Source organism: Cygnus olor, chromosome 4, assembly GCF_009769625.2.
Source record: "Cygnus olor isolate bCygOlo1 chromosome 4, bCygOlo1.pri.v2, whole genome shotgun sequence".
NCBI lineage: Eukaryota > Metazoa > Chordata > Aves > Anseriformes > Anatidae > Cygnus > Cygnus olor.
In genome coordinates, this window is record NC_049172.1 from 7179654 (window position 1) to 7242889 (window position 63236).

The following is a 63236-nucleotide window of genomic DNA, read 5'->3' on the forward strand; positions in this document are numbered from 1 at the left end:
CCAGCCCCAGTCCCCACCTCAGGAGGTCCCCAGGTGCTGTGAGCTTCGGCCCAAGATGCTCAGGTCTCACAGCACTTATGGACAGAAACAGAACTGGGAGATGAGGAACCTGGACACATTTTTTACCCAGCGTCTCCTTTTACGAGTGGATGAAAACATGGATTTGTAGCAGATGCCGGGATACTGGCGTACCCACAGTGTTGGCTGCTGAGAAAGCCATAATACTGTGTTGTGTTTAGGTACAACGGGCTCTTTATAATCAGATATTTTATAATGCTCTAAGATGTTCTTTTCTGGCACTAGTGGTCTGAAAACAAAGCTGAGGCAGTTAAACCTATAGCTTACACCAACCAACATGCAGAGTATCCCCTTGCGGGACTAACAAGAAACCCGATGCATTTTTCCACTGCTTGTGCAGAGGAAACCAAATGGAAAAAGGGAAGCCACAGAAACTCAGCTCAGCGGAAGGTTGATGTCCTTCAGCATCATGCCCAGGAAGGCTGACAAGTACAGCTGGAACAGAAGGTACTTCTTGCTTTTCAGCACTGAGGACCACTGCAGCCTTGTTCTGCTGAGTATTTTCTAACCGGGCCCAAGAAGGATGAGCTCATTGCAGTTTACCGCAATGAAGGCGAGGTATGCATCTGGAGAGATGGTGGCTGGATTTATTCAGACTTTTGGAAAATTAAGGCATGGTTCAAAAGCATATTTCTGTTTTGTTTCCTCTGAGACAGCCAACAGTGTAATCACTCCATGCGTTTCAAATAACATGAGAACCTAAGACTGACTCACTGTTTCCCATTTCGCTAGCTTGGGACAGGATGCAAAGCTTATAAACATATTCCGTGTGAGTCTTTACATGACATGAAGTTCCTTGCTCAAGTTTGCAAGCCCACATTTTTTTTTTAATCCCTAGAATGACTGTTTGTGGTCTCTCCTCTAGCTCTCCTCCAGCCCATATGTAAGGACTTGGGGCAGCAGTATGTTTCCCCCCATAGCCTTCTTCTCTCTCTTTCTGCAGTTATGCCTAAGCTTCTCTGTGACCTGCAAGATGGAAATACCTATACCTCAGTAACTCACAAAAAGAGAAGGAACGGACCTAGAACTGGACCATCAGAAGGACCCTTGTTGTTAAGGAGCACATTGCATCTCCAGGTAGGGACCTCACAAAGTCAAGGGACAACCACAGCCAAAGGAAACAGCCAAGTACAGCCTTCACGCACGTTGGTGGGATCTTAGTAACTCCTGAAGCCAGTGAACCTGGTCAGCAGGTGTAGGGTAAATTGCTGCCCTATTAAAATTGCATTGTCCGCTGGCTTAGGAAAATAATAACTGGGCACAAAAATTGGACTGTTTTCAGTGATACTCATGATTCACGAGACTGTGAAATAAACATGGCTCAGGATGGAAGTATGGTTTTCAGGGACAGGATGGTGAACAGTGTAAGTGCAGAGCCCTCTTTCTATCTCAGGCTTGTCTGGCAGCAGCAATGGGAGTGCACAGTAAGAGAGAGATGCACAGAGGTAGCTCAGGAGCACAGATCTGCTGTGCCTGCTGACAGTGATGTGTATCCACATCACACATATAGCATCCTTTGAAATCTGGCACTCAAACAGAGTGGCAACTGCATTTGTTCAAATATGTTCCTGACTTGAATCAACTGCAAGTGAATAAACATTGAGCTAGTTCCTTCAAGCACATTTTCACTCCCTGTAGTACATCAGTAGAGTTCCAGGTATGAAAGAAGAGGAAAAACATGCTCAGCAGTAACGGATATCCTTACAGAGGCTGTCGGTATTGGCAAAAAAAAAATACACACACACAAAAACAAACAAAATTCATCCCGCGATACTCAAGTGTGATAGCTAGTAATTATATTAGCTCTGGCCTTGAACATATCTTTTGTGGAAAGAGTACTGAAGGCTAAATGTGTTTTGGTCTTTAGTGCCTACATAAAGGGATCCAGTCACTTAGAGATTTAGTGGAATTTTTCACATTATTGGCTGGCTCTGAATCAAATCAATGACATTTAAACATTTCTCTGCTACAAAGGAAAGGTGGCTATCTTGGTTTTTAAGCACTTAAATATATTTGCAAGCCTGATCTTTAATACTTGGCAGTTGGGCACTGACATTTCTATTCCCTGGTATGTTCCAGTACTTTCATAAAAGATTCAGAGCAAAATACCTACATTTTAAAATGTCCCCTGGCATGAATTTTCTGAGTAACTTCTATATATGACCATCAAAATATCTTGGTTTAGTACAGCTATATTCAAGATCTTTAAAGTTCTACTTTATATTCAAATATTAATATGTGTAATAGACTAAAACAAGTACTGTCCAAAATGATTTTTAAAAGAATGGAAACGAAATAATGTATTGTGAATGTATTGAATGGAACTAAGTAATGTATTCCTATACTGTTTACAACTGCATTTTTCAATGTAAATTAATCCTGCTTATGGGAGTATAAACAAATACAAAGGTAAGTAATAGGTAAGTCATAGGTAATTTCTGATAAAATATCATTTTTAATATATCTGCTGAAATACACATGTATCAAAGCAAAAAGAATGTGATTATCTTACTTTTTTCAGTGGAAGCAATAATGAGCATCAGTGAGAAAGGCTGGCAAATTTGGTCACTAGGTTTGTTTCTTCACTTTAGAAAATCATTGAAGACTGTATCTTTTTATTTTTGCTTGCGTTAAAAACTTTGACAAATTTACTCTTTGTACCCACATTGGAAATTGCCCGTGGCCCAAAGCAAGGCAGCATGGCTGTCCATATTATTTCCTGTTTTACGCAGCCGTGCTTCGAGAATATTGAACAATATGTAAAACTTTTACATTCTCTAAATCTGAAGGGAATTATTTGAGTCTCATATGAGAACTGTGCAGGAGAAGGCAATGTTTTGCTCCAAGCAATGTGAACTAAGAAAGAATATAAAAATACAGCCTGAGACCAATAAATCTCTAACTGCAAATCCACTGTGGCAGTAAATGGTTTCCCTTTAATAATGAAATACCACACTGGCAAAAATAAATATATAACGTAGGCTACCCAACCATTACTGGACTACAAAGTAAAAAGGCTTTAAAACAGAGAGTCCTTTCATTCTCTAGAGTACTCTGTGGTCATGTTTCAAGTTTTCTTCTGCAACTATGAGGGCTAAAATCTCACTTGAAAAAGTGTGGAAACTGAGACTGTCACACAGCCACTTGTACTGGGGCTCTAAGTGAAACTCCAGATAGTCCAAAACTGGCAGTAATACCACAGTTGGCAGCATTACCAATGACCAAATTTCTCTTTGTAAAACAAAGAACACATTGGCACTGAAGCTAAATTTCTCAGTTTGAGGAAAGAAAGAAAAACATTTATTCAATCAAGGAAAACTTATTTGCTGTTAGGGAGGAAAAGAGAAGTTTTTTTCACTGTACACATAGAGGAATAATCTTTTGCTACAAAGATCTCTGGAAGATTTTTAAAACCTTTTAAAAAATAAAAAGTGTTCTTTTTTCAAGAAAAAAATATGTTTCCATTGACAAGAGTAGTGAGAATCTCTCTTCTACACCTCAGATACTTCAAGACAGAAGCTGCAACTCAGCTTGGCCAGAGTTTGGTGATTACTTTCATCTGCTCCCTTTCTATTCCTATTATTACTCCTTCCTGTTCGTGCCAATGCTCGTCCTACCAAGTTTGATCTTGCAAATGCTGTCTGCCTTTGCTGTTGATGTCAGGGGGTCTCTTAGGGGGCCACAGTTCTCTTGAAGCTGCCTTAGGATCCTCTGAAGTCCAATTCAGGTTTCTTCACTCAGTGGAAGACAGCTGTGGTTCTTTCTCTCCCATCCCCTTGCATGAGTTTGGGGAGCTTGCTCCACTCTGATACATGCAGTATGGATACCTACTGCAGAGATGCAGCATTTTTGCCCTCATTGAGTTGCTGGTAACCGCCACCATCAGCATCAGCTTTGAGGACTCCTTCGGATGCTGCTACTCAACATGAACACCACTGAAGCAAATCAATGCTCTTAGGCACTCAGATAGTTTCTCTGGGTCTCAAAAAACAGGGGAGGCATCCTGTCCTCAAGCCTCTTAGATTTTGCTAAGGAAGTTTCATTACAGCCAATAAAATTCCTTTCTGTATCATTCTTTAGATCGAACATTTCAGGTTTTATTTTGGCAGCGCAGTAAGTCTAAGGTTAGAGCTCCTCTTACCACATCAGAAACATCACTACCCTGGGATGAGTTAATTCTCCAAGTTCAGATTTACCTTCTTGGTTGAAGGCTTTCTGCTGCAGTGGTTACTGTTTTCTGGGCCATGCTAACTTCATATCCTATGTTGGCACAAAACAAGTATAAAAGCAGCATGCTGGCTCTAGCTCCCTGCCATGTGCTCCAACCCACTTGAGAAGTGTCATTGTGTGCCCCACCTCTGCTCTTAGTCACATCTGTATTACGGTGAGATCCTTTCCAATGATGGAGAAAGCTCAGCCTTGCTAAGGACAACTTGCAGATTTTCATTTCTCCTAGAAGCAAATACTTATCCAGATGAAGTGCCAGAAATTCAGTATCTACCATCACATTTCTACTGAGCACCAGCTTCTGCCATCTGCAATAGGCAGAGGATGTGTCACAGTCTTAAGATGTAGAGATGTAATTTCTTTAACTAAACAAAAGTTATTCCGTACACGAGGCTGATCTGCTACTGTTTTCCTCATCACATGAATAAAACAGCACCGCTGTTGGAAGCACTGGCTTAGCTCCTGGGAGTTCCTGCATGTGAAACTGTTCCAAAACTTCCCCTTATGGTGAGCAACAATCATGAGGGAAAAAACAACAACAACAACAAAAAACTTAATTACTACAGTAAGTAGAGTTAGTAGAGTTGACTGTTTAACAAGTCAGGCAGTTTGTGAGGTCAGGTTTTCCTCTTAATTTTCCTGAGTGCTGACAGAGAGGAAGGTGAGCACACATGCTGCAAGGTGTTCTCATTGGGTTTGAAGTTTTGTCAGTAGTTATTGTCAGCTGCATAAAGTCATTAAGGCACAGTATATAAGAGCACTGCAAGATGTTTTGATAGCTATTGACTTCAGAGCTCTGTTGGGGATTCTTCCATGTCCTCTAGAGAAATGGCTGGGAGAAAAAGGGACGCCACAGTTTCCTGGGTCAGCTGGACCTGAGGAGATGACACGGATCCTACATGGGTTACCTAGGGAACCCAGCTGGGAGCCTCCTTTGAGGACTTTATTTTCACCACATGGCACAGCAAGTCAGCATTGCAGATGCATCTGCAGAAAATTTTGTATATATATATATATATATATCATTCCTTTGCTAATGAACCAGAATCTGTTACAGCTAGTTGAAATTTTTCACATTTTAGAAAGTTCTTCAAAGAGGTGTGTGTGGGGGCTAATAACAGGCCTGGAGCCTGTCCCTCATGGGGCACGTTGCTCGGGGCCTGGCCTTGACCTGTGCTGGTGTCCCCTCAGGGCTGGCAGCTCTCGGGAGGCACATCCTCTGCTGGCTGCGTTGTTGCCCAAGGCCTTAAAAGGACACGAAGAGGAGGCAGGTGGGGGCTCTTGCTGCCTGCTTTGCCCCTCCATCCCCAGTGCATTATCCCCTATTAACCAGGCTCCTTTGCTGCTACTAAATGTCCCCTATAAAAGTGCCCCCAGGTACAGTATGAAAGGCGGTGATGTATAGCCTATTCTAAAGAAAGTTTTGCCTCTGTTGAGAAACTTTCCTGACCTCTTGGCCGAAGAAGAACAAAATAATGTATTAACAAAAACACAGCCGGTTGCCAAAGAAAAGGAGTTCCTGTAAGGACTGAAACAATAAATCTCCTCCGTGCTGAACTCCCAGAGGGAGTATGCTGTGTTTCCTCCTGTTCTTTATCAAAGTCCCCAAAATAAGCAGGAATGGGCAGTGACTAGGCAGAGGCTCTACACACCTTTTTCCATGGAGTAATTAAGGCCTGCCGCAGAGCGAGAGAGCACTCCCTGCCCAGCTGTGTGAGGGAGAGCTGCCCGCACCACTACTGCCACTGCTACCACCAAGCATGAAGCTCCTGGGGACTGCCTTCTTTCTCCTAGCTGCACTCTGCGTGTGTGCCCTGGGACGTAAGTTTTTGGCTGTTTTAACCTCAGCAGGCTGTGAGCAAAAGCTTTTCTTTCATTAGATGGGTGTTCTCTTTTTTTTTTTTTTTCCCTTCTGATTTTTTGTTTGGTTGTTTTCTATGAGGTGTAGTGGTTGAAAGACTGTGTGCTGGAGGAGGAGAAGGTACTAGCTAGGACCTGCATTTAGCTGTGTTCTAGGAAAAACTTTCCTGCCATCGTGCTTTTTGCCATAGCCCTCTTTCTGGGTGTCGTGAAACTCCTCCATCTGAGAGGAGTTAAAAGCGCTGTATTTACAAAGGTTTTCTGTTCTGTTTTTTTTTTTTTTTTTTTCGTTGAACTAAAGCATCTGTTGGAGAGAGGGCTTTAAGGGGAAACTGAAACATCTGTCAGGTTTTGTGAACGTTTGGAAATCAAACCTATCCTGATGGATGTCCCTGGCTCTGTGCCAGCAGTAAGTTTTGTTGGGGGTATCTCTGAGAAACAAGTTTGGGCTTGCCCCAAAAAGATATGGGGACTTAAGGCATTTATCAGGTGCCAGATAATAAGGGATGCACGCCTGGGGGCAATGTTACTTACTGAGTGCAGTATCTTTTTAAAGTGATTCTGAGATTCACAGATTTAATCAAGCTTCACTGTGTTCACATGGTCATTGAACTGCTGTTTTCATTATTCATCAGCCTGGAAGATCGTGCTTTTAAAGGGGAATTAGCTAGAAAATCCTGAAAGGGTGAGAAAATCTGTAATAAGGACCAGAATCTATCACCACCTTTGTCAAAAGATGCATTTGAAGTCAAATCTGCTTTTTATCTGCACTTTAATTTGGTGGTCCTCTGGTGTGCACACTCAGAACCAGAGCTTCCATAGATGCCCGTAGATTGCCTGTAAATGATTTTATGAGTCAGAAGTAAAAATAGATAAAATAATGCCAGGTTAAGTGATCAATTAATGAACTTTTGCTCAGATTATGTGGTAAAATCTAGACATGTCTTTTGTGATGTAGCTTATGTGAGCCTGGGCTCACAGCTTTTTGAAAAAAAATCAATACAGGAGATTAAAAATAATGTTGTGCCAAAGAAAGAACTGCTTTTAAAACTATGTTAAGTACAAGCCACAAAAGTCTGTGTTGAGGTACTATTTATTCTCTGTCTGCTACTCCTAGTAAAAATAGCCTTCCTGTCATTGTTGAACCTTTAATTTCACAACTTCTGAAAAGCGAAGTGGAGTTGGATCAAAAGGAGCATATTTAACACAAAAGTCCATAGAGCTTATCAGAAGGCAGCACGCAGGGGTGGGAGGAATTCTGTCAGTTTTACACTACCCTTTCTTTTAAAAAGGATTTTCTCTCCTCTGCGTGATATGAACGGGGCAGAACTGATGACAGAGAATAAGCAAATTGCACATAGGATACGTTTGCTCTGAACAATTTTGGTTCTGTAGAAGTATTTTTGAACATGCTTTATCAAAAGGTAAACATGGTAGTGAAATTCTGTTGGCAAATTCATGTTAAGAAATGAAGAATATGTGTTTGGATTATGTGTCTCTGTCTATGTTGCCCAAGTAAAAGAGCATAATCTGGTCAAGCTTCTGTCTTTCTGTGCTGTCTCTAAAAATGAGTAATTAAAAGCAGGTTACCTGGACTTTTCCCACGCGTCACCTGTTAAAGCAGAAGCAGTTTTACTGTCTGATATATGAGGCTGGACCAAAGTCTTCGGATTTCCACTATTTGTGATCGTTGCAGTGTTCTGTATATCTGGGCTGTAACAGCAGGCTCTGATCCTCTGAAGATCACAAGGAGGCTGATATCAGCCTCCTGCGTGTTCGGGCTCTCTGTTTTGAACACTGGAGACAGCAGCAAGGCATTTCTCTGGTTGCTTAGAAACACCTTTAGTATTTTAATATTAAGCTCAGTAAAATATAGAGAAGGTCAAATCACACCCCAGTGTTTTAATACTCCCTCTACCAGGTTTTGGGGTAGTTTGTCTCTGTCTTCAAAGTTTACCAGGACAAGTAATATGTGGGTTTGCAGCCTCGTCATGTAATGCAAACAAGCTGCCTGTCCCTGCTTCTTTTTCAAACCGTGCAGAAGGGTGTTTCCGTCGTGTTTAGTAAAGACTGTGCCAAGTACCCTGCAGGGCTTCCAAACTCTATGCCTTACCTTCAGCCTGTATGTGGGCGGTGCTTTCTTGGTAGTTTTCTAACTCATCTTGGGATCTTGTGTCCTCAGAGTCCCAACTTTTTGGTGGGATCTACCCTCTGCCAGCAAATTACCGGAGGCCAGTATAGACCAGTATGTACTGGAGACCAGCCTCCAGTATATGTGGAGGCTGATGGCCTCCTGACAACCTGCCTCTGCTCTCCAGGCTTTTATCCACCCTTTTAGAGCTAAATGATGTGCTGAATGGAGGAGTTCCCCCATGCTCATCTCAGGGTTCTCAGTTCCAGCATATTGCCCTCTATTCTTCCCTGCCCCAAAACGGATCTCAAATTGAAATGCTTTCTGGGTTGGTTCATAGCATTTCCAGCTTTAAACAACAGACTGCACTGGAATGGGTCTTTATCACGGAAGGGTAGTGATCCAATGTAAATGCTTCTCTCCCTTTGTGATGTGTCCATAGCATACCACATCTTCCTTTCAGCCTGGGCACCCAGGTTTCTCTCCTACAGAAATGACAGCGGAAAAGAAGGGGCTTGTACCCCTCTCAGCATCAGTCTGGATGTGTTCAGGTTATGTATGCTGTATCTTGCCGCCTGGCATCAGGGATGCGCTACGGGTGAATCTGTTGATGTCTGATTAGTGACCCCTGTTGACAACGAACAGCACCTTTCACTGTCTTTAAAATTGATGGCACTACAAAATAAAACAAGGGTGCTTTTCACTTTTTTGGGAGCAAAACTTGGCATCGAGAGCCTGGTCCAAATGCCATGATTTGGAGCTGCTCCATTACAGCATGGAGCAACCTGAAGCTAGGCACTTCCCAACCCCTTCCTCATCAGGGGCTTGCTATAGCACCTGGGGCATCATCCCAGCCCTACAACACTGTGGTTTATGATAGCCTGAGGAGATGTTTCACCAAAGCAGGGTTCCTGTAGCGATCATACACATTTGCAATCACCCTAACTCTGCTATTGTCAATGTTAACTAGAGGAGATGGATAGTCTTTCCCTTTCCTGCCTCCCGTGTTCTCAGCTTACAAGTCTTCAAGTCCTTTAAAGAAATAAACTTTAAAATCAAGCACTAATTTAACCATTCTGAGCAGTTAAAACTTGATTGTGGTCTCCCCTCGCTCTGGGTTATCATTCATGGCTGTGCTCTGGGAGACACCAGCAATGCACAGGCTCTCACAGTCGGATCGCTCTCATCTCTGAAAATTTGAGAAATGTCAATAGGGTTTAGATAACCACCTGCCTTTTCGTGCTTTTAGCTTGCTTGAACCCAAACTCTGAATGTCTTAAGAGTTTTCCTGTTGTGAAAAGATCTTTTGGATGTTTCCACCCCTCCTAGCAGTTTGCAAGACTAGATTTCTCAGAAATCAAATTGTAGTGCTGGAGCTTATTGTAGCCTTTAATCGAGTTTTTGTTCCGGTACAGACTTTTTCCCTCCCTCCAATCTCCCCCCTTTCTTTCCCCCCTCCTCCCTGCTGCCACATCTATTTCATTTCTTTGAGCTGTCTCATGGTGGGCCAATTTTGCCTAATGGGTTTTAAAGGTGTATTTACTACTGGACAAAAGAAAACCATTTATTTTAGCCCCACACTGGAATGCAAGTTTACTGCATTTACTGAGGTTAGGAGCAGATGGCTTAATACCTGCTTGATAAGGAGATGATGATTTGCAGCCAAAATAAATAGAAACTGAATTTGAAGGGCATGTTGCCTGCAGCTCCAGACCTACGGATGCATAATGCCATATAACAGAACCAACAAATGGTTGTCTCATCTGAAAATTTACCAGCCTATTTTCTTTTTTATTTATCTTTTTCTTTCATCTGGTTTAAAACCAAAATTTCTTATTAATCTTCAGTCCTTTACAAATTAGGATAAAAGATCAGCTGAGGCTTATATTTCGTTTTGCTTTCCTAAATAGGAAAGGACCTTGATTACGGTGTCCAGTCATTTCTGTATCCGTCTGATCTGTGTGAAAAACCTGCAAAAATACACATTAAAATAATCTTAAAGAAATTTTCAACCCAAGGAAGAGAGCAATTTTAACTGGTACCCTTCGGTAGCCAAGCTAACACGCCAGGCCAAAGATGAGTCCCCAAAATCATGTGGGGACAACATCATCATTTCTATTGCTCATGATGGGGGGCTGTGTCTTCTGCTGAGGCAAACTCAAGAAAGACCCTTTAATGGGTGTTTAATTTGGCGATTCTGTAGATGGAGAGAGTGTGTTGGATTTGTGTGTGTGTGTAGCAGCTGTTACTTCCAAATACAAATCAGGAATTACAGACCGGGCTCCACTAGAAGGTAAACATTTACTTTTGGGTTCAGCTAGAGCTCTAAAAATAGGTGTCCAAAATTAAACAGAGGAGTTGACACCTGGAGTCACACCATGCCCTGCCACGCAAACCACTGTTGTTGTCCCAGCACAGTGGTGATATCTAGGCGTTTGTCTTGCCAAAGTGGACTCTTGGGTGTCCTACCACCATCACAGACCTACCTGCCAGAGGAAAAGAGGTTCGACAGAATTTTATGTGATGCAAATAACAGGGAAAGGATTTTCTAACTGCTTTTAAGTGGCCAGCAGATGCTTGCCTGACTTTGGTACAGGTGAAAATCCTGGTCTATTTATCAACAGATAATTTTTACAACAACTTTTAATCTCTTTTTCCAGTAGCACTACGTGCACCTGGGTGTTAGCTGTGCATTGTAGATAGCAACGTGTCTCAGGTTGCTGAAATCACAGAGCTGGTGGCACATGGTCATGCATCACATTTATCTGCTGCAACCTTTCTGCCTTGTCTTATCTCTGTAATGAAATTAAACGTTTTGCCAGGATAGGAGCACTACACCAGCCTTGCTCTCTGAAGACTTCTTCAAGATATATAATCATTTCAAAAAGCACATTCAGGTTGTCTTAATGCCTTGAGTTCTCAGGGTCGTACTTGGTTTGGGGAATGTCAGTGTAATCAAAACTTTAGGGTTAAATTAATTAATTAAATCCCTGATTATATTAATGAGATGCTTATGCTTCCTGCAGATTTCCTCTTTCATAATCTTTAGCAGGAGATTAATATCATATTTGGGCTTGACAGGCTTGGTGACTGAGGCAACAACTGGTGAGAAAAGCAAAAGGTTTGGATTTTAGTTAGTCTGAGGAAAACAGTGCCAGCATTTTTACTAACCTTTCTGGTCAAGAATTTGCATTATTTTCCTCTATAAATACACTACTTTTTTGTTGAGGCATGTTTTCATTGCATGATAATTATTTGCAGTGACCAGGGTAATTTTTTTTTTTTTACTAGTTTTCCCACTTCACATTCTCAACATTGAGTCTAGGTTTTTATTTGAAATACAGCGTTGATAACCTTCTAAATGTTAATATGCAAGCTGTTATTTATCCCAGTGTGAGGACACACAAAGTCATCTTTCTTTGATAGATGAATTACCCCTCCTCATCTCAGCATGGATTATATATCACACCAATATAGGTGAGGTAAATATCAGTGTTTGTGAACTCGTTCAAAGGCTGTGGAAGCAAAAATATACCACCAAGGGTTGCGAGATGAAATGGGGAACAAGTCAAGGATTGCTCTGACAAAAAGTGAAAAATTCAAGCGTTTTCACCCCAGATTCTAAGCTGTGTCACATCTAGGAATGAGTAGTGGCTTTGGGCAGGATTCATGACTAATCTTCCACTGTTGTTCAGGGTCTCCAGAAGCCAAAATACTGCCCTAGAATCACAGACGCTCTGAAACTCCTACCCAGCCATCCAAAACTCATCTCACCTTGACATCTGCAGACCGTCATGAAGGTGGAAGTCTGTGGCACGATGAAGGAAATATTTGGGGCCAGCATACAACTTGGTAAAAGTTACTCATTTATGCACCAGATTGTTGAAATTTCTTTCTGGAAAATGCTTAATTCTTTCAGTTATGGAGCTTTTTGGGCATTCTGCAGGATTAAACTCTGCTTTGCCAAAAAACACACAAGTTTTGGAAATGATAGGTGTTTGGCTGAAAGGCTGCTACAGTAGAGCAGCTTTAGGTTCACTTTAGGAAGTTTTTTCTCACTTGAGCAAGTAGTTACAGTCTATTAAGGTCTTTGCTGTGGTTCAGAAGGCAGCAATGTATTTACCAAACTGTGAGCTTCACTTGGAACAACTGACCAGTGTAGCTTTCAGCGTATAACAAGAGGAGGGACTTATTGAAGATGGATGCCAAATAACCCTACCTGCGAGACATGCTAATGACAGAGAGGGAAATGCACAGCACAGGTGTTAGAGGTGAGACCTGCACAGTGCAGGACTGTTTTTCTTTTTTGTTGTGTTCAGCACATTTTCTCTGCTCTGGTTCCAGTGGCTTCAGAGGAACCCATTATTTCCCTTGCATGCTGCTCCCTGTGCTAATGGAGTCGTGTGGCTGGTGCATCTTGGTGCTGCTGGACTTCAGTGAACTAGTGCACTATTTGCCTTACAGCAACGCTTCCTTGTAGTGCACTGCATCCTCCCAAACTGCTTTCACCTTGCCTTTCCATGAACTGGCAGAAAATACAATTTTCAAGGGCAAATACTGGAAAATGAGGATTGGTTATTTATGGAAGAAACAGCCGAAGGAGAAGACCAGAAGGATCTGAGTAGGAAGTGCAAATTGATTTGCAATAGTCCTAATCTTCAGAGGGAACTAAATTGCACTTTTATGGGCAAATAGTACAGGAGACACCTACAGATGTTCAACACCATGAGGTGATCAGCTCCCAGCTCTCCGTGACTTCCCAGTGCACTGACTGGGACCCAGAGTTTGGACAAGCCTGAGCACCCCAAATAAGCTATACTAGGAAGCTGGTTGTAAGTGTGGGTGGTGGTGGGGCTGCTGCTACAGTTCCCAATGTTCTTTGATAGCGTAGGTCCTCCATGTTGAGCCCTGCCTCAGGTGTTCTCCTACGAAGAACTTCATTTCTGAGTTCCTGCTTTGGAATCTAAAGCACGTGAGAAAAACACTTTGGTTTGGCATCTGAGCTTAGCTGTTGTATCAGATTGAACACCCATGTTATTTTGGATTTCTATCAGTCAGCTTTGTGAGATGTTTGCAGATGAAGGGCTCTTTCTCATCTGTGTGTGTGCCACTTACAGAAACCAGATCTTTCCAAAGCACATCTTTCATCCTTGCCTATAATATGACTCCTGTGAGACCGTACTCCCATCCCCATTTTGGGCTTTCCTTTTGAGATATTTCATACATTTGGTACTGTCCAGCCTGCCTACTGGGCATTATGGTAAAGGTGAGGGAGGGCTCAACTGAGCATGGAATTACATTAGTGACAGAAGCAACTCACCATGTTTCCACAGGAGCTTTCTCACAGGAATGGGTTTTTGATGCTCTGGATGCTTTTGGACATTTGTCAGGACCGGGTGCGGCTAGAGTGAGTGCATGGGCTGGGCCCGGATGTGCTAAAAATGAGTACATCGCAGCAGACGCTGCAGTGGCCCTTTCCTGAATTATATAATTAGTCACACTGTTGGGGATGAGGTGGGATCTTAGCACAGGGCTAAGAAAGCCCAGAGCAGAACAGCCACGGTTCTACCAGTGGCTGCACCACCGGCACATCACAAAGGAGAGCTGCCCGTTGACCTGGGCTCAGCTTCCCCCCTCCCGTGCTCTTTGACATCTGCTCTGCCCAAGCACGCTCTTTTCTGGGAAACAAAAATAGGTTTGCAAATAGCATGGTAAGGAAAAAGCACCGTGAGCATTACCCAGAGGACATCATTTGCTCTCCGCTCTCTGGGCGGGGGTGGCTCGCACCGATGCTCCTGCTCTTTCCTGTGCAGGGAAGGGGCTCTCCTTTTATCTTTCTTCCTTTCTACTCAGCAATGCACAACATGCAGAAAGCTCTTTCTTATATAAAACTGCACCCATTAAAGACGTTTTAAAATTGATTTGGCATGACTAATGCAAGGGGGGTGGCCGTTTGTTTTTCATCCTATAACATAACCCTTAGGAACTCCTACCTTTTATCTTGCACACAGACAGGCAAACATATCACCATCAAAGGGTGACAATCTGGTGGCTTAAATAGCTTTAAAGAGTTTAATTAAAACCTACTAAATAGGTTTAACAGGTTTAAATAAGGAGAGCTTGGAGCCTTTGTCCAAGGCAGGCTGGGGTGCTGATGATCATGCTGAGCACAGTTATTACTTTATGGAGTGCAAACAACGTGCTCGTCCCTCTTTAGCATACAATAATGAAGATATCCACCAGGTTTTGCACAGGAGCAGAAAGCACACTGAGGAAAGTTGCAGTTAGGTGCGCTTGGTTGGGAGTTTGCGTTTCTTCTGAGTTTATAAAAGAAGCGATGAAACTGGCGCAGATTTTGCTGGCCACATGTTTGGGGAGGTAAGGGTTGGTGTGTTTGGCTTATTGCAGGTGCTAGGTAAAACATGGGGGCACTCAGTCAGTGCTTTCCACTGTTGTTCTCATTGAGGAGGAACTCCTTGATAACCTACAGCCCCGTTAGCCAAGGCCAGTCCTCATCAGATGCTTTTCTGGTGGTTTTTGGTGGGGTGAGTGTGCGCAGGAACTGCCTGCAGGGTGCTTTGAGAAAGCTTTATGGAAACTGTGCTGCTTGCTTGGGTAACTAATCACAGAGTGGCTGGGGTTGGAAGAGAGACCTTACAGGTCGTCTAGACTAACCCTACCACCACGGGCAGGCACACCTTCCATTAGACCGCATTGCCCAAAGCCCTGCCCTACCCAATGTTGAACGTTTCCAGGGATGGGGCACCCACAGCTCCTCTGGGCAGCCTGTTCCAGTGCCTCACCGCCTTCGTGGTGCAGATCCCTGCCACCACGGTGTAGCTACTGCTTGGTGCTGCATTCGGGTGAGCTGAGGAGCACCGGGGCAGCGCTGGCACCAAAGTTTCATTTCCTGCCTTCGTCCTGTTCCCGGTGGGAGAAATTGCAGCGGCTCCCTCCCTTTCCTTCCTCTCCTCTGCTCTTGCTGCCGGGTGCCTTCAGCTGGCGATACCGGCCTGCAGCCCAGGGGCAGCAGCTCCAGGGGTCAGCAGCAATCCTGACTTGGGGCAGTGTCGTGCTGTTGGTGATCCAGCGTGGGGCCGTCATTAGGGACACGGCTTTTCCTTCACCAAGCGCTATTGTGGTGGGGATAGTCGTGTGCAGGTACCTTTACGAACACGTCCTGTGTCATGTATTGTTTAACACACCGAAGAAATAAAAAGCCGTGAAGGTTTTTCATTCAGGGCTTATTTCAGTTTCATGAAATTTGCAAATGGTTTTGTTAAATTGAATACCACCTTTGTTGCACACTGTTATCAGCTCTGGCCATCCACTGGATTGCATCAGAACCTGAATTCCTACAAAGAAAATAGCTGATATGGCCATAGGGGAAAGATGTAAAATGAGTCATGAAGAGCTGTATGTATGAAAAGGGAATTAGCTATATCAAATTAATTATTTTTAAAAAAACATTTTCACAGGTTCGCATCTTCTGTGTTTTTAATATTTGTTTTTAATTCTTGAATGTTTAAATTATAGATTTTCTTAATCTTGGTCTTAGAGGTACTGAATAGGAATAATGGAATTGATGTCTTCAAACAATACTGTTAAAAATGCCCCTAAATCTCTTCCAATGGAAGGTTTTGTGTTTTGGAAGCACCTATGTTTCTTCTAAAAAAAATTCTGCTTCCTGTTTTCTTTTAGTTAATATTCATAGTATGGACTAGCTATTTATAGACAACCAGCAACTAACCTATGACCACAATTCAGCACTGTTTGATTTTTGGGAAGTTTTGTGTCCTAATTTCAATCTTAACAAAATACTTCAGATAAAACTGGAAGTACTGCAGGGAGGACTCTTCTTAGGATTTATCCAAACAGAGTGGTAAAATTCTGTGGTCGTAAAACCATGCCTGACCTGAACCTGCAATTTTCCTGACAATGCATTTCTCTTGGTACTAGGTAGCTCTTATTTGTGCAATTTGAGTGGGGGTTGGGCTGCATCTAGTGGAGTTAAAATAATTTACAGAAATGCTGAGGGAGGACTGAAATAACAGCAGTGACTGAAAATGAATCTCTTTCCTTTCGCTGTCCTCAGTTACAGCTTTCTGCAGTATTTTCAGAGGCTTGACTCTGCACTGAACACATGCTCCAAACAAAGCAAAATATTGAGAAAGCTGTAAATGCAAACCTTGTAGCTTGTATCGATGTTCTTACTGTCTATTCAGGAAGATCCACAGATGCAGTTGAAATCTTGAACTGCAGATCTCCCCGTTTCTTGCAAAACTCCTTTAATGATAGCATGTGGTGCCACTGTGTAATGCAGTTTGTAGTTCTCTAGAAAAGAAGAGCATACTAGTATCCCTCTTTCATTGATTGGAAAATGGGGCACGGGGCCCCAGTGGGGCTGGCATCAAAATACCACTGGAAAACAGCCACAAGCATCAGTGGCAGCTACTTTGAAGATACTTTCGATGTATCTTGGCAGAACACTACCCTGAAATGTGCAGGAAGGTGTGCCCAGGATTCCTAAAAACCAATTAGAGTACTCAGTCTGAACCCTGGGACATTCCTGAGGAGGAAAGCCTCAAACCGTGTAGCTGCTGAATCTTACCACATAGAAGGCCCGTGTTGAAGGCCTGTTGGTACACCAAGAGTTAAAGCCTAAGTTTGACCCCTAAATTAATACATTCAGGTGCACTTGAGTTCTGTTTGGAGGGCTTGAGCAGGGTTGAGCAGTACCCAAAACTTGTTTTGGCTGTGAGCGTGTGAGAGTGATGTTTGTGCAATGGACAGTTGGCAGAAGATGAGCTACTCGTTTAGGTAAAGCACTTTTTTTCTTTGGAGGATGTTACAGAAAATTTCATTACAAAAGAAGAAAGAAATTTGTCTCAAGATTTAGGGTAGAAGGCAGTGAAGCAGGAAAGAGAAATGGGTAGGAGTGAAAACAGAAATAAGAAGTGCAAGAACTACGCCAGGCCTGGGGAAATACCAGGTAAGAGAATAAAGAGATGAAGCAGCAATAAATGAAAACGAAAGAGGAAACGTAATAGACAGCAGAGCTCCAAGGTAAGAGTAAGCAGGTTGTGTACATCGTCAGGCAGCAGCAATTTATGGGTAACCCTGAGAATTATCAGCACCAGCTCTTTTTGCAAGGACAGCCGTGCCTTTCTGCAGAAGGGACAACACGTCAGATGAAACGGGCAGCCTGCCCGCAGGCACTGCTGGAGCAGCTGTTACAGGGGGCTCCGCAGTGGTAGTGGGACTGGCAGGATTATCGTTTGCTTCCTGGAAAAAGACCACAATTTATTTCTGCTCATGTGGAAAGACAGAAAGCAAGAAAGCAGCCTGGACTTCTCCGTGTCTTGCGCGCAATTTAAAGGTCTGGGTTCATACAAACAAATATAATATGGGAAACACCACTTGCAGATTCTGCTTATGGCCTTGAAGTAGGGAAATAACATACACAGCACCAAAAAAAAATGGAATGTTTCTAGTCCAAAATTCCTTTATCTGTTACCTCTAGTTTCATTCCCAGCAGATGTAATGAGAAGCTTGCTTATTTTTTTCTCTGTTAGAACTCCTCAGCTACATGAGTGCTGCTGTCACTGCCTCCCATTAATCTTTTCCTCTCTAGGCTAAACAAATGCAAGCCTTGTAATCCTTCCTGAGAGGTCATTTTTTTCTAAACTCCTGATGACTTTTGTGGTCCTCTGTAACACCCCCACCTCCAGGCATTCATGCTCTTCTCAACATGCTCCGCAAGCTGGGCTGAGTGCTTCAGCTGTGGCCTCACCAGGGCTCATCTGTATGGAGGGGGTTCAATATCAACATATCCTCCTGCCTGCCTACTGCAAAGTCAAGTTAAAAAATGTTTAAAAGTTAAAGAGGGGCCATTTCACCATTTCTGTGGTTATAGTTTCTTTTCCAATAAAAATCATTTATTTTCAAAATCAGATACTGATACAAAAGTGGCCAGCATTCATTAATTCATATAATGAATAAAATCAAGATGTATTTTGAATAATCCATTTATCTCTAAAGATGTTTACATTTTACTTTTTTTTGGCATTCACTTTTGTATTAGCTGTTGTATGTGGTGTTTTAAACTCACTTAGTGCTTTGTGCTAGTCTGTAACACATAAACAGAACTGCTGATGTAATATCATGCAGTCCTTTCTGCCTTTTTTTTTCTGTTTTGATTATAGCAGTAGCAGGCACCTAATTAACACAAGGTCAAAACCCTCTTATCTTAGTCTTCCCAGTGTAAAGTTTAAAATAATGAGACAGAGGGAGGGAAGAGATGATGAGAGCTCCAGGCTCAGACCTTGGAGATCGAAGCCTACATCAAAAACTTGCAGTTTTAGGACAACTGTGGCTGTCGGTCAGTTCTGGCTGAACTCAGGGATTCCAGTGGAATTTTTAAAGAAAGTTCATTTAGTGTTTTAGTTGGATCGTTCTAAAATCATGCCTAAAGACCAGATACAATTGAATTTACTATTGTTTTAATTTTAGAACAAATGAACCATTTAAATCCAAGCCAGAGAAGACAATAAAGGCACATCCTGTGAACCTGAAAGGAAAAGAAAAATAATTTACATTTTCTCTTTTCTCATTTTGGCCTCATGGTCAGGGGTCAAATGCTTATCAGCTCTTCTTCATTCATATCTTGCCCTGCTACCCTTATTGTCTCACTGTCTCTGGGCCTTCCTGCCTAGACCTCTCATCTTCTTCCCATCCTGTTATCTTTCTTGCCCTTCTGACTTCTCACTCTATCTACTTTTAGACATGTTTTTCCTTTTCTTTGTGGATCTCCCACCTGGCAGCGCCGCCACCACCCTCCTTTATTCAGTCCAATGTCGTGCCTTAGCACCTCCCGGCTCCACGCGTGTTCTGCAGGCGCAGGGATGCTACATCACAGGTCACCCACGCTCTTTTGGCCGAGCTCGCTGCCAGGGAGAATGGCAAATAGGAGAGGGTTGTGTGAAGGAACTGCTGCCAAGTAGATTTTGGGTACTCCCACGGCAGAGTGGCTTTCTCGTATCAAAGGAATCACTGCATCTAAATTTGCCCAAAACAGTGCAGTTGTAGCTTTGGTTGGTTGTCCTTCATCTTATACAGCAGTCAATCTGACATGAACAGAAGAAACAAATCTTTCTCTCTTTCTCTTTTTTTCATCTGGCAACAGCCTATAATAGGTCAGAGTTTTGTTCTCAATCTCTTTTAATCTTCTTCTATCCCCCCCATCCCTCTTTAGTCACAACTTAACATTGCAAATAAGAGCATAGTAAGCCACCAGCTGTATTGGTGCTTTTAATCAACCAGTTCTCCCAAAATCTTGGCTAGTTTTAAGCATTTTTGCATGCTGCTTTCAACTTGTTCTTAAAGTGTACTTAATTATCCATCATTTTAAGGCAACAATTAATTCATAAAACTCCACTTTATTCTACTCTGCTAATCCAATTTATCTTAGTTTATCTCTAGACTGTGATAAAATCAGCAACTCGTGATTCATAACAAAACTGTGACTTAATTTCTCACTTTTATTTTTTTTAGTTTTGAGGAAATCCCAGCCCATCAACATGGTTATTAACTGGAACACCTTTAAAGGATGAATAATGAAAGTATTACAATGGGCTCTCTCCAAAGTTTTGTCGACTTAGGGAACGAGCTAATTGGGCAACCAGTGCATTTAGCTGGTGTTACAGACATTGTAGTTGCTGGGAGATGTTATAACAAACCATATGAAATGTAGGCACTGTTGAAAAAACATTTTGTTTTAGTGCTGTGGCCTTGTGGCACGGGGAATTACACGAGCTTTGTCACCAGATCTTATGAGAATGGAGAGATGGAAAAATGTTCAATGTTTACGGAGGCTCCCCAAACAAGGCTGCTTTTAGGTCTGTTTGGGTAAAATTTGTCTTCAAAGTATTTCGGTTGTGGGTTATGAACTGTTATTCCGGCTGGGTAACTAAACAGCAGGAAAGAAGAGTGTTTAAGATGCCCTGTGCGAGGGGCTTAGCCCAGCCTGACTGCATTCGTGTGCCCTGGGGAGCAGAGCGGGGCAGTCCTACAGGGGACTGATGGGCAAGGTCTTGGAAGCCATGTGTGACTCCATTGTGCTGGACCCCTTTGGTGGCACGGTGGCAAAATTTAATGTGGCTTTTGGTGAGAAGGGGTAGGAGTTTTGTGCTGAGACTGCTGGAGGTAACGAGGCTGGAGCAGGGGTGGGTAGGGCACCCTTTCGGAGATGAAGCCCATGAAGGGACAAAGATGTGCCCTGACCAAATTGGGCCAGCATGTGGTGCGATGTGACATCATGAAGGCAGCAGCATGCCTAGAAGAGACACCCACGAGAGGAGGCTCACTGGGAAGAGACAACATCCCAGCTGAGACCCACCAGAAGCACGTAGGTGCTGAAAGGGCTGATGGCACCATATGCTGCTTGAAGTGAAAACGCAGGGGCTCATCTGCCTTGACCTTAAAATGTGCCTGCAGAGCTAGTGAGTGCATTCTGTAATTTTTTTCCCTGTTAGATCTGTGACTCTGGCAGGCCTTGGATGGAGCTCGTGAAATGTTAACTGTGGCGCAGCGCACTGAGCAAGTGGAACGAAGCTGACTGTTCTGCCCCTCAGCCAAAAACCAGAAAACACCAGCAGATATTAACCATGAATGGAGCTGCACAAGAACACTGACATGCCATCCTGACTCAGTGTGGCGATGTTACGGCTTCCTAATGTCATGCTCCAAACCTGACAGCACCGGGGGATAAGTCTGTGCCACTCTTCCTTCTCCGCTCAGCTGCAGAGCTGTGCTTTTCCTCCCCACATGTAGCCCTTCCAGGCCTCATAGTGGTGTGCAATGCTTGTGAAGTGCAGCTCTTTTTGACTCATTGTAGGCTTTTTCACTCCTTTCATCACCCCCTTAGCTTTATTTTTTTTAGTAGAAGGATATGGACACCCCAGAAATAAGACTGAAAGTCTTATCTGAAACCAAAACTCTAGTTGAGTTGATCTGTCCTATAGCAGTTGGTGCTGTTATATTTTTTCTGCACAGCCAGGAGATCTAGAAATTGTTTTGCTTTTGTTATGATGATTTTTGTCTGTTTTGTAATATTGGAGATTTTCATCTGTTAACTTGACCTAGGATATTTCAAACTGCCATCATTTATTGCAATAAAATCCCTGGAGCTGGAGCACTGCCCTGAGGGCAATGTAGAAAATCAATCATTGCTCAACCTGGTGCTTCCTGAACCATGTTCTGTGAATTCTCCTCTTACCCTCACATACAGGGATCACTTTGATGCTGAAGATCCCTCCTGAAGTGTTTGCATTAGCCAGGGAACCACTAACTACATTTAATTGCTTACAGCAGCAATTCTCCTGCTCTAGGACAAGAGACTGGGTGCTCACTTCTGCAACTAGTTATTTTAGTTAACCCTCCACCCTGAAGACTCAGAGCAACTATGGTGGTACTCAAGAAGAAGAGGAGATCAAAAACCTTCAATGGCTCCAGTATTCTCCACACCAGTCTTAAGAGATGCTAACACTTTTTAAAAAAGCAACCTGTGGCCCAAGGAGGGAGGCCATAGTAGATGCTTCCCATTGGATCAGTGAGGGCAAAGCTAAGAGTCTGAGGATACAACTTGTACAGGTTGTAAGCAGAGTTGTATGACTGGGTTGTTTCTGTTAACAGACTTCTGAACTTGATTTTCAATGAAGTCCCATGCTGCTCTCTGCCTTGTATGCCTGTGTAATGCTAAATAGATCCAGATGATGACTAAACTAATGTTTCTTTTTTTGTGTTTTTTCAGAAGCTGAAATTCCACACACTACCGTCAATGCTCTTGTATCAACATTAAAATCTGGTAAGAGTCCAAATTCTCTGTTATCTGGTGTTCTGAAGGTCCCATTGCCTCTCTAGCTTTCATCTTTTCCAACTGCTGGGACAAATCAGGCAGATTGTTTCCTCTAAAGTGATTGCAGAGCAGTGTATTTCCATGGGGCTCTTACATAAGTCTGTTGAGAAGAAGAAAGGATTGAGGAATCTTAGTGAGGAGGAGGTTAACTGGGGCAGGCTGTATTTTTTTTTTTTTTTTTTCAGATAAAAAAGGCTTAAATTCTGTGAGTCTGTATGCTTAGGGAGTGGTTAAAACATGATCAGACATTAGCAAATGAGTTAAATATTCATAGTTCAAAAAGTTGTCAGAATAATTTGGGAAATAGCATCAGTTTGGGATATGGTACCAGGGAGTATTCAATTTGATGGGTGTAGACTTAAGAGGACGTGGACTTTAAGAGTAAAGAACTAGACAGTCTATGTCTGTGTTGGGCCTTGGTCAAAAGATAATGTATGTGCATAAAGCTGTCACTTCCAGAAAAAGTTATCGGTAACTTCTTGAAACTATTAATGTCAAGGTTGACGTTATGGGGCGAGGAGGTGGAACCAGTGCTCTCAGTTTCAAAAGACTGACTCTCGTGATTTTTTTTAACTAGATCAACCATAAAGTCCTAAAGCTATGAATTAACAGAGAAAAATCTGGTTCAGAAGGTGAAGCCTGGCTTAACATCTTCAACTACCACGTTAAATTCTCTTTTCTCTGTAGCTCTGTAGTTATGAAAGTTCACTACTGACTACATTGCATTCATGTGGGCTAAATACCAACTCTTTTATAAGTTCAACTGTCAAAGATTGCTGCATTTAAAGTGATGCACATGAGGAAGAAAACTTGGAAATGGGACTATGTTTCTTGCTAACTAAACATACTAAATAATTTGTTTTGGAGCTGAGAGTACTGATATAATAAAGACGAATACACTTAAAGTGCTAGTAATGGAAGCCAATAAGGTGCATCCAGAGGAATTGTGAATGTTATGTTCATTACATGAATTAGTCCTTTTCAAATTGTGCTGTAGTTCTTTCATGTTTCTAAAACCCTGATGTTTATGTCTGTTCTAAAAACATTTAATAAATGCCCGACACCTCTCGGTGAATGAGCTCTTCAGATGTTTCACTGAAATTTCTCTTACAGCTTTTTGCCACAGAGGAGAAAGCAGTAGTGCTATTTATGCCTATGAGAAAAGCATCAGAAGACCACTGTGAGGGCACCTCTGTGTCCCTCCCGAAGAGGGTGTGCCTTCCCACAGGGGTTGGCTGGTGGGCACTGCAGCTGACTGTGTGGACACAGGCCAAACCCTCCCTCTGATACAAACCAAGTGTGCTCTGAGCCCTCCTGAAACACTCACGGGCAAGAAAGGTCTCTGAGGGCCAGACCCCAAAGACAAATTGACTGCCTTTGTGAGAGTTGGCAGCTAGAGGTATGCGATGCTTACTTAAATGTGATAAAATAAATCAATAAAAATGCTTCTCTTGCAGTGGTGGAAGCCGTGACCACATCCCCTTCACGAGTGACAGCACTGCAGTCGTCAGTGTCAACGACTACTACGGTCAAAGCTACGACTGTGTCTGTCACAACTGGTGAGTGACAATTTCTTTGTGCTAATTGCTGAGGCTGTTCCAGAGGTCAATCAAGGGACTGACCAGCAGTGCCTCTTGGCCTGGGGACTTATTTACACATAGTCACTTCGTTGGCGAAGCCTCGAGAACCATCAGGCACCAGGAAGCTCCAAGCCAGGTCTCGTAACTGCGTTATCGCAGGTTTAGGTTCAGGGAGGTTTTCCTTAGAGAGGAGGGAGCCCTGTCCCCGTTGATCTTCAATTTAAAATCAGTATTTAAAACTAGACTGCAGGCAAGGCAGGATGTATGTTTTGTGTGTTTGTGCATGTGTGTGTGTAAAAAACTGAGGAACTATTTTGAATGTCCTTCCTGTAGTAGGCTCCACGCCTCCTCCAACTACAGCTACACAGAGAACAACAAAAGGTACAACAGTGCAGCTGCCTGCAGAAGTGACCCCTACAGCAAGAAATGAAGATGACAACACAACAAGCAGTAAGTGATAGTTTCACAGAGCCATTTCTGATTCGTCATGTGCTACATTTCTGTAAAACAGTGTGGAGCAATAAAAAAAAAAATCACTAACAAGTAGCTTGTGTAATGGGTTTGGATCTTTGGAGAGGTAGAGCTCTTCATCCTGCCCACGGATTACATATCTTAATGAATCTTTCCCCAGAATCTTACATGCAGAATATGATACCTTTAATTTGCACTATTACACAAGTTTGTACTAGTACACAAGTACTATTACACAATTACTACTATTACACAAGATTTGAATCTCCCTGTACTTGGGAGAGATGTGCTTGGAAGGGTTTGTTTTTTTTAATAAGCTATTTCATCAAAAATAAATGATTCCATGTGATCAGAACAGCCCCTTAGTTTTTTATTTTATATATATGTATTCAGCATTACAAATAAGTATGCTCTGTATTATTATGAGTCATCATACTGAAAGCAGCGAGGTGTTACTAATTACCATGCATCAATCTTCTCCATAAATCTTTAGAATAATGTGCGTGTTGAGCCAGTACATCAGATAGGGTTCTAGGGAAAGGGGAAAAAGAAAAAAAAAGAAAAGAAAGAAATCCTCTGCATCCAGCAAGTAGTTGGAATAATTTAAGCAAATATAATAACATACAAAAGGAGCTCAATAAAAAATAAAATGAAATTGAATCTCCCTTTTTTGTCTGTGAACTACACTGTAAATGTTTGCTCAAGCCTTTTGCTGAACCAGAGCTTTGTAATACTCCATTTTTTATATTTAATTGAATCAAACTAAAATTAAAAATAATTACAGAAAGTATTTAACTCAGCAGTCAGTGATACAGTGATGTTCTCCTAGCTGATGTTTAGAGCAGACTGAAGCCTGTGACAATTGATTAAACCTTTGCTTCTCTTCCTGGGGTTGCCTCCTGGTGCCACTCTGGCCCAGGCACTGCTCTGAACCCCAAAAAGTCCCAAAGCAGGCCAAATTGCAACCCTCCCCTGAGTAGTGTAAGAAAGAAAGGGTTTTCCTGTGGGTGGAATAAGCCACCATGAAAATACACATGCGTCTGGAGCACCAATGCTTGTTCTCTGTTCCTCTCCTCTCCTCTTTCCAGCAGCTAGCCTTCAGTCTCTAGCTGCTTGGATTGAATTGTTTTGAAAACTCCCCATTTAACCAAAATAATAATAATTAAAAAAAACACAAAGCTTGCAACAAAAATGGTTAATGGACCTAAAAGCAAGCCCTACTTGATTCTAACTCCCCTTAAGTAAACAGGAAAATTAAAGACACTGATTAAAACAGCATCTCCTCACAGCAGGACTGGGAAGTTGCTCTCCCTGGAAAGAAGTCTTAGCAAGATTTTGCTATTAAAAATGGGTAGAACGTAAAATTTGGCTGCTATCTCCTTTTTGTTGTTGTTGTTGTTGTGATTTTTTTATTGTATTATTATTTAGCAGTCAGCTTTCCCCCCCTTTTTTGCTGGCCTCAGAGAACTGAGGCAGGAGTTGATGGTGCCTGTATGAAATTTCAAATTTTCCTTTTACTGCAGCTGTTTTCTAATGAAAAACAAGCATCTCTGTTGTTCTGTAATGCAGGCCATCACTTTATCTACTTCAATCCTGGCTAAAAGCTTCAGCAAATGATCGCATCCTCACAGCAGAGATTTGACAGGGCTTCCTGTTCCTGCTGCAATTTCTGTGGCTGTCACCTTCCATTGCAGATTCAGAGAAATACCCCAGTGCTCCATAAACAGTGAAGTCATGCACAGGAGTTTCTTTTATTCTTTTTCTGAAGTCTTCAGTATTTTTTCCTCTGCAGGACATAAATACAATCTCCCCTCTTTCTTTCCGTGCCCTCTTACTCGGTATGTTATATAGGAAGCCAACAATTAGACTTGCCTCCTTAGTTTTCTAGTAGAAGGGGTCAAATCCAACAGCTCACATTTAGTCAAAATAGTCAGAAGAGTGACCTCACTTGTGCAGTCCAGGCCCAAACCAAGAATTTTAATTGGTGTCACACTACATCAAGTTACACCTGCATGCAGGATTTCATGTCCTGGGACACTGGCTCTATCAAAGAGAATATGAAATGAAAGGCAACACAGGATTGTGTTCTTCCTCCCCTGGCCGTGGAGCAAGTGTCTTGGGCAAGGTCGGCACTCAAGTTATTAAATTACAAAGTAAGAGTGGGTTTTTGGCTGTTGTGTTTCTGATTTATCTCGTGCCACTCTCTTGGAGCATGATACATCACAGTAATGAAATATGAAACATTAAAAAGAGAGAAAAGGAATGAATGGAAGAAAGACTTTTTTTCATATCAAACTGCTGGTAATTGAGAGGGAAGCTTCACGAGGAGGGATAAGCTAACAACATGTTGCTTGGTTGTCCTCAGGTCACCGCTGCATGCTGCAGGTGTGCTCTGTATTTATAAAACATGTAGTGTAGTTGGCTGCGGAGATGTGATCGTCAGGGAGGGGAAGGTTTCCTTTGGTATTCATGCTCTGCAATTTTTCAACACTTTCATTAATGCAGTCGCTGATGCAAGTAGTTTCTCAGGCTGCTGATTTCAGGCAGAGACTTACATGTGAGTTTATGTTCAAGATGTGAGCTCTAGGGGAAGGTTTAGCCTTACACCTAACAAAGTCCTTGCACTAGGGTTGTAATGTGGGTTGTAATGTGGTCGGTGTGCCCTGTAAAGGTGTACCCTGGGTTCACTGACTGGCTGAGTTGATGCTTTTACACACATGCAGATGTCTGCGCTCTCTGCACTGCACATCTGCTGCTTGTTGGAAGCATCACATGGTGCCAAAGCTTGTTAGGCAGCAGCCTGCTGCAAGGAAGATTTAGAGTACTGTTGGGAAATGCTGAAATGCTCGTGGATTATATATAGGTTAAGTAGAAAATCCTACTAAGATCAAGTGAGGATGCGTGTTGAATTTCAGTTGGTTAAAAAAAAGGAAGGGCTCTGGGAGGACAAAAGCAGGGCAGTAGCTGAGGCTCAGGCAGCAGCTCTGCAGAGCAGCTCTAACTTGTTTGAATAAGCCCCCTTGTTGCTTATCCCTTTGACCAGTGTGTGCTAAGGCACTGTCATTTATCTCATCACAGCACCCGTGGGGAGAGCAGCGTCACCTCTGGGGAGCTCTGCCACGCTGCTGGACAGCTATGTTATGATCTTTACCATTTTATTTTTACTTTACCCTTTTATCCATCATCAGCTGTTGGCAGCAAACACACTACGAGGTGATGTGAGTGCTTTCCCTTGCTGCAGTCAGCTGTGCCGGAGCGCAATGGGTCGCTGCAGGGACCTGTTGGTGGGGACACATCCCCTGCCTCTGGAGCATGGGCACCACAGCCAGGGCTGCACTTTCTCCTCCTCCCAAGAGCAAACCAAACCTCGTGTGGCTGTGAGCTTTCCTGATTTCTGGCACAATACGGTGCTGCCCCCGCTGTGTGTGTATGCACGCAGCAGCTGGACATGGATGCTGCTGTCCCTGTAGGTTTTTGGCACAGAAGCTATTGAGATCAGCTCATGGGCTGTTGGTACTGTGTTTCGGGCATGAGGCTTGTCTGCTTTTGCCCTTCTGCAGCAGGAGCCTGTTCTGCAGACTGCCAAAATAAATGCAACCAGCTCCACGATGAGCCCTAGGCACAGACGTATCCATCCCTGTGCTTCCAGGAGCCGTATGAGGAATTTCACCCAAGCTGAATGAGCCAAACAAGACACAAATGCCATCATCCCTCCCCTCAGTGCCCTGACGTGGCGTTCCCAGCTCCTGCTCCCAGGAACAGCTTGTGCTGGCAGCTCCCAGGCAGGCAAGGAGCACCCGGGGCTGGGCTGCTGCCAGCGCCGATAGCGCCCGCCTGGTCCCCACGGGAAAGCAGCCCCGCGGGGCCACGAGGCTGCCTGCCTCCCTCAGCTCTCCCACGTGCACAGTGAGCTTTGCATGGCTGGCAGAGTGTGTTTGTGTACCAGCCTCCCTGCACGGGAAGGGTCACTGCTATTCTGGCTTGCTTCTCACCCTCCCGTGCAAGCTTTTACCGGCTTGCCCTTACGATGAGAGAGCCACAGGACAGTGGCTCTTACAAGCCCATGTGTCAAAGAAGGAGGGAGGCTCTTTGTGTTCTGTTTTTTGTTGTTGTTGTTTTAAATTGGTTTCAGATTAAAACTCCACATTTAAAACTTGAGTCTGCAGCCACCACAATAAGAACCAGAAGTGGATAAAGCTTGCTAGAGTTCCATTCATTACTTCTTCAATGAGAATGTGAAAACGATTCAAGCTGGTAGATCTTTGCTTTACACCATGGTCAAAAATGGTTTACAAGTTGTGTTTTTCACTCGTGTCTGCTGCTGATTAGACTTGCATATTGAAGGTGCACAGTGCTGAGGTTTCTGAATGGAGCTGACAGAAATTATGCCTCTTCTCACTAGAATCCCAGCAAAACTTTTAGGTATTTAAGCTTGTTCTGCATGAAATTCATTACAGTTTCCTTCCCTTCCCAATTCCCATGTTTGCATTGAACCCCCAGACTCCTGTGGCTTCAGCTCACTCTTCCTCAGCACGTTGATTTTTGAAGCCTGCCTCTCCAAGCTATTGCACTTGCTAAACAAAAGGGGAAGGGAAGGGGCGAGTTAAAGCTGTATGGTGCTAGGAAAGGGAGCTTTGGGTGTTGGTTTTATTTTCCCTGAGTAAAGGACTCTCTGGGGATGCCAAACCAGAGGTAATCAGGGTTTCTGAAGCAGGCGTGTGATGAAGCATTCCCCAGGACTCACGTGCTGTGTATGCATGGTGCTGTGCTCATTTGAAAAAAAAACACAAGTCGTGCAGTAGTTCTGGTCCTGCTGTGCATCATCCATATGACAAGGCACTGGAAATGGCTTACAGCCCAACTGCATCTCAGGTTGGTATCAGAAAGGCAGCGTAGGGTTAATCTTGAGCACCCCTGTGGTTTATTTGGTAGGCACCGTCTTGCCTGTTGTTATGCTGGGGTCTGAGAAGGGACACAGAAATCACCTCTGTACTGAAATGGCTTGAACTCTCCTGCACCATGACTGTCACCTTCACTTCCTTGGCCAGATGGTGTCCTGCAGCTGGGCTCACCCTGGACTGCGAGTCTCATGACGCAGATGGCCTTGATCCTCTGTTGACTCTGCGAGAGCAGCAATAAGGCTCTTCAATTTTTCATATGCTAATTTTCGTGGCTATATTATTTCCCAGACCTTAACAGCACAGGATGAAGTAATTAACTCTACACTTAATTGCAATACCTAAAATTTTCCCAAATATTCCATTACGTGACTGTTGCGGCTAAAGCTTTTATTTATTTATTATTATTTTCTTTTTTTTTTAATGAAGGTAAGAGAGAGATGGCAGTAAGCCATCTTCTGCTCATGTCACCATTGGCACAAGACTGCCTGGTCAGTCTGGGCTCCCTGGCCAGTGCTGTCAGCTGTCTTCTGGCACAGGCTGCGTTGGACGTGAAGGAATTGCTTTAAAGATGCCCCAGCTATGCCAGTAGTAACAACCCCATAGGGATTGCTTGCTGCTTGACGAGGGGTTACCAGAAGGCATAGTGCTTTCTGACCTGAGATCTGTGATGGAGAGTGCATTTTTCTGCAGAATGGCCAGGGATCTAAGGCAGCACTTCTCTTGCTGTATCTTACCCAAATGTGTGTCTCATTTCCAGCTGCTCAAGTGAGCGGAACACAAGCAACACAAAATGAGAGTGTGGGTGCTCCATCTACTAAGGGATCAACTTTGTCTCCTACAACCTCTCCACAAAAAGCCACTTCTGCTTCTGAAACCTCAGGTAAGTCTTGAAAATATACACTCCATTTTCCTATGCAACTTGTTCAAAAGATCTTGAATCTCTCCTTCATTTGTTGTTTGTTGTCCCAGAATGAGGGCCACCTCCTTATTCATGCAGGGTACAATGTGTTCACGGCATCCAGCTATGAAGTTATGATGAGTGATGGGCGAACTTCAAAAGATTCAGTTAGAAAACTCAATGTCATTACAGGAGGATATAAATTAAGATAATAGAAATCTTTATATATGCCGTATGTGGTCATTGTGTAGCACTGACTGCCAGAGGAGGTCATCGAGATAAATTCTCTGGCTGCAAAGCAAAGGAGAAAACAGCTATAATTTTTACAATTGTTAATAAATCTAGAGGGCAAGCTAAGGCATATTACCAATTAAATGGCATTGTTCAAAGTACAACATGGTCACACGCAAGGTCAAAAAGATATCAATCCTTCCCAATGCCTGTCTAGCTATAATGTTTTCCTGGTGTGTTTTGGTGTATTTAACCACTAAGCAACTTTGTGGTGAATGTAGATGCTGGGTCGTGAGAGTGATCATTTATTATGTGTCTACCAGGCTTAATTTTCCCAGATTTTGAAGAATCATTTACTTAGGTCTTAAAGTTCCCTGAGCTTTCACTCAATACTATCAGCTACCCGTATTTAAGCCTAATAGGGACGCTGACTTTGTTTGCATTTCCCTATTAATATTAATGTTTAACATTTCTAGAGGAATAAGACTCTTTACAGCACCCTGGATTATGTTTGTAGGAGATAACTATGAGTGCTCAATAATATTTGTTTGTGGTAAAACAGCACAATGAATGGGATTCTTCTTATGGAGGGTGGGATTGGATATAAAAGTGTAGTAATGTCATATGCTCAGTACATACTGAAATGCTTAAAAGCATGCAGAAAGATATAATATAATAATAAGCATTTTGGGGAAGTTGGTTTTTTTTCATTTTTAAGCCATGGCCACTGATTTAGAGAGGAATCTTTCATTATTTTAATAAGCTTATGCCCCATAATACATACACTGTGAGCTGTAGTTACTTGACTATCCTGTCACATTGTGTGTCTTTTGGCAGACACGTGCACAGTGTGGAAACCTTACCATTGGTACACTGCAATAAACCAATAAATTGCAATGCTTTTAAAGAAAGGTTCTCTCACGCAGGTAAATTCTCCAGGTTAAAATGAAGCCATAATACATATATGGCCGTGGATTCTATGTATTGAATTACCTGTTACATTATTTGTACAATTACACTTTGTGCTTAAACCTTGCCCTGAAAGGTTTACATTTTTCCTTGGGTCTGTTTGTGAAAGTCATTGTCTTACTCAGCTCACTTTGCTGTAAAGCCAATAAATCTTCTTTAGCTCAGGGACTACCCAAGATGCCAGGGCTGTAATTGCCTGGCTGAGGAAGAAAGGGCCCATCTGTCCTGGGGGATTCAGCCTCAGTCCTTGGCATAGCCACTGCTTTGAGTTCCCATAAAACTGCCATTTCAAAATCATTTCCTCCCTCACCAGGGTTTCATCCTTGCACCTTCCCTGCCTCCTCTCTGGACCAGCTCCTTGCTGCTTTCTTGCAGCTTAAATATGCAAGAAATCCCATTTCTCACCCTGCTGAGTTAGGTAGCTCATCCCTAATGGGTGCACCTTTACGACACCCTTACTCCCTGTTCATGTGCAATTGCTCAGGGCCAAGGGAAGCCACAGGCTGCACCCTAGTTACTTTTAAGCCATTGCAAGCCTGAAGCCAATTGTTTCAGGCTGTACTGAGACTAGAAGAAATGCAGACTCTTGCTGCCATTGGAATCCTTCTTTGCAACACTGAAATTTCATCTTCCATAGGGTCTGGATACCTTTTGTTCGCCAGAGCAGAGGCTGGTACATGTGGTGTGGCTCATGCTGCAGCCCACAGGGGATCACAGAGCTAAAAAGCTGAAGGTACCCAAGCCACAGCTTCTGTGTGGGAAGACAAATTAATGTGAAATTCATCCAGAACAGAACGTTTCTATTTGGTGTGCTAAACCAAAATAATTCAGATGGCTAATCTCAATCCAAAACAATAGGTTTAGTTTTGAGACCAGTTCCCATTTAAATAATAAAATAATGCCATTTTTGTGAAAAACTCCTTCCTTGCTGCAGGAAAAGAGGAAGAAAAAAAAACATTTTGAAGAGAAATTTCCAATCAGCCATATCAAAAGATCAGGGTGTGGGAGGAGTGCCACAGAGAGCTGGAGAGCAACTGAAAGGAGTGGGGGGGAGCCTGGGAAGGAGCTTGGAGAAACACCAGAGAGCAGCAGCGCTGTGTTAAGGAGGCTTGAAGGCAGCAGCTGCAGAGGAGGGGCTGCGTGGTGCTCACCCAGGCTAGCGGAGGGAATAGGGGCTGTTTTTAGCGAAGAGAGCAACCGGCATGCGTGCCACTGACACATACACGTCTTCAACTTTGGCTGTCATGTATAATACGCCTCCTACTCCTGCTCCACGTCCGCAAAGGATTGCTGGCTAATATTTAATTTTTCTCCTTCTGTTTAATTGATGAAGAACTGGAGATTTAATGGATCAGTCTAAATACCTCTGAGAAAGTGCAGGTATCGTAGATTTTTATTCTCTGACCTAAACAACAAACATCCATAAGGCAGTGTGAGCTGAAGTCCATCCAGCAGGCTGGTGAGATCAAATGACCTACTGTAATAAGCTGACAGGTGAATCAACCTGCTGCATCTGTTGATGCCTTTATTGCACTCCTCAAATTGTAAGTCCTACTCACTTGATTCACAGGAGGAATCTTCCAAAGAAAAATTGCTAGGAGTAAGACAGGGAGGGTATGACTCTTTCTGTGCACAAACTGTATAGGAACACTGGATAGTGATATTAAGCAAAAATTGCCCTTCAGCTTCTTCACAGAAAGAGAGACAGAAATTGAAGCATTGGGGAGATGGAAAATACAGTGAAGCCTTGGTTAACACAATTGTAGAACTACAGCACAGTCAGGGCAAGGAGGGTTTTTTAAGGTTCTTAATTTCACTGTGATTTATCTTGTGGTATCCCCTCTGAGTAATCAGCCAAATTTATTCGCTTGTTTTGCCAGCGAGCACAGTTCCACGTGGCTGCCCTCCAAAACCAGAAGCAGCAAGCTGCAGGGCGTCCCGGCTGTTCAGGTAGCGGAGGTTTGGGAGAGGTGAGCTCTCAGTGCCTCTCTCCATCTGCCAGGCTCCTCACCAGTGCTGCCTTGACTCGGGCAGGTATTGTCAGCTCACCTGGTCGTACGCCAGGCTCTTTATCCTTGCCTTCTGTATGTACAGCCAGTGCTGTACACCTCGATCCTCGTGATGGATCTGGAAATCTTCCTGGATTATCTATGCAGAGCACCTGCCCCCCAGCTCACAGCCCCAGGGGACGTGGCAGGGGCCAAGCAGAGAGCCAGAACAACACGATAAAGGCCTTAGCAAGCAAAAGGCTGCCTGCCTTTCTGTCTTCCTCTTTCCCTAGAGAAGCAGTGCACAGCCCCACCACCAGAAAGGGTGCTGGATGATTATTTGGGAAATGCAAGCTGAAAGCAGCTGCTGAATGGCTCCAATGAGCGCAGCAGTGTTTAGGTGGCAGGGCTGAGCAATCTGAGCAGAGGTGAGCTGGCACCTGGCTTGCTTACTGGAGACCGGGGGGAGAGAGAAGGGTGTGTAGTTTTCTTTCACTGGCTATTTGATTTTTCACACTTTAGCAGAACCCCAGCTGAGATACCTTTGGAAAAGAGGTTTGTGGTTTCACTGCATGCAGATGTGTAGAGATTTTAGAAAGAACCAAGAGCTGGGTGTCTTCTCCAGCCCCTGAGAGAAGGAGCTGCTGCCTCGTTTCCTACCTGGGACCCTCCCTGCTCTGCACTGAAGGGGCCGAGGTCAGGCCAGGACAGCACAAGGGCTCTGGGTGGCCTGTGGGTACTGACTGTCCTGAGATTGCCTGACACTTCCTCCTCACAGAGCCTAACATCACCTGCATGTGATGTTGGTGAACCTTATGTCTTTGGGCTGAAATTGGGTATCAGCCTTGAGCTTGACCTACTTTTTCTGTTTGTTTATTTGGTCTAATTTGAGCCAAGATGGTTCACTTTGTTTACAAAAGCAAAGTTAAGAGAAAATGTTACATTAACATCTTGGGTATTTTCTTAGAAAAGCTCAGCTCCTCTCAGACTTGGGAGGGCAAGGCTTGACCTTTCATAGAGACATGACTTACCTGTAAGAACTGTCAAGGCCTTCTGCCTATCTCCATAAACGTGCGCACACATGGCTTTATGTTTGCTTGTTCAACCATTGTTGTGTGCTCGCATGGCATTTGTTCCACGGGATCCCACTCACAATAAGAAAGGCAGGATTCAGGTAAGAAGAAATCCTGTCACATTTGGATGTTCCCTTAATGCCAGGTGGGTGTCCTGCTGCTTTCTGTACTTTTCACCTTTCTTTGACAGGAGAGTTGTTAACTTCCTGAAAGCTTTTCCTAGGCTCTTGTCATTAATGTTGCCCAAACATGCCATAAACATCAGCTAATGAGTCATCACAGAGATCCTTTCTGAGCAAGGTGATGCTGCTTTGCAGCTGGATTGATGAGATGGTAAATAGCTTAGGAAAAACATCTCCTCTGAATTTTGGGAAGCCAGTATGAAATAACTGTGTACCCTCAGAGTACTTAGCATTGCTAATATTTAATATGTTCAAGAAGAGCTCTCGCTGCTGACTTTTAAGTACTTGGCTTTTCAGCTTGAACATGCTTTTCACGCCCGTTTGTGATTAAAACTTCGTTAAAGCTCTGTCACGTAGATCACTAGCAAAAGTGGTTGTTTGCACGCCAGCGGCTCAAGTGATCCGTGTTTTTAATTGGTTGTAGAGAGGAGGGGAAACAACAGCAGCTGTTCTTGTTCCCAAAAACAGCTCTTACGGCGGTAGGACAATGCATTTAACTGTGCTGCAGCTCCTCTTGCAGGAGCTGCCCCTACAAAGCACAGAAAGCGCCGTGGTGGGTCGCGGCCTCCTGAGAAGCTCTCAAGGCAGGGCTAGATGAGCCCCGCTCCTCACGGACACCACAAGAGAAGCCAACCCTGTATGCAACCAGGGAAAGGTTTTTTTTATGGTGCCATCCATCCTGGAAGAAGCCAGCCAGATGCTGTGAAGTACACCTCAAAATAAGGAGGAAGTGCTGAGGATATAGCACCTCAAGGGTTTTCCTCCGTGGTAGCTCCAGTAACCCAGTGAGAGCCCGCTCCAGCAGACGGAGTGCCATCACTGGCCCCCGGCGAGAGGCAGCCTGTCTCGGACAAGGTGTTTTGCTGCCACTACATGTGGGTGCATGATTTCAAAGACAGGGATGTGTTAGGTGCCCGGCTTCCTTTGACTTCAGACTGATCACAGAAGAGGTTTAATGTAACGTCACTGCGGGAGTGATGTTTGTCTGTGGCTAGCCTCCAAGCGTGAAACATTCACAGCCTCCTCAGTGTCCAAGCATGCTATGGTCTAGATGTATGCGAGCAGTGACACGCTAACAAATGCAGGAATTCTGCACCAAAATCTTCTGGAGTGAAGGGAGGAAGCCGCCAGCAGCAGGACCGCGAGTCCTGCACACAAGGCACTGTAAAGTCCTTTTCTTTCTCATTACCAAGGCCTCTCCCTGCTGCTCAGCAGCCTGATAGCCAAGAGCACTCGGGTAATTAGCGAAGATTCATTTTTGAGAGGTTTTGTGACACTTGAAGATGTGTCTCAATTAGGCACTTGAGTTTCTTCTATTACAATACTTAGTTGTCAGCTAAACGCCAGCTATTTGCCCCAGGGCACTTGCTTGTTTTTGGCAGGAAGATTTTTATTTATTTATTTATTTTTCTGTGTACTGATTAATTCAGGATTTTCTGCCCTGCCCAATCCTGGGGACAGTTTCTTGTGCAGTTACTGAGCCCATTTCTGGAGTCTCAAGACCCCCCTTGCTTTCCTCTCCAGTAAGCAAGGACCTCTAGCCCTAAACCAGTTACTAACAACCCTGCTCTTCTGTTTTATTGCAGACCTTCACGTGAGCACCCCGACAGAGCCAGCAAGTAAGAGCAATGGCCAAGCTTGCTCTTTGCATGCTGGCTGAAGGGCTGGGGTGGGGTGGTGAGGGGCAGCCTGGGGAGAGGAAATATTTGGGGAACGAAGGGGCTGGTGGGGGTAGAATGAACCTGACGTGTGGTATGGAGAAGCAGGTAAGCGATGCTCAAGCCATGGCAATAAGTAACTTTGCCGTGAATGCAGCTGAATGCCCATGGGACCAGGAGATACTGCAAAGCAAACAGGGTGGGAGCGTACTGCGTGATGCAATGGGCAACTGATACAAAAATAGTGTTCACCAAGGAGCTAGTCCTTGTCCGTGGTTCTCCTGCCTTGTCCTGTGGTTGGAAGCAGCAGGTCCTGGGCTAAGTCAAGGTCTTCCTGTGCTAGTGAACCAGTATTGTCTTATTTCCCTTCCTCTGGGCTTGTCAGGAAGCAGTGGCTTCTGTGCAGCTTGCTGCAGCCCTTGTGTCTGCCACCAGCAGCCTGTTCCTCATGTCACCGTGAGGTCTATTGCTCCGATTGTTATCTGGATCCCAGATCATTCCCTAGCTGGAAAACGTCTTCCAGATCCAATTTTCAGATCCAGAGAAAGCAGACAGGATGGGCTGGCTTGTGAGAAAACTTGAGTGGATAACTGAGTTAATGTTTTTAATTCCTTAATCCATTTCACTCATTCAGCAGTGCTTCTTTTCAGCTCGTGTTTCTCATTGATCGTTTCACGTAGTTAAAACACTAACCTGTGGATTTGTCTTTCCTGCATTATTCTCATCTTGGTCATTTAATAGACAGCTAGGAAGATAGCCAGTGCATTTGAATCCTCAATTTTTCTCCTGGGGAGACACTGCACAAGTGTAGAGATTCACATTTTTCCAAGTAATTTGTTTCTGTTGACATTTTTGGCCAGTATGCAGGATAAGTCATTGCTGTGATAATTGCCTGCCTTCCCTTTGTATCCTGTATTCGATTAGGTAAGGTAGAGAAAAGGGCAGTAGTATTTCTCTGAAAAATACAAAGCAATCACATGGAATCATGAATTCATGAGAATTATTTCAGTCACTTTATGATGGCTCACAGTTTCCATCCTCACATTGTTGCCCCCTCAGCAGACAGACACCATGGAAGAGAGAACTTTACAGAGACAGTGATTTTTCAGGGAAAAGGGTCAGAAGCAATGATGGTTTCGATGCTTGGATGCATCCAATGCTGTGGTTGCATTGAGCAGGCCCCATCCAGTAAGTAGTAAGTGAACATTTCTCCCTGTGAGGCCAGACTTTGGCTAAACAAACAAACAAACAAACAAAAAACAAGGAAAGGAAACAGAAGCTAAACAAATTGTCCAAAATTCACACAGCTCTGCAAAAGCAGAACAAATTGAGAACACAGCTCTCAAAATCTTTCCCTTTGCACAACCACACAGTGTTTTAAGTAGGACCCTGTGGCTTCTCATTATCTGGAAAACCAGTAAACTGGCATATCTGGGGGAGAAGCTGGCCCCTGGTCTTTCTCTTCTTTGCTTCTTTTGCATCAGGAGACAACATACTCTTACATAGCAGAGTTGGGCAGGATGTTGTGAGAATGGGAATATGGGCAATAGGAGAATAATGGAAAAAAAACAGTCACCAAAATATTTTTCAGGACAGGATCTGAGTTTAAAATCAGTACAGCAAGGAAGAGGGAGCCCTATAGGCTTGGAACCAACAAATATTGCTGGTCACTAATTCAGCAGATGAGAGTTACAAGTGTTGCCCACATGAAAACTTCTGTAAAATACACGGACCTGTCATTCTGAGGTTTAGCAGATTGAAATTGTATTGTAGCCCTCAAAATGGCCCAGGGGAGTTGATTGACTCAGTGAATTTCATAGCTTCCACCCATCAAGCTGAGCCCCCTTCTGTCCTCTGGAAGAGGAACCGCACATCCCTGCGGGTGCAAGGGGTGTAAACATGTACTGGAACGGTGGGTCGGAGCCTCCCTGCCTGCTGCTGTGCTACTGCAGCTTGTACACGGAGCTATACCTCTGCTGGTACCCCTGCTCGGCAGGCCTTCCGTCTTTACCTTCTAAAAGTGAAAATGTAGCTCATAACCTGTAAGCAAGAAAGCATATGCTGCCATACAGCCATTTTTCTGGGATCAAGTGCAAAGCATGCGTTTCTCTTAGGCCACAGCAGATAAGCTTTTCCACCCCTTGTGCCAAATTTTTCAGGTGTTAACTGAGGACACCTATATCCATGAAGCGTACCATGGCTCCAGAACTGGGGACTCCAAAGTTGCTTAGGGAAAGTCATTTTGCAGAGGTTGAGAAGGGGAGTTGTTTGGGGAAGTGCTGGCACTTATATGTTGACCTGAAAACAATATTTCTTTTGCAGATCTAGATTTTGTCATCACCAAAAGCAATTCTGGAAACACCAAAATGCCAGAGGATACTATTCATTACTCCAGTGAGTATTGCTACCTCGTTGTCCATCCTCTGAGTTTTCAGTAGATCAGTAGGGTTTTAGATGAGCGATTGGAGTAGCAGAGAAGTAAAACTGGCAATGTTATTTCTGTCCATACCAGGCTATGCACCCTCTTACAAACCCAATTTAACTGCATGTTATTAACCTCATCCCAAAGAGAAAGAACTTGGCAAGTTGACACTTCTCTCACTGGAGAGTGGCGCAATTATTTGCAAGGACTGAAGTAAAAGTGATAAAATGGAAAAAAAAAAAAAAAAGTGAACAGAGTCATCCCCTGTGAGAGGAGACAAAAGGAAACACATGAAAATGTCATTCACATACCAGTATGAATACTTATTACACAAATATATTGTTATGACTATACTATATGAATGTATTGCCCATTTTGTCACGGGAGGGTAGGTAGAGAGAGAAGGACTGGGAGTCCTCTGCAAAGTCTTCAAGCAGTCGGTATTTACATGGTGCATGTCACTTAATTTTTTATTTTATAATTATGTATCTCTGAGGCAAGAGTGTTACTGCAGATCCGCTATTTCCTACAAAAAGCACTGGCTCAGCAAAATATGTTTGATGTTTTTCTACTCAGAACTTGTCTCCAGGTTCTCCCTCTGGTTCCTCAGACACTCTTCTGTATGAATATTAAATATTATTTGCATCAAGAGCCAGTGTAGATGCCCCTTCAAAACAGGGGGCCAGCAGGAGGGACGATGCTAAGGCTTTGCAGCTTCCCCAGCATGGGGCGGAGGCCACCAGGCTAAATACAAACGTGGCCAATCGCTGCCAGGAAAAAAAAAAAGACAAATGGGGAGAAACTGGGCTTTGATATTTCCCCAGGAAAGCTTCTCTTCATGACATAATTCTTTCCTTTTTGCTTCTTGGCTGGGAAACACCTGTCAGGAAATGGCAGATGGTGGGAAATAATAAAAGGGAAGAAATGTCCTCATTTAAAAAGGAGATCTTGCATTTTCTCTCCCTGGTTGTAAGTGCTGTGGGGAATGTTACTGAATTATGTAACTCCTTGGTGTCTTTCTGGGCACACGATGCTAAAAGAGAAATAATAGCCTTAGTCGCTGAATTTCAGAGCAGTCTAGCTTTCCAAAAAAAAAAAAAAAGAACACCAAAAATCTTTGCATGCATCAAAAAATTGTTCCTGCAGCAGGGCAGTTTCACAAAAGCCTTTGGGGGTGATCAACACCAGGGGTGAACGATGCGGGTATAGATCAGGATGACTGATCCAACCAGGGCAGATGGTGAACCCTCACTCTCCTACCTGGAGATCACCCAAATCCTACCGTGGGTGAAACCAGCACCATGGGGTGGAGTGGGTGCTGGGGGTGAGCTGAGGATATCAGTGGCGTTTGGTGAAGGGGATGTGGCAGGAGGTGCTGGTGGTACCTCTCACCCAGGTGCAAAAATGCCAGGGCAGAGGCGAGCAGCAAAATGATGTTCTCCTTCTTTTGCAGGCGTTATCTTGCCAATCGTCATCACGTTGATAGTCATCACCCTTTCTGTCTTCTCACTGGTGGCTTTGTACAGAATGTGCCACAAGAAAACTCCAGGTATTTGGTTTGCTTTCTCTCAGCAGTAGGAGGAGAAAAAAAATATCAGTATGCTTCGTATTACTCTAAGATCTCTGGGGGCTCTTTAGATTACTGTAACCATAGATGCTGCAGTAGTCTGACAGGAAATCTTGTATTTCAAAGTATTTTGCCTAAAGTGGGAAAGTAGCACTTTATTTTCAAAATCACTAGGAATAACAGAGGGAGCAAAAATGTCTGTGATTTTCTGGAGAATATATAATGCTGTAAAGCTTTTTGTTCGGCCCTTTGCAGCTGCGAAGAGCTAACAAACAGCTGTGCTAACACAATCAGTCAATCAGGTAGAAAAAAAGGGTGAAAATAAGTTTGGAGATACTGTTCAGCAAAATCACCTTATGTTCATTTTATCTCTGCAAACACAGGCAAAGAAACATCAATGCTTTCTTTTAGGAAATACCTGATATACAAGTATAATTTTTTGGTTACAGTATATGCATGGGTACAAAATCGCTGAGCAAACGGTACTTTCAGAAATAGTAATTTTTGACAGATCAGCTAAAACCAGCACAGGCTTCACTGCTGTCCATGAAACATTTAAGGTAATAGGGACATAACCCCATTAAATTCCATTTGCCAAGTTTTTCAAATTGTTGCCAGAGTGGGCCACAGGAGAGTGCAATTTTCTATTAAGTGGGGGAAAAAAGAAAAAAAAAAAAAAAAAAGGCAAGCATGTCTGAATCCAGACTGTGAGCTGGCATGAGTTAGGAGATCTGTGCAGAGCCTCAACAGTGAAATCACTGGGGTCTGGAAATACAAAATCACAACGGGGTGTGGAAGCTGCAGAGCAAGGTAGGCAGCGTGCTGCCGCCAATTTAGCCAATGGCATGGAAAACCAGAGCCAAGCAGAAAGCAGAAGGTGTGATGCCCACTGAGGAAATTACTGAATATTCCGAGGGAAGGAGTAAAGACATGAGGTGAAGGAGGTTTCCTTGCCAGCCTCCCCCACGCACAGCCGCTAGCACTTGCAGTGCTAGCAAATTCTCCTGTAAAGGAGAGGAGGCAGCTATAGCTCTCTGTGGTCCTTCCCACAGGGCTCGCTCAGCCTGGCTGGTGCGCAGCCCCCCGTGCCTGGTGCCCGGGGATTAGAGCTAGCTCCACGCATCCCATGTAACCCCTGGCCCTATCCATCTGCCCGCATTCGGGTGTAAGAAGAAAAATTGTTCGGTGGATGATTCATTTTGGGGAGAAACGTGTTCCTTGCTGGCTGGGATGACAGACCGCGTTCCCAGGGGTGAAAGCCACCAGGGCGGGCAGCCCCCACTCAGCCTCTGCCTTTTAGCTGGGTTGTTACATGCTCAAGAACTGCTGCCTGCTCACCTCCTCCGTGCCCGCAGATTTGGGAGCTGCAGGGAAAAACGTGATTTCTGCAGCTCCTCCGCCTCCACCAAGGGGTTTTCCTCTCCCCACACAGTCACCACACTGATGACACAGGGGGCATGGTGATCTTTCAGGACGGCGCCAATTACCATCCAGGCTGGCTGATTGCGTTCTTTAAGTACATTAACACAACACTGCAAAATCACAGCTAAGCCTTCTGCCAGCAACAGCAATAGCTGCGTCTAAATGTTTTGCTTAACTGAGTCCCATCAGCCACAATGACCCTAACTCTGTTTCTTCTTCCAGAGAGACAAGAGAACGGCACTGAACAGTAGGTTGAATCCTGTCTCTGCCTTGCTGTGAGATCTGCTGTGGGGCGCTTGTGAATGCAGCAAATTCTGCATGTGATTCTCTTTGGTCTTCCTCTGCTTAAACATAATAAGCAGTTGCTGTCCAAAGAGAAATATGCTGTTGAAAGGGATGTGCTTGCAGTTGCTGTACACCTGTATGCATGATAAGCGGCTGTTCCAGCATGGACAGAAATTGCAAGGGATCCTTTTGAAAAGGATAAACTTACCTTGTGCTGTGCCATCTTTTTTTTTCCCTTTTCTCTCATTTTATTCTGGATTATTTTTCTTTCTTTCTCTCCTGTTCCCCGTCATTTCATATTCCTCTGTCCCATCTTCTCTCCACCTGTACATTTGCACAGGCTCAGTTAAAATGGAATTGGCATAAGCAATTTTAGGGGAGTGAAACTGAGACAGGTCCATTAGAAGATATATACCAGAGGCCATTGGGTCTGGATGTGGCCTCTATGTTTTGTATGACTAAAAGCATTTGCACTGGCGATTTACTTGCTGACCTTGACTCCCTGGACCTCTGAGGTGGTCCTTCTTGCAATGTGACGTGGCTAAAAGCCTTGCACTGGCAGAGGAAGGTGACTCTCTTTTCCCACAGCTGTACTTCTGTGGAGCACTGCATTGAACCCAGAGTCATACAATCTATCACCTATTTTAAGAGAAAGGTCTTTTCAGAGAGATTGGCATGCAGTGTTTGCCATCAATAAGATTCACACATGATCCCAGGCAAAGCCCATTTCAAGCCTCCAGATTGTGATCTTAGAGCTGTGTTTAGCTGACCAACTTCCCAGAGCTGCATGCTCACTGTGCCTAAATGTCTCTGACTCCAACAGGGCCCAGTCAGATAAAGAAGGTGTCAAACTTCTGTCTGTGAAGACAACCTCTCCCGAGACTGGTGAGTGTTTCTTCTGTGTGTCCATGTGTGTGCCTCAGGGCCTGGAGAGGAGCAGTTCTGGGGTGTCATTTGCAATAGCAAAACCATCTTCAGTTCCTCTCAAGCCAGTCACTCAAAACAATTCCTCCACAGTGCAAAAACAAAACAAAACAGGCTGGGAGCCTGCCGAGCTGCAGTGCAGCTGCACTGTGTGTGGTGTCAGTATTTGGGAGTGAGAAATAACGCAGTTATAGGGAAAATCATTTTATTAACTCTTCTATGGTAAGTGACCTACAGCTATGCACATTGAGGAGTAACTGAGATCGTGACATTTATCAGCTGGATCTGGCTAGACAAGGGTGGGGACTGTTAATGTTCCTGCGGCCAAAAGGTTTGGGAGCAAGTGCTGCCATCCTGCACCCAGCCATCCTGTGTATTCAAAATCCTACTCTTATTACAAATTCCTCTCTCCTGTGCTTGACCAATCCAGTTTCTTACAAAATGTGTGTGTAATAAAATAAAGGGAATAGAGGTTATAGTTAACATACACAAAAGAAATCAAAATCTCATCTCTAGTATCTAAGAGAAGGAGATAGATATCGGTTCTGAAAGAAACAGAGGAGCACAAAATAGGACTGAGGTAGAACAAAATTCTGACTAATCTGATTCACAGCTATCTGAACAACAAATCTGAAACTTCTCATGGTAATTCTTCTCATGGTAAAACCCATGGCAGCTCGCTTCCTCAGCTGCGTAGTCTACCCTTGCTCCCACCTCACCTGTAGAAGTCCTCCGGGAAAAACAGCCTCTTACTTTATCCATCTTTTTAAGGTTTCTGCTTCCCCTGGTGACATTTCAGAGGTTGCTCCATAGATGCTCTCGTCTTCCTCTAAATCCTCAAGAAGTCCTCTGAAACAAATGTAAATGAACAAATGTACAAACAAATGTACATGTAAATGTACATGTAAATGTAAACCCCTCTGTTTTAAGGGGTATGAAGTTGTGGGCACGTTTACACTAAAATCATGTGTCTATGTGTCTTCTGAAAGCTGAATGTAGTCTGAGACTAGAATTCAGAGACATTTTTGGACTGATTCTGCCCTCATACAGCTTTCAATGACAAAGTAACTTCACTGGCAGCAAGAAAGTTACTGTGTTTTGCAGCAGTGTAAATGAGAGCACCCAGGCACACTGTTTTTCACACGATGAGGTCTGGTGCCTGTTAATCAGCTGCTGGTTCACCAAGTATCTGAATTTCTTCCATCCAGAGGATGCTTGATATTCTTCTTTACAGAAGTGTGATGTATGCATGCTATAATTGGAAGGTATGAGTCAGAGCCACTTACAAGACAAGATTCTTGCCCTCTTCTCATTAATACAATTCATATTTAAAACAGCTACCATTTTCTCTTGAATTCTTACATCTTTATAGATTTCAAAATTAAACATGCTTTCACTGAAATTGAAGGTCTGCTTTTCCACAGCTTTTGAGAGACACTCGGCTTCTTAAATTAAAAACACTCTGAAAGAAAGGCCTGTTTCCTTCCAGAAATATCCCTCGCTCATACAGATATTTTCAAGTTATGTTAGGGTGCCTGCCCATTTGACTAAGATTTACTTGCTTTGTTAAAAGCTCAGGGAGAAAAGTAATCATTTCTTAATGGTACAGGTGCACCAGAACATGGGAGATGTCCGACTCATCTGGTCTCTCTTGCAACTAGTGAAACAATCACTTCTCTACATATGTTCCTCTTTTTCCTTTTTAGATATATAAAAACCAGCTCAACTGAAGGGTGAATTCATAGCCTAACTATTTTGGAAGTGTTATAGCTGCCTCTGGCTGTATGTACAAACAAAATTATAAAAGGTTTTGACTAAAATGAGTAATTTCTTAGGAAAAGTCTTACCTTCACATCTAGACCTTCATCATCATCTTGCCATCAATAGGCTGCTCCGTTTCCTGAAGATGAGCACAAAAACACAACAAAGGTCTGCACTGTCATGTACTCAAATGAAACTTTATTAACCGAAGCTGTATTTTTTAATTTTTTACTTTATTATTTCAACAGAAGGCTTTGTTATTGTATGAATGTTCCAAAAATGTTTAGAAAAGACTTATGTACAAAACATACAAGGATGTAATCAGCAACTATGCTCAGACAGGTAACCTAGAAATACCTTGTGACAGTGATGTGTGTGGCGTAGCTTGATCAAAGCTTGTGGCAAGTTTAGTCTTGCCTCACCTAAAAACTGATTTAGCTGCACATAGTCAGTTGAAAGAGATGTATGTGTCAGAAGGGCTATTTATCCCATCTGTCTTGGACATGTACCTTGAACTGGAATGAGGTGACCTATGGAGGTCCATTGCCTACTAGAGGATCCTATTTCAGGACTTCTAAAATTAGGTTCTGACTATAAATTAAAAGAAAAAGAAAGGCTCCTTTTTCAGAAGCATAGCTGAATTAAATTTAATCAAGGATATTATTTCAAATACCCACAAATAATGTGAAAGAATACAGGAAAAGAACAGGGTCCAATTAAGGCTTGGCCAAAGTAATGTATTTTAATGGAGCAATGTCATCAGGCACATCACTAGGTAAAAGTGAGCTTTATTATTCTCATTGCTTAAAACTCTTGTTAGAAAGATGGACTTCCTGATGGCTATGAGTTCTAAGTTCTAAGTTCTTAACCACTACTGGTTAAGAAGTGATGTAAAGGAAAAAACCAAAGAGACAAAACTAAACACTTTGATTTTTATTTTTTTTCATGCACTTTTGCCAGTGAACTTCAGCACCAAATGCAAGTGCCTGTACATTCATCATATGTGAAAACTCAACTTGGATAAAAATGCTTAGGATACTGAATCTTCTTGAAAGTTTTACACTAATGTGCAATTATAGGACTTACTACAGCCATTCCGTGTTGACTATATAGACAAATTTAGGGTGGCTCTTTCTAGGGAAAATAAATGGTCTTCTATGATACAGAACTCCAAAAAAAAAAATCTAACTGAAAAAATAGTTCTTACTAGGGATTCGTTATAGCCCATAGTCCTGTGTGTTTGGCTTACAAGTGGTAGATATACTTGCTGTGAATGTAAGATGAAGGATTTTACATGATGACTAAGAGATCAATCTCATTGTCCATGATGTTAATGATAAAGTATTGCCTATCACAGAAACATACCTAGCTTTTGCTGTAATGGTTTTTGCGTATTTTACTGAAAAACAGAGTAGGTATTGACTACCTTTTAGGACTTACACAAAATGCTGAGGAACAGAAATGAGGCTGAGGAGTAAAATTGGGGAAAGGCTACTCCATATGTATGAATTATGCACAACAGAAATATTGCTACCTGAGTAATGATTTGACAGCTTTCTTTTCTGGCCCTTACCTGGAGTACCCATTCTGAAATGTATCAAGAGCAGTATAACAGTTCACTGTTCAACATAAAATCTCACAGGAATGTGGCAGGTGACATAATATTTTGGAGTTGTTAGGTATAATCCTGGTGCCTATGTATAAGGTGATTCATTAGGACATGTTTTGTAATCAATGTGAGTTTGGTTGTTGTAAGATGTGGCTTACTTGGCTTGTAGGGATATTATCTGTTCTGTGTTGAACTTGCTGGAAGGATATTAAGAGTGTGCCAAAGCTGATGTGGCTTAGATTTTGGTGAGACACCTGCAATGGAAGGTGGTCCTTTAGGATCACCAATTGAGAGGGGTCTTTGTTATGTCATGGGATAGAGTTAATTTTCTTTATAAAATCTGGTACGATACTGTGTTTGGGATTTCTGAAAACAGTGGTGACAACACACTGCTGTTTTAGTTGTTGCAGAGCAGTGCTTGCACAGGGCCAAGGACGTTTCAGCTTCTCATGCTGCCCTACCAGCAGGGAGGCTGGGGGTGCACCAGGAGCTGTGTGGGGACAGAAGCATGACAGCTAGCCCAGGCTGGCCAAAAGGATGCCCCGTACCATATGGTACCATGCTCAGCAATAAAAGCTGGGGTAAGGAAGGAGGAAGGGGGGATGTTCAGAGTGACAGTGTTTATCTTCCCAAGAAGCCTTTTCACTTGATGAGCTCTGCTTTCCTGGAGATGGCTGAACACCTGCCTTCCAATGGGGAGTAGGGAATGAATTACTTCTTTGCTTTGCTTGCGGGCATGGCTTTTGCTTTATCAAGTGAAGAGTCTTTAACTCAACCCATGAGTTCTTGCACTTCTACCTTTCTATTTCTCTCCCCCATCCCACATGGGGGGAGTGAGTGAGCAGCTGGGTGGTGCTCAGCTGCCTGCTGGGTTAAAGCACAGCGCCTCAGGAAGCATTAGGGCTTCTCAAGACACCTACTGTAGACACAAATAAAAGTTCAAGTGCCACTAATAAACAAAGCTGAGAAACTGTTCCAGGAAAACAAGGGAATTTGAGGAAACGCCTGGTCTGTCACATGTGAAAAACCCTTATCTTACTGTAATCACATTGGAGAGAATGACCAATCTCCAAAGGCATGCTCCGATGGAAGCACAGTATAAAATATTAGGAAATGAGGATATAGAACAACCAGCATTCACACATGCTCTGTACCTCTTCCAAACGGTGCTGCTGGTTAACAGTAATACCACTTCAGATCTGTTTCTGTTGCTTCAGCTGAGTGTACTCCCTGCCCATAACTTTTCATGTTTCTTGGGTGTGTTCCTTGCACAAGACGAGCTACCCACCTTGAAGACGGTGGAACCTATGACATAGATTAACTGGACCCCATCACTTCAGCCACTTTTGAGATGGCCCTGCATATGCCTGCAGCTGTTCACAGTGTTCCTCTGCACTCCCTGAATTTCCAAAGCCCCCTCTGTCAAAGCTTTGAGGATTCCTAACCTTCCACGTCAGCAGATGATAGCTGTGCCTGAGCACCAAAATTGTCACAATACAAGGAAAAAGACCCTTGTTCTCATTCAGCACAAGAACTTGCCTTTGCCATGGGAATACACATGAAGTTCAGCACCTGATGAGACACCCTGCTGTGTTGCTGGGGTTTGGGCCTGGACAATCCCATGGTCTTCTGATGATGAGGTTGAATGATGACATCTTCATCAGCGTTCTCCACTGAGCCTGCCTGAGTTCGAGAAGCTTTTGGACAATGCTCTCAGACACATGGTCTGATTTTTTGGGTGGTCCTTTGAGGACCCAGGAGCTGGACTCGATGATCCTTGTGGGTCCTTCCCAACTGAGATATTCTATGACTCTATGAACTCTATGAATGCTGAGACTGTTAAATCATGCTATCTCACACATCAAACCATACGTTTGGCTGTGGTAGAACAGGAAAAATCTCAGCAGAGAATTATTCCTCCTTGGTTTCTGTTATGCTGAGTACATCAGAGCATGGACTGTGGCTTTTAAGAAGGTAAGAAACGTTTATTTTTGCCTCATTAGTGACTCAGCCCAGGGAAACTTACTCCTGCCAGAGGGAGTAGGATATGTGTAGGGCATGGTTCCACAGGGGACCATGGGGTTCCTCTGCATGCATTGATAGTTTCATCTCTCTCTCTTTTTGTCTAGGATCCAGGTGGATGCACCTAGGAGCAGGTGAAGAAGCCAGGTCTCTAGGTCACAGAAGCTTCCCCTGCTGCCTCCTCTCACTTGCCAGATAAACTAAGCAGGTCAGCAGAGAGCATCCTGCTGGTATGCTGTGTGCTTGGAAGTGGTAAGAGCTGATGTTTCTTCTCATTTAAGGATATAATATTGATTATTTCTTTGTCATATTATCAGCAGTACTCTGTATCCTATTTTTCCCTGCAGGTAGAAAACCGAGAAGCTGCTTCATAGAAAAAGGTCCCCTCACAACAAAAAAAAAATAGAGCAAGTATCTGCTTCCCTTTCCCTCTCTTTCTCATTTTCTCACACTTGACTTTTTAAACCTTAAATTGTGCAGCAACCTGAAGTTGTGATTTCTTTATTTATAGAAATGGAAGAATAAACTTTCCCAGCTTCTTACTACTCATGGCTTGATTCAATGTATGTTTATTTGCACCACAAAGCTCCAACTGCACACAATTCCAGCTGAGACTTTTGGGCAAAACTGTAGTCAGAAACATTAAATACCATACACTTCCTTCTCTGGTTACAATTCTAACCCAGTTTGCGAGCTATGCGTATTTGCAAGAGTTTTCCAGGCAGCCTCTTACAGTCAGAGGATGCTGAGGGTCAGATGATATTTGTGTCTGTGGAGCATTTGCTAGCTTTGCATGTTGCTTTCCAAGATGTTCCCCTGTTGGGGAACGATCTCCCACCCCTTCCAATCACACAGACCCCTCTGTCCTGCTAAATGTGGCCAGGACAGCTTGCAGGTAGCAATGGGTGGCCCTGTCTGCCCTCCTGCACCACGACTGCACCCCAACTCCTCTTAGTTCTGCACGGTCAAGACAAACATCTCGATTACTGGGTCTATTGAGGTAGTTTCATACTTTTATGAAAAATAGGACTCTTCAATTGAATTTTCTTCAAAATGAAAAGCGTGCTTTAATTCTTTGCTCCGAACCAGATTGTCACTTAGAAGAGATTTCTCAGCAGCAGAAATTACAATGAAATTGCAGTGTAACTCATTTTTTTCATGCAATGTAATCTGAGATGCAGTGCAACGTATTTTTTATGTCAAAGCCTATTTTTTATATCCTTTCTTCCAGCTTTCAAAAGTCAGAGGGGCCTTTGCCCAGGTCAAAGTCCTTCTGTACTCATGAAGATATGACCTGTTAACTCTCATTTATATCACCCTGCTCCGTGGTGTATGTGTATTCTGAATATTGCATTCAGTTTCTGAATCTAATTGGAATAATTTTAAAAGTGTGGGATTAATAAAACAGCCTGCCACAAAGGTGAGACAGAGAAATGTTTTTTCAGGGTTTCAAAGCTGTATGCAATCCGTAATTTCAGCTGATTATATGCCCAATAGTTTATCACATATACTGGCATCAGGAAATAACAGTGAGAAATCAGTATGTTTGTGAGAGTAAATAAAAATAATAATAAAAAACACAAAAAGAAACAAAACTAAAAAATATGCATAAGTGAAATTTTAATTTATCAGAAAGTCTTGCATTTTCATTGGAGTGCTATTACTTTCCTGGTTAAAAATTTAGCTTTGCAGAGGCCTAAGTATCTGTGTACTCAGTCTTCTTCCCATGCACTCAGAACAAGTATGTTGAAGGATCAGGAGCTACAACATTTTTCCTATTCCATCTTCCCCATGCTCAGCCTCTTTAGGGGTGACTCCTTGGAGGAGGATGTATGCAGAGTGTATCTGATTGTGCCCACTGATGAGACTGTCAGCTTGCCTTCGTGAATCCGGTGTCAGGTCTCCAGCAGAAATATCTCCCAGGGGTGCCACCATGGGAGGCTGTGTATATGCAAACCCCATCTCTGACAACAGCTAGCATGAGATGTCAAAGGAAGATAAGGAATAGAGCAGAGGCACATTGATACATCCTCTGCTGCATCCTTGCAGCAATCTGCAGCTTGGGAACTTCTTGAATCAGAAGCTGTATCCCTTGTCCTTAATAGTTCTCGATGGCTTTCACTTCCATGAATTTATCTTATCCCCTTTGGCACCTACTGCATCCTGTGGCAATAAGTTGGACAGTTTAACTACAGATCTTTCTGTGTTATAGTAATGTTTAGAGACTTCACTGTACCTATGTCTTTGTGTTTACAATCCCATTTCAGACAAAACTCTACAAACAGAGGGAACATTGGAGTATGAGAGGGAGAATAAAAGGTTTAATAGAAGGGTTTATTTGTCACTTGTCAACAGAAACTTCCATGTTGGTATCAGTATAATTTCATTTTCCAAATATTCTGTTGGAGGCCTCTTTCTCAACCTGTGTATCATGTCTTTCAGTTTTTGTAGAAGCGCGTGATATATTTGAGGTTGGCTTCTCACTGCCCTCTGCTAACCTCTCTGAGCTCACAGCTCCTCCTCCGGCAGGAGAGGTCTCACAAGGCAGGACCGCAGGTAAAGGGGGTTACGTTGGGCTTGCAGCTCCACAACTGCCAGCACATGGTTAACTGCACCAACCTCTTTCTGATGGGTCCCTTCATCTCTCAGTTACTCAATGGCTTAGCAGAGTAGACAAATGTGCAGTGTCTTTTTCAGCCTGTTATCATAAATTAATGACATAGTACGCATATCAAATTGAATCAAGTGTCTCTAGGCTACCTTTTATGCAAGATACTGTATAATCATATTGTGAGAAGCTGGTGGTTCATGTCTCTCTTGATAGCTTCTTGATATCTACTGATGTGCAACACTACAGTTTGTGGGTGTCACCCTCCCCTCAATGCATAACCCCAAATCAACAATGACGACTTTCCACTGATTTTGGTGTCCAGCAATTATGCTATTGTTGGAATATTTTGTGCAATTCTACCCTTTGTCTCTCAGCAACAACCTTCAAAGTGTGCAGGCAATCTATTAAGACCAGTTGAGCACCCTCGCTGTGCTGCGTATTTTCTCCATCAGCTACACAATTTGGTGTGAACTAATTCCTTTGGTCAATTTAAATATCATCTGTTCTAGGAAAACACTAAACACAAATGTTTGCTTTTAATTTCCCTTATGGGAAACAAGGTCTAATCCATTGTTTTTAGTGGGTGATGGTTTGGGGTCAAGTTTGTTTTTCAGCAGTCTTGGAATTTATTTCTGTCACTTAAGGCTATTTTGAGATCAATAAAAACGTCTTCCCACACGCAACTAACCTGAATGTTGTTCTTAATTTGCTCTTTGTGCTGCAGCTGGGTATTTAGCACAGCATCAAACTGCTGAGACATTAGACTCCAAAATTGTCCTAGACACCTCTCCGCACAGTCTCAAGGCATACTGCAGTCCTATATCGAACACAGTTTGTTATCTTTGTTACTCTTGGTCAGGGAGCATTTGTGTGACCATTTCCTCTCCTCTACATCATCATTCTGTCTTCATCACTGAGTTGTTTGTTGGCACTAATTGTTGTAGACAACACAATGCAAATAGACACATTGATATCGGACAATCCCTGGTAATATGGGGAGACACTGACCCCAGCAATAGCTGATGGCTGTTCACCCTTTCCATGGACTATGCATATAGCACCACCAAATCCAGACAGGATGTTGTAGCCGTCCCTGCCTCACGCATTTTATGCTCTGGTCCAAAGCCTGTTGACATTGATGGGAAGTTATCCAGGGAGATGAGCTGGCTCTGGATCCTGTCCTTAGATGTGTTGCTTGTTGCTCAAAGTACTCATCTTCCGTGGAAGTCTACCTCCTTACAGCCCAGGCAGAGCAACCAGCTATGGGTGGGACTAATAACAACTTACTGATATTTATTACAGCTATTGAATATTATCTTCCCCGTGGTGATATATTTCCAATTTCTCCTGCATGCTTTTAAAAAGAAATTTTGCCAATATCTACTTTTTGCTCCCTATTAAATAATCTGTATCTTTATATCGAACATGAAAGGTTCAAACATGCAGAAGGAAAAACTAACAGACAAAAAATATTTAAAAGACATGAAATAGAAAATATAATTTGTTACTACAAAACAGTACAATAATTGGAACCGGTTCACTTTGTTTTAGCTTTTCAAAATAAGATTTTTTTCTAATAAAAAAACTTTTCACCTTCCAAAAATGTATCAACTTCTTGAAATGTTCCTTTTTTTTTTTTTTTTTTTTTTTTTTTTACCAGAAACTTACGCTTTCTTGTTCTCTGAAAATCTGTTAGGAATTATTGAAGTAGTTGCTGAATGCCTTTTTACCTGAAATTTAACATCATCAAAACTTCTGAAACACTAATTTAGCAGCACTTTGTAATGTGTTTTGAAATAATTTTGTCCAAAATTGAACACTTGGAAAGTGAGCACCATTCCAGCACGTTATCATTGAACAATTTTCAGTGTTTCTCATTGAACCCTATTGTGGTAGTAGCACAACAATGAGAGCAAATCATGGGGAGAATAAGCCATAAAACACACAGAGTAGTGAGGATCTATTGTGTGGACAGTTTTTGCTGGCTAAGTGAACCTGACAAGGAGACAGGTTAGTTTGTGCCGTGGCCAGTGATGTGCTGCTGCTGGACTCACTTATCCTCTCTTCACGTTTGACTAAAGCACGATGTATTTTGTTTTTTTTAGGAGAACATTCCTCTCAGGGGAAGAATAAAACTCGGCAGTGTGATGATTCCTCTTCACACCTCAGCAATAAATACGTAAGTTGCTTACTTTTGTCTCATGTCATGTAATGTTAGTCCTTGTTAGTCTCAGTAACATTTGTTAGTCTCAGTATTGTGCCATGTAAAGGGGTTAAAAATAGTTAGCAAAAAAAGTGAGCAATAATGTCAGCTGAGGCAGCCTCAAGGAGCAATGGCTTAAACTAAGCTCAGCTTGAAGCAGAGTCTCAGGCAAACCAAGGCTGCAGAAGCCCATGGCAGCTGAAGAAGCTGCCACCTTGCAAAGGCAGACTTTTACAGATTTCGCATTTGGCTTTAACTGTTCAGTATTCATTTCCTGGTTGTAATTCCCTTGGCAAATTTCCTTTTTTTGTTTTTGTTAGAAGTAAGAGATTTCTTAAGACAGTTGTCTATAAGAAGGAACTTGATACCCAGAAGTGTTCAGCTCCTTTTGTTTCCTGAAAAGGTTTTGTCTGTTCCACGTCATGCAAAAGCAAACACTCTTATTGAGATGGTTTAGTATGGCTTAAATTTATTGATTGCCAACGTGCAAAACTGGCAGGTGTTGGACAAAGTTTTTGTATGTTCAAGGGCAGGGACCATCAGAGCACCTAGGAAATCCACTGTTTGAGGTAAGGGTGTTGCATTTTCCTGCACGCATGAAGCTTTCTGAGGCACCATGATCGGTCCATAGAGTTGCTTCCCCTGTAAAGGAGATAGAGGAGAAAGATGGCTTGAAGAAACAGGTATCAGATCATACTGTTGGATGGACTGGAAGAGGCAGATATGCTGGGCCCAGACAGAGCACAGACTTGCACCACCATTGTGGGATGAAGTCCCCCTAGAACAGGTCCCATCACTGTCTACTGAGAGAGATACAGTTGAACAGAAACAGGGAGAGACCCTTTTGCAAAACATCTTTGAAGTTTTCGGCCTGTTCTTATTTCCCCTGGGAATGCCCAAAATGAGCTTTCCTGATGCCAACAACAAGGAAAAAATAAACTAATTTGTCCCTTGAATTAGAGCATCAAAACCCAATTTTGCCTACATTACCAAAAACTCAGAGCTTGCTCTGTTTGTGTGAATGCAGGACAATGCCCCGGATGATGGATTTACTCCTTGTTGTCTACTCCACATAGGATTTACTCTATGTCTGTCATCTATTTCAGTTTAGTGTTATGTTTTTGAGCAGCCTTAGCTGGAATAATAATCTTGAGGTATTGTTGTCGTTTCAGATGTGAAGCAGCCTGTTTTATCACAACGTGCAGGAATGTCCCATGAAGGTTGCAATGCTGCAGGAAATGTGGAGTAGCTGAAGCCTTTTACCAGGCAGGACACTTGTGTTAATGACCAGCCCTTGACTTCTAAACCTCAAGTGTCTCCTGTCCCTTCTGGAATGACATGTGCTTTTTTGATGGCTTATTAACTGGTATATCATATGTATTTATTATTTTCTTATATAGTAAAAGCAGGAAAGCTTTCAAGAAGGTTGAAGAGCGTGTTTGCATAGTAATTATTAAAAATGTTTTCTGCACATACAGGAAGGAATATGTAAGCATACTTTGTTGAACTAATGGTAGATAGGGTTCTTTTAATTGTATGTAGCAAAATACAAACAGGGCCTGACCCTTGAAACAGTACTGGGCAAATTGCCACTATGAAAGTTAATTCAGTGATTTCCATGAGACTCCTCACTGTAGCACACACTTCACTTGTCATAAATGTTTACAGGATGGGATGCCTGGGTGAAATCCTGAAGTGTGTGCTTTATTTCTGTGAAGGGGGGGAATATACCTTGCACTGAGGGGTTTTCGTTTTCGTTTTTTTTTTTTTTTTTTTTAATTTTTTAAAGTTCTGTAAATCGCTGAGTATGGTCCTTGTAATATAGCAGGCAACATAGTTTATTTTCTCCTGTTCCTTGGCTAATCACTGTATTATGCATGCTATAAATGTCTCTCCTACAAGCTGCGGTGCACAGTGGGGATCAGCAGGATAAGAAATTCTGCAGCTGAACCCTGTGTTCAGAGTAATGCATGGGATTCCCGTTGACTATTAAATAACTCCGGAAGTTTAAAGAGTGTTTCAAGTGATAATTACAGACACTTGATTTGTACAGAGCTGGCACTTCAAAAATATCAAGTAGTGCTTCTACCTGCATGTATCCTACTTTGCTAGAACTATAAATGTTTGAAAATTATATTCTTTTGAGCATCTCTGTCTCAATCCACTGACTCTGGCAGTGTGCTGAGAAGCTCCATCGTTTTATTGGGGAATGGAAAGGAGACAATTGGTGGTGTAAGTGCAGGACCAAGAGCTAGGACAGTAATCTGAGTTTTGATACCTACTGATACAATGCTTTTGAGGAACTTCTCTCTCCAGTTTCCTTCTCTGGGGCAAGAAAACTTACCTAGCAATATGTTAAGAAATCGAGCAGATTTGTTAGGTCATCTTTATACACAAAGATAGTGTTTGATTCCCTGTGTTTGACCATTGCTCTTATTTCATCTATGATGGATCTGATCCTCTGTCTTAGCAGCACCAAGATAAACTTTTGATGAAGTTTTGTAAAAGATGGGGAACCAGCCAGGGTGCTCCATGATGCAGCTGAACTTCTATGGTTTGTTCAGGTGTTCCTGAATCACTTGGGTTGCTCTGGAGCAGAGGAGTCTTGAATGCCTGCTTTGGAAAAGTCAGGTCACTTAAAACACGCTGTTTAGCATCTGCACCTAGTCAGATTCCTGATTGCTGAAGTTTCCTATGAAAAAAGCAATCACTGTGGATTTTCATATTGGTCAAAAAAAAAAAAAATACTTCATAGAATATTGCATCCTACTGAGAGCAGAAAAGAGCAGAGAAACATTGTGAAAAAATGTGTATGTATAAAATTTGTTAAGAAACTACCATGACGTGTCAAGAAAAAAAAATATAACAAACACTTCCTATTAAAAGTTATTCTCTTTATTAAAAGGCTCTTCTTTTTCTCTTTGCAGAAAGGCAATTCATTATGCATACCTAGTACCAGTATCAGCCATTATACTGCACTGCTGTAGCAAAGGGTGAGCTGAACTCATTCTGGAGAGCCCAGAGAGCAGGTTAGATGTTTGGGGCACTGTGGTGGTGGGGGAAGCATCAGGCCTTGCAGAAGACTTGCTGGGGGTGGAGTGGAGTACAGAAATCTCCTTACACAAGTTGACAGGGAGAGAGAAGGGCTCACTGCAAATCCAGGTACTAGAAAAGTGAAAAACACAATGGGAGGGGAAGGTGCTTGGGCTTTTCATGGTGCAGGGCACAACAGGTGACCAAGCTCCTGCCAGAAGGCTGGGAAATGTGCCACAAAGTGACTGACTTGTGTGAGCCCATGTGATGCAAAAGAGGTGGATTTAGTGGAGAGCAGAAATGAAGAACTTGTGAGCCTCTTAACCCCTGAGGTGACAGAATTAAACTTGAAACCCAAAATGTTTCTACAGCTGCTGCTACTGATAATGTTAGAGTTAAGCTAAGAAAATATTTAAACACGGGCTACACTTGGAAGAAAAAGATTTTCTATGCCTGTGATGCAAGAAAAGTGCTTGCAGTATGCCAGTAATTTTCGATTTTTCTCTATGCAAGCTCCTAAAAATGTTCCAATGGAGATGAAGACTCTCGTACAGTTAATTCAAACTTGATGACAGGGACCTTACTTTCTTCTCTTTAATTCACTTCTGTGATGTCCTTAGAAACAGTCCATGGTGCCTTGAGGGTCTGCAATTCCAGGCTGTAAAAGTACTCTACTGTGTCATTGTCAGAAAGGAGCACAAAAGTCTAATGATTATCCTTATCTCAGAGGCATTACAGAAGTCTTGTCAGTTCATTAGGTTGCCAAACCAACTACAAGGGGTGGGAGGAGGGACAAACGGGGACCATTTCAGTACTCACTAAACAATAGCCTAGAAAAATCTTAAACAAATAATCTATTATCCCTTATGAGTAGAAGATCTGGTGGTGAAATGATGCTTTCTTAAGTTTTTATAGTTCAGCTGTGTTCAGTGAAACAGGAAATTGTAATACAATATAATACAAATAACTATCTTTCCAGTCCCAGATTTCTTTTCTAAGGAGCAAAAACCATACTTGTACTGAAATAGCACGTACCAGGTGGCAAAGGCTGCCCAGGAAGGCTGAGCCTTGGGCCAGGCGAGGCTCCATAGCACCTCTAGAGCCCTGTGGCAAAAGGCAAAGCCTCTCCAGCACCATCAATCACAGCTCCTCAATTTCTTCACATTAGGACGCTATATCTAATAAAATAAATAAGCTTAAAGATTACTCTATCGATTCCCAATTGAAGCTTTTTTTTTCCACTTCTGGCCAAGGGCAATCCGTAAAACACAAGCTTTAATTCACCCCAGCAAATGCAGTAGACGTGAAACACTGATGCTTATAAGATGCACACCATGCACGGCTGAAGAATCTTCTCAGCTCCCTCTCGTCCACCCTGCAGGATCGCCAGCGCCTAGAAGAGCAGTAAGAAACCTTTTCTGAGGTCAACAAAGATGGAGCTGCCAGCTCTACACTGCAAGCCTCTTCTAGCTCCTCTACATAAAAGTTATTCTTTTGACAGCTTTAATGCACATGAGCACGTTGCCTGACTGTAGCTGGTCAGAGAGGGAGGAAGGGTGAGGAAGAGTGTGCCAAACGCAATCTACCTGGCTGGGGGACATTTGGAGACAGAGCTGAGCTCTGCCGCCCAGCTCTGCCCTGAGAATAACCTGTGGGAGAGACAAATCCATCTCCAACCTTCATTCTCCAGGTACAGGGGGTCAGCATGAGCCCCATGCTGCCACAGCCCCCAGTGCTACCTGCTGCTTGGTCTGGTCACCCTCGGGTGCATTTGAGCTGTTTTCACGAGCCCCATGAAGGCACAGCTGCACCTTTCCAAAGAGGACGTAGGCCAAGGGAGTGTAGCAAAGAGCTGCTACTATCCACAAAATAACAGTAATAATAATAATGTGAAACTGGAACCTGGGATCTAATGGTCGATACTACCTCAATACTACCTGACAGAAAGGGCAGAAAGGAGGTTATCCAGCCCGCCATTACCCCCTGCTTCCTTCAGGAGCCTCTGTAGTGGGACCATGCTTGGCCCCAGTGCTTCACAGGGACACTTCTTACTGCTGTGGCTGGTTTTGCTCCCTCTTGCACTGAAATACCACACGCCGGGTCACCAGGAGGAAGAAAGCAGACTGATCAGCTGTGGAAGAATGCTTTCCCTCAGTTCCCAGGTCTAAGGTGTGCCCTCAAGGCTCCCGGTTCCAGGCCTAACAGCAGAGTCTGTGGCAGGCAGACACAGTTAGGGAGGGCGTAAGGCAGCTGGGCATGCACAAGTCCAAGGAATTAAAGGGGGACGCATTCAAGGGTGCTGAGGGAGGTGGTGGAATTCACTGTGAGGGCTCCTGTCTGTCTTCTTGGAGAGGTTATGATGATCAAGGAAAGTTCCTGAGCAGTAGAAAAAGGCAAGCTTTGCGCCCATCTTCAAGACAGGCAAATAAGAGGATCCAAGAGGCAACCAGCTGCTCACCCTCCCGTCATTATCTGGGAAGACTCGGGCCCCCATCTGCCAGAAGATCGCTGAGTGGCACACAAAGGACAAGGTGACCTCTAGGAACATTTGAGGACAGCCCTGAAGAGAAGGACCTGGGGGTGTCAGTTGATGAGAAACTCAACATGAGCCAGCAATGTGTCCTTGCAGCCCAGAAAGCCAACCTGGGCTGCATCCAAAGAAATGTGGCCAGCAGGACGAGGGAGGTGATCCTCACACACTACTCAGAGCCTCCTGGAGTGCTGCGTTCAGCTCTGGGGTCCCCAGCACAGGAAGGGCATGGATGTATTAGAGCAAGTCCAGAGGAGGGCCACAAAACAGAGCAAAGGGCTGGAGCACCTCTCCTGTGAAAGCAGGCTGAGGGAGTTGGGGTTGTTCAACTGGAGAAGGATCCGGGGAGACCTCCCAGCTAGCACCCTTCTAGTACCTATCAGGGACCTCCAGGAAAGCTGGGGAGGGACTCTTCGTCAGGGAGTGGAGGGATAGGACAAGGGGAAATCATTTAAAACTAAAAGAGGGTAGATCCAGAGTAGATATTAGGAAGAAATTCTTTACTCTGAGGGTGGTGAAGCAGCAGGATTGTGTCAGGTACGGTGACATTTTCCATCCTGATACAGGCTGTAAATCCAAACAGAAGAATGAGGAGGAGGAATCCAGGCACCGAAAAAAAATCAGTGGGATTGCTGCCTCCTTGGGGAAGGCATGTGCATATTTATGTACCCACATGTAGTCAGAATAAAAGTAATGAATGTGGCCCTATATATTTTCTTGGTAACATTGCAACCATCTCTCCCAGTTGGAAGTGCAGATACCATTGCAAGGACAGAGGTGTAATTTGGAAAGAGGAGAGAAGGATCACTGTTTTCTTGCACTTGAAAAATAAATATCGTAAAAGCTGCAACTTTCTGACACTTGCCATGGACTGCAGGATGAAGGTGACTTCAGATCCAGAAATATTTGATAAAAATATTCTGGGCGTGCTTTTTTTTTTTTTTTTTTTTTTTTTTATTAAATGAGGGCACCTAACCAGCTGGTTTACTGTGCCAGTTTTAGGAACATGATCATTAGGATTCAGCTGCAATGCTAAGGCAATGCACTAACTTTAGCTGAGCCTCAGTCATTAAGCACAGGTTTTTTTTTTTATTTTCCGTAGCTGGGTCTGACATATAAAATAAGTTATTTTGCCTGTGTGTGTTGGAAGCAGCAGGAATTAATGCGGAATATAAACAGCTGATCTGACAGAGCAAAATAAGGAAAAGTTAATGGATGTAATTACTGGAGAGAGCATTCCAGGTATTCAAGGTGGCATTCGGGGAAGAAGAAGAAGCCCTAATTACAGTGAATAAAATAGTTTCCAGGCAGATATCCCTTTCACTCATCTTATGTGACCCTGATAAATACTTGAGCAGCACCTGGGTGATGCCCAGAGTAAAAGCTGACCTGTGAATGTGTTGTGCCAAATGCTATGTCCGTTTGTTCAAAAGAAAAAAACAAAGAAGGCCACGAAAGGAAAACAGGAAAACAAAAGCCAGTCTAATGGTGGAGAGGGGAATTTGGAGAATTCATCTCTCTTGACTTTGCTTGAAATGAATCTGCTTTGCCTTCCCATCGGTAATTTTTAGCTCTCTCTCCTTTAGGAGAACTGATCAGAAGCAGTCTCTGACAGCTTCCATGCACTTGCATGGGAAAAACATTTCCCCAACTGCATCTGCTAGCGATGGCCCCAAAACCCTAGCAGATGAGCCTGCAGCTTGTCAGGTCTGGACTCTCAGTCAGATTGATTTTTCTTAATTATGTGTTGGGTGTTAAGCAACACACAATCCATAGCTAAGAAATACTCTGTTGCTAAACACCCGATGCATAACAAAGATCTCAGGAGCAAGTCACAAACCCAGGCACCCTCTGTCCTCCAGCAGACAGAGGGGAGGGAGAGCACAGCAGTGGACTGTTTTTAACATGAACCAGAGCAGTTCCAGCAATACTTCCCTCAGCATGCCAGTGGCATTGCATGGGTCCCAGGGATGCTGGTTCCAAATACACGGCCCTGAGCTGGGGGGACTGAAGCTCTGCTGGCTCTGGTGTGTAATGTTCTTACACAGAGCACCACCAAACTTCCCAGACAGATTTATGGATGCTCGATGAACCGACAAGTTCTTGCCTTGGTGTCACTGCGCTGTAGGGAAAAGGCAGCCAGGGCAGGATTTCATCTTTGCAGGCAGAGACCAAGAGCAGTCACATACCGATGTGCTGTCAGGTTGTACAGGGCCAAAAAACAGTGCCGTTCACTTTGGCAATGTGAGGCATGTGTTGCAGCAGGTGCATTCGGGTTTTCCCAGCCTGTAAGCTGCTTTGGAAGGGCATTAGAAAAGACTGTGCACTAGGAACCACCGGGACACCCAGAGTGGAGGGAGCACCAATCTAGATATTCTCCATCAGTCTGGGTGTTGAGCACCACAGGAGCATGTGAGCTGCCCAACGATGATGTCCCCAACGGGTTGTCACCGGGGAACGAATGGGGACATGTCCGTCTCTGGCCCCTGACTGTCCTGGTGGCTTCTCTTCATATCGGCTTCAAGCTTGGCACCATGGGTTTGGCAAACGCTTGTTTGCATCACAGGCTGTTAATGAAATGGGTTTAAAAGGAGCAAACAATTGAAGCAGCGGTTTTGATTTAGTTTCCATGAGATCTGTTGGAAGAAGTGAATGTACAACTTGCTAAATACACAGACTATGAAATGCATAAACTGTAACAGAGGACTAAATAATTCCTATCCCCAAAATACCTCTTAACAAGTTACTTTATGGAGGAAAGCAGTGCTTTCTATACAGCACAACTTGCAGCAAACTCCCATCTTTTAAATCAGATTACCAATAGACCAGAAACATCGGTGTAACTATACCACCATCCTCCATTTCTGTTTTCATCAAAGCAGAGAGAAATTTGGCATTCTGATTGCAAGTGCCCTTTATGCCAACCCTCATCATGGTGCATCCAGCAGTGGTGGGTAGGCAACAGCTTCTGAAGTCCGTGTTGGTTTATTTTTCCCTGAGAACAAACGTATCCATCCCCAGTACATGAAAACCCTGTTGATGTAACAGAAAAAAAAAAATAAAATTAAAGGAGAAACAAAAAATGTAAAGTGAAGCGAAGGGCTCCCAGACAGGAAGGCTACAGCCCCTGAGCCGCGAAGTGCCATGGCCAGTTAACAGATGGAGATGTTCACAAGCAGCTAAACCAGATCTTGTGAAATGCGTAGGTCTCGCTTAGCCCTGCAGGCAATTGGAGATAAGGCCTCTGCTTTCAGCGTGGTGTTTCCTTCCAAAAATACGGAACAGTAGATGCTGTTGTAGCTGTAGCTCCCTGTGACTGATGGGACAGCTTGCTGCCAGCCCACGTTATGAGCACCCTGGGTCGTGAAGCTCCTACTGGCTCCTTGTTCCCTCTGGAAATAATTCCCTTTTTCAGTAGGAGAGGTAGCTAATGGTGGTGCTGCTGGTCCTGGTGCTGGTGACAACCCAGCCAGCAGCCTACCACCAGGGAGACGCCAGAAATATCTAACCCTAGAGAGAAAGCTCTGGAGAAAGGTGCACCTTGTTTCCATTTGGCATGGTTTAAATCTCAGGCAATGCCATCTTTCTACCTAACAAAGCCCTCCAGGTCTTTTCAGCCTCAAGATCCTCCACATTCCCCTTTGATAGGAGAAACCAGGGGTGGGTTTCCATCAGGGAGCTGGCAGGATCAGCCCAGCTCTTTGCCCTGCCGTGCTCCCCCATGGGTTGCTTGAGGGTTTCCCTGCTTCTTCAGTTCAAGTTTCCTCTGTTTGGCATCCTAAGTGTTGAGCACACCAGTTCATATCATTATAACCTTGTGACTGCCTTTAAGGTTATAGGCTTTTTAGAAGGGGAAGAGCTTCAAGGGAGCTGGCCGCACTGTCTCAAGGTAAGTATTAAGCTCATGCTTTCTAAATACACAGATTTTGGTTTGGTAGCTAAAAGAAAAAAAAAGAAAAAAAGAAAAAAAAAAAAAAAGAAAAAGAGAGAAAAAAAAAAGAAAAGCCCTTCCTTATCCCTTCTTCTGGATATTTTTTTTTCTATATTTATTATTTTGTTCTGGATATTTTAGAGTCTGGTGCTGGAAACTCTTATGAGACTGTTCTAACTTTCACCCTACTAAATAGCAATTAAAATGAAATCAAAGGATTTGATATTTTATTTTTTTTTCCTAACTGGTGAAAAACTAACACTATGTTCTTACTGAGAGTCTGATACCTTGAAAAGCATCATTTCCAGCTGGAAGGCTGCTCCTCTGCCCATGCACTGTGGCTTGCCTTCCACCAGCTCTTCCAAGGGTGTTGGAGGAGTTTGTATGCCCCTGTGGGGACAGTGCCCTTCCTTCTGCCTGTAACCCTTCCCAAAATCTGCCCATTGGGTCAGAAAAAAGGGGCAGGAGACCCTCCAGGGACCCTCAGTCCAGGAATGTATACATTCAGGCTAATGTTATTCTATAGAAATGGAATAGGGCAGGAAGAAGTATTGTGAAAGTCCTTGCATGGTTACTTGTGACCTGCAATGGCTTGATTTACTAAGACAAAGATCAAATATTTCAATATAATTAATTGTAATTAGCACTCAGTGGTTTTAGGAGTTCATTTCCAGCCCCAGTGATCAATCAGCAGTCACCGGGACTCAGCTGGGCTGCCACAAGACGTCCTTTGAAGCCTTTCCAAGCGACAGCT

General features: G+C 43.3%; 1 protein-coding gene across 5 annotated transcripts; it reads left to right on the forward strand.

The window, feature by feature from the left end:
* The first annotated feature begins 5873 nt into the window (after window positions 1–5873).
* EMCN (endomucin) lies at window positions 5874–55839 on the forward strand. 5 transcript variants are annotated; one of them, XM_040556858.1, is made up of 12 exons: window positions 5897–6126; window positions 22107–22160; window positions 23669–23772; window positions 24124–24241; window positions 29921–30043; window positions 36091–36123; window positions 38485–38556; window positions 40038–40133; window positions 41796–41820; window positions 42682–42743; window positions 52891–52964; window positions 54161–55839. In XM_040556858.1, the coding sequence occupies exons 1-12, from the start codon at window positions 6066–6068 to the stop codon at window positions 54164–54166; spliced, it is 828 nt and encodes a 275-aa protein (XP_040412792.1). In that variant the 5' UTR covers window positions 5897–6065; the 3' UTR covers window positions 54167–55839. The 5 variants fall into 5 exon arrangements, with proteins under 5 accessions (XP_040412790.1, XP_040412789.1, XP_040412791.1 ...); XM_040556856.1 differs by lacking the exons at window positions 52891–52964; window positions 54161–55839 and adding an exon at window positions 50617–51390 and having other exon boundaries at window positions 5874–6126; window positions 24127–24241; XM_040556855.1 differs by lacking the exons at window positions 52891–52964; window positions 54161–55839 and adding an exon at window positions 50617–50798 and having other exon boundaries at window positions 5884–6126.
* Window positions 55840–63236: the final 7397 nt, after the last annotated feature.

Coding starts and splice junctions, on each gene's coding strand:
- EMCN (XM_040556855.1), top strand. CDS start 6,066: ATGAAGCTCCTGGGGACTGCCTTCTTTCTCCTAGCTGCACTCTGCGTG. Junction 24,242..29,920: donor AGATGACAACACAACAAGCA/GTAAGTGATAGT, acceptor TCTCATTTCCAG/CTGCTCAAGTGAGCGGAACA. Junction 41,821..42,681: donor CAAGAGAACGGCACTGAACA/GTAGGTTGAATC, acceptor TGACTCCAACAG/GGCCCAGTCAGATAAAGAAG.